Genomic DNA, 71,650 nt, shown 5'->3' on the forward strand with positions numbered 1-71,650 from the left:
AAATAAATCAAGAACCCTCCATACAAAAAAAATATTAACTTTCATATTCAACTCGCATAACTGCAAGTCAAATAATTATTTTTCTAACATAAATGAATTAATATATGAACATATTATTAACGTATTTTTTTACAACAAATAAAAATAAAAATAAAAATTTAAAATATTAATACTTACATATACTAAAATATAGTGAATACAATGTGCATTAATAAAAACATTTAATATCTTATAGTAAAAAAATATGACAATGTTGCAATTACTACATCGAAACATCATTTTCTTGATCTTTGTATAATATTTTTTAGAAAAACTAAAAAAATATTACAAAAAATAATGATAAATTAACAAGTGTAAAATGATAAAAATATAAAGTATAAAAAAATATAAAAAAGATTTATTTTCTAAAAAAAACATTATAAATTTATCACCATTACAGTAAAAATTTGAATTTTTTTTCAATTGTGCTATTTCAATGGTAAAATACCATTTCTTTTTAGTATATTAATAAAATAATAATAATAACAATAACAATAACTACAAAAAGGAAATTCTAAAACCGATGTTCATAAAACCTGAAATCTTTTAATACCGGTCTAAAAAAACAAAGTTCCATTGCAGCCTCTCATGAACTCAGTGGCATTATCCGGACTCGTATCTCGATAACAAGTGAAAACAGAGCCTCCAACTGTCAAAAACCTCAAACTGACGGTTCGCGCGACTAAAAATGCCGCAAGAAATTATCCCACACCATCAAAATGTCACCGGCTCTATTAATGTTAAGTACTTCATCACTGCTGGGGCAAACTCATGGGCGCCTCTCCTTTCTACGTTGTCCCCTGCTGCTATTTTTCCATCCGAAGAATGTGAATAAGATGCATCAGCTTGAAGAAATCGAATGCACAAGCTCATGTTACTAATTGAATTGTTCTTGTGGATTCATGTCAGCATATCATCTGAATGGCAGAAGGCAAAATACAAAACTTTCTGGGAAGAAACCCTAAATGTTCCCCATCAGACTGAACATAAATGCTTCCACTGCCAGAAATGTCCTCCACTTCAATAGAAAATACACTGCAAGATTTGAGAAGAGTATAAATAGTAATTAAACACTTCCTACTGATTTGAAACTCATCTGCACTATGATCAAACTGAACTGAACAGAACTGGCTGCTGTTTACCCCAGCCCGAAAGGATAGAACCACTTTTATTAAAAATTGCTGAAAAAATATGATTAAGCCAATGAAGAATTAATATCAGATTGCATGATGAACCTTTTCCTCGGCTTTATTAGTTGAATACTTGATAGTTTGAATAGAATGGCTCCACCAAAAATGGCAAAACACCAACATTGAATAATCATGAAAAACAGTTTCATTTACAGGAGGGACCTACCTTCTTGAAGATACATTCTTCACTGATAAATGTGTCCCATTGTACAGTCTATGTAGCTTCAGAATGAAGTCATACCACTTAAAGTCCTGCAGAATCACAACCTGCAAAATAGAATACAGCCAAAATTAAAAGATAATGCAAAATGCTTGATTTATGTTATGCTACAGAAGTACTTTCAGTGAATTAATAATGTACTCCACCTCAAAGTTTCCACTGGAAGGGTCAGCATTTGGAGTAATTTTCATGCCACCGCCAAAGTACTTGGCATTTCCAATACAAAGAGCTGTCACTAGAGAACATGTTTCCCACTCACCTTCATTGACCTATATACACAAGATTCTGTGGAGTTAGGACAAAAGGACAATTGGCACTCTTAAAGGAAAGTGCACATCATAAGAAGCATATGATTTCACAATGGTATGGATATAAGAAAAGTGCACAGCACAAGACATTTTTCTGAATTCTTTTCGACTAGACTCGCCTTGATTCTAAGGTCTTGGTTTTTATGCCCCATAAAAGCTTGCAGAGCACCTATAACATAGCATAGGTTTCCGAATCTCTTGTATCGTGATGCAAAGTAACCAGCCTTGGCACTCCTGTAAATCACAGAGCAACTTTTTTAATACTGCCACACGCATTTACTGAGAGAACTGCAAAACTTCCAAGTTAAACTTACAGATGAATATCAGCAACATTTATGAAGTAATGAGATTCTTCTTCACTTTCTCCAGTAATTACACCAACATCCACTGGTGATCTCAGCCCTGCAGAACAGCTCCAGCAGGGTTTTTATACACAAAGAAGAAAAACATAAATAGAATAATGACTAGATCATAAAAATTCTCTGAGAGTGAAACCTCTTCTGCTGGTTGACCAAAACAAACTCGATGCATGGAGAAAATAAAAGATTAAGTACCTTCAGCAATTCGATCAATGGCTTCACGAGGATCATTTTTCCTAACAAAAGCAAGTGATGATAAACACATCTGTCATGATCAGGAGCAAATATTATCTCATAAATAACTCATACCAGATTAATCCAGATTGAAGTAGAACCAACTAACCAGCCCAATGTTCTAGCAAAGTCAGACCCAGTCCCTAAGGGTATGAGCTGTAGAAAGATAAAAACATAATTATATCTAACCTTGAGAAATCCACACCATGGAATTGGAAACTTAGCTTTGCAGTGATGCTAAAAGTAAACATGAAATCAAACATTATCACATAACAGGAAATGAACAAATACAAGAACCGAATGGCAACACTTACACCTAGAGCAGTTGAACGTGTAGCCTCTCTATTGTGATTGGCGACAGGTTTCCCAGCCCAAAAGAATCCATTAACAACCTGCTTATTTGAAGCCACGGTTGATGAGAGACAAACATTGACCAACAAAAATGGCCTATTTGATTATTATCATATATGCTTTGTATAGACAATTTTAATACCTAAATTAGAGAGCAAAAATTATAAGTTGATTTTCTGTATTTGTTAATCTAATCAGATGAAAAGCCAGGTCTGACCTCGTGAAGAGTACCATCACCTCCAACAGCAACCACAGCATCAGCACCCTCCCTTATTGCCTGCAACCAATTAGATTTGATATAATTCAATCTCTCTTATTTAGTGAAAACCCTAAACCAGTTCAGTCTCAATTTATACCTCCCTTGTAATGTCAATTGCATGATATGGACCTGAAGTCAGAGATTCACATATCTGCCGATAATTTAAATAAAAAAACACAAAACAAAATCAGCACTATTTAATTCGAAAGTGGAATTGGCATTAAAATCAACGAAAATGGGCTCTCACGTTACAATTTTTATCGAGGCGAGACCGGAGATAAGGCAGCAGTTTCTTCCAATCCTTGCCTGTCCTCCCATTAGCCCCTGCTCCGAATAATAGGTGTTGTTTTTTTATCTGAATTTTCTCAAGAAACAAACAGGAAATGCAAGAGAGAAAGAGAGAAAAACCTCGGGGATTAACGATGAAAACGAGGTCGCGGCGGGGAGAAGAGGAGGAGGCATCGTGGAAGATCGAACGGTCAGGAGAGAGATCAGAAGCCATAGGTTTGGGAAGCTCTGCTTTGAGAGCAGGAAACGGTTTTAATTTTGAATTAACGGGAAACGAAGATGCGGCCACAGCCACTATTCCTCCTCCCAAGGAAACCTGATAGCAACACGCCATTCTTTCTTCATTTACCGCTTTTAACTTATAACGCCACTTTATATTAATCTCCTCCCAGCTTTAATTAACCAAGGGTTAATAATTAAAGCAAAGCAATGCACGGCACAGTGCCACAGCACCCTTATTGATTATTGTTTTTGAGAGCTGCTGCTTATGCAAATGGCGACAGAAGGAGTGGCTTATTAGTTATTAGTGACGCGGAGAGATAGAGAGAGAGGGAGGAGTCGTTATTAACAATGAACAGTTGATGTTAATTAAGTTTCACAGCAATGTTAGGATTTATGGGCACCTGTTCGGCAACCCCGTATTACCTTGCATCTGAAGAAATTCAATTTTTATTTTATTTTAAATTAATTTATATATATATATAATATTTTATTATATTAATATTAAAAATTTATTTTAATATATTTTTAAATATAAAAAATATTTAAAAAAACAATTATTATCACATTTTTAAACAAATTATTTTTAAAAAAAACTAACCTAAAAATTAACAAAACTTAAGGTTGGAAGGGAAGTTAACTGTGTTTTAATATATTTATTATTATAAATAATTAACGTGATATTAAAAATAATTTTTTAAAAAATATATATTTTTATTATTTTTTAAATAAAAAAATATTTTAAAAAATAATTATTATCAAAACAGCTGTAACCGTACCTGATTTTCTAGTTGTATGAACTGATTACTCACCAGTATTGACAAGTGACAACTCCTTTTTTATTTTTTTCCGTCTCCTCTTCAGATTGTAGTTTACTGGCGAAAAAATAGGTTTGAAGCCTCTAATCTTGCTGCTCGGCCGGTTCAACATTGCAGTGATCCTGTCACACTCGTGAAAAGGAGATTTCCATGAACGGAGCCCTGTGCAGTGATCCTGTCATTCACACTACCACAAAAAATAAAAAATAAAAAACACTATTTAGAAGGTGTTTGTTTATGCAGTAACTTCTGCTTTTAAAACTTGCCGCGTAAACATTACGTTTGGTAACATAAAAACTCACCTGTTTTTTATATGGGATCCATGTATATTTTGGTGAAACACCGTTTCGTGAGAAGCAGTTGAGAGCTGCTTCTCACGTCTGCACCCATGTGAATCATATTCACCTGGGTGTCCAACTAAATATAAGTCACCTTAGCACTGTTCACGTGAACAGTGCTAGGTGAATAATTATTTATATTAAAAAAAATTATATTTTACTCGAAAAACTAGTGTTTAATATTATTTAGTAACACTACATAAATTAGAAGGGAGATCAATTGATGACGTAACATTTACAGAATTTGATCGCAAGCCCAATTATGTTCTTGTCGGGTCCGACCCAGTTAAAAAATTTCAGTTTTTATTTTTATTTGTAATTGTGTTTTATTCAAAAAATTAGAAGGAGATCGTTTGATGACATAACAAAAAATTCAGTTTTTGTTGTTGCGCACTTAAGAAACCATGGAAAATATAGTCCTTATTGGATATATTTCGTACGTGATGAAATTGCATATAGTTTAATGGAATAATAAAAAAATATTTGATATCAATATTATTTATTTCATAATGTAATAACAGTAGTTAAATCTATAATATTTAAATTAAAAACCATCAATATATATATATATATATATATATATATATATATATATATTATTTTTATAATGTCAATTTGAAAAGTATTATTTTAACCAAGCACATTAAACTACTTTTTCTTTAACCTCAATTTCAACCACAGTTTTAACCAAACACCTATTTTTTCAAACCAACATCAACTAAAAATACTTTTTATAAAACAACTTTTTTCAAACCACAACCACAACAGTTACCGCAATACCAAACATACTCTTAATTATTTTCCACGCGCCATTTAAAATAAAAAATGAATACAAAAATCAATAAACTAGAAAAACTAAAAAGAAAATAAAAAAATTGAATGATAAAAAAAAACAATTAAACTAATTAAAATATTTTAAAAAATATTTGGTCCAGTTCGATTTTAATTTCATAAACCTGACACTAAAAAATTTTAGCCGAACCGAACCAATTTAGTTAAAAATAAACTAAATTGAACTGAAAAAATTAAACTAAACCGAAACCCATCAGAAAGTAAAAAAAACTAAAAAAAAATATAAATTTTGGTTTTTAATATAAGATGATCAATCCAAACCAAACTGAATAGAATCAAAATCGGTCGATTGAGTTTTGATTTTTAATATAAAGTAATTGAATTGAACCAAACTGAAACCGGTCGGTTGGAACCGGTTTTGGTTTTATTTTTTCATTTTCTAAAATTTCAGTTTAGTTGTTTTTATATGTAAAAACCAGATCAAAATGAAAATGATCACCCCTAATTTAAATGGAAACAACAATAAAGTTGAAAAAAAGGGGTAAAATTGTTTTCACTCCTATAAGTTTGGAGATGTTTTATTTTGATCCCTGTGGTTTAAATGTTTTCAAAATTTCAAAATGTTTTGGTATATTAGCTATTTACACCAGGGCAACAATATCCAGTAAATATGATTAAAAACTTAAGATTTGAAAGAAATAGTTTTAAAATGGGACCCATGATTATTTTTATTTTCCATTCAGCTTTATTATTTTTATAATTATGCATTTAACACCCAATAACTAAGAAATATCTAGTTGAATTCAAAACACTCAATATAAGGTTGTAGGATCTCCAGCTCAAGAATTCGAAATTAAGTTGCAACAAAAAGCTCCTAATTGAAATTTATTTATTTTTATTATTATTAACATGGTTGTTTGAATTAACTTATAAGTATTCAACTAATTTTATGGGTTTTAAAATTAATAATCATATAAGCTTCCAGTAACCTTAAAAAAACTCAAACTTTTAACATTGAGTAAAAGTAATTGAAGTTTATCTTCATTCTAAAATAGAATGTGCAGTAACAATTTATATAAAATACTTGGAAACTTCATTTACGATAACTATCAAATCTTTTAAAAAAATTACCAAGAAATTACTGATTTCTTTTTTTTTTTTTAAAATTTCTTAATTTGGGGAGTGATGCTTGAAACTTCTATTGTTTTTGGATGAAAATATGAATTTGGGTATAAAATCTTATAAAAATCAATTTTAACACAACTTAAAAGTCCAAATAAATTGGTCAAACAAAAAAATAATAATTCCAAAACCCTCTGAAAAAATCATAGATCTTTCATGTGAAAAATTAAATTGAACCCAACCAAAACTGATGTGTTTAAACTGATTTTTTTTCCGGCTTGATAATACACACATATGATTTGACTGAATTTTTTTTTTACATAAAAAAATCAAACTAAATTGAAATTTTCGAAGCTGGAGGCTTATGATAATTCAACAAACACCTGCGTTATATAGTATAGTTTTATTTTATTAAATATTAAATATTTCCTTAATCGCTGACGTAGCTTGTAAAATGCGAATAAGCTCGTTTCTGCGACTTGCTGCCACTTGCCACACCCAATTTCTCTCTCTAAGAAAAATTGAAGAAAAGAAATAGTACCAGTCGCTCCGCTCAAATGGAAAATATCGGAGCTTGAAACCCTAATTTTCACAATCTCTCTCGCGCGCTCTCCCTCCCTCTCTGCTTCTCCTTGGATCCAGGTAGCTCCTTTCTGAACAAAAACCCTAGTCTCTGGAGGTTAGCACAAATGAAACCTCAGGATTTAGAATTTGTCTAATTCGATCTAATATCCAACTTCTTTATCTTAAGAATTTTTTTACAATCAAGCGCTGTTTAGATATCTTAGGGCTCGGTATTTTAAACTCCGGTTTTAAAAACAAAGAAAGAATGAACGATTAGTGATATTTTGCAGATATGTGAAATTCAAGCTTCATTGTTGGGCTGAGTAAGATTTTGTCCATATATCTCAATGAATTTTATCGTGGATGGAGCTGGATCAGTTAATGGTTTCAGCTTGGTGTTAGCTTATATTTGACCATTTCTTGGTTGGTACTAACTTGGGTGTGTTGAATCTGACTGGACATGCGCTGGATTAGCGATCACTGACGAATTCCTGGCACTGAATTAGCAAATTTTTGTTAGTGAACTTGTCTGGGTTATATCGAGGAATAGTTTTGAACATATACAGTTATTGAAAACGGAGAGATGGTGATTGGAAATATGAGCATGGTTTAGCTGATGCGGGATTTTGTAAATTTGAGCTTACTTGTAGTGATTAGTGGATAGAGAACAGGAGTGATAAAATTGTGTTTGGTTGTCGATGTACCTAAGCTTTAGCAGAATGAGTTTACCAAGTGAAGATGAACTTGGATCGAATCAGTACTTGGAAACAAGCAACGAACCACAAAAGTAATGACATTTCTTTCCCATGTACACGATTTTCATGGTTGATTTGATTATTTTTTTTTGGTATTGCTCATTTTGTTTCTGGTGGGATTTTAATAAGTGATATTGGCTGTTTGAATGATACAGGAAGCTAAAAATTTCATATACAAGAAAATTTCTACTATCCTTGAGTGAATTGGATGTTTGCAAAAAATTACCAAGCGGGTTTGATGAACCATCTCTAAGGTATCGCAGGTTACATGGTTATTTCTTGTTTGCAGAACCTTTATCTCTTACAAATTTGAATGAAATGGTGTCTGTTGTAGTCAATACTGCTACTGCTTTCTTCATGTGTTGCTGTGAAACTAATTCCCATTTTCTTCCGTGCTAGTGAATTTGAGGACACTTCACAGGACCGATATAGAATTCCTGTCAGTTCATCATCACAAAGTTCTAGATGTAATGATAATAGTTCATCCCCACCCACTAGAGGGGACTCAAGTAATTTTTTTCGAGGTATTCATGGAAGGTGGGATAGTCGTTCCTCTGGAAGGAGTGATCGAGACAGTGACTCTCAATCTGAATGGGATTCAGGTAAGAATTGATGTAAATTTGCTGTCCTGGTGATTGTTCCATAATGTGCCCCAGCTTGCATTTTTGGGTCCTGGTAATAATTAAACAGTTATGTTAAAAATGTCAGTACCAATGCTATGGTTATCTTTACTTCTGTTATGAGGAGCTACATGGTGAACATCCAGTTACTGTGGGAAAGAATTCCCTTTCCTTGTTAGCTGGATGGACTAGGATTTATAAAATTAGTGCTCTACTATCATCATGTGTTACATCTGAAAGTAATACCTTGAGCATTTTGTAATTTAAGCCATTTATTAGTACCGAGCTGTTGATCAATTACTTCATATTTGGCAAGATTGAGTTTGTTAGGTGGCATACCATTTCAAAATATGATATCGTTCAAATGGCTCTTCCAACAACCACTAGTGCAGTGCTTGAGCTTTAATTGTTATTGAGAAACCCTTCCTCCTGCATGTTCGATAGAAATCTCAGGCTCATGTCTGTGGATGTAGCCCAAATGTGGAATTGTTCACTGCTGACAGCCAAGAGAATCAAACTCGTGTTTTGTGTAGACCTACATAACTTGAGTACCCTCTAATTGTCATTTAAAATTCTAGTTAGTTTTTTGTTAGTAAGTAACTATTATGCCACACAGATAATCCTCCTTTCCTCTCTGTTTATTAAGAAACAAGAAGATGATTAAACCAACCTGTTAGGACCAGAATAGTATAAGACTCTGAATCACAGGCTTTTGAAAAGTGGTTAGAGATTTTTGAATAAATTGATGCATTTTCCCTGCAAAAAAACTTGTGATTTGTTCCAAAGGAACAATCTATTGAGATGATCTTTAATGCTGGGAAAATGTAAAACTTCTCTGGCCTCTGCTTTGTATATTTGAATGAGTTTGTTCAAACCTTAAGGTTGGCAATTATTTTGATGCAAGTTGGCTTATTGTATCATGGTTTAACCTGCTTATGGAATTTGAAGAACTTAGTTGCTTACAGTTAATTTTTAGCACACACCATGCAGGAAATGTGGGTTCATAAATATCTCTACTCTTTTGGGATTTTCAGGGAATGTGATTGTTTTTGGAACTCTAGGAAATTAGTAGTAGTTAGCAGAATGATAAATACCAATTCCAAGCTATTCCAAATTCTCCTATCATGGATGATGTGGCTATGAAATGCTGACAGACTTAAGTTTGAGAAGTTTAGGGCTGATTGATTTGGTTCAAACTTCCTCCGAAGCTTGGCAGCAGGAAATAGGATGTAGTTTGTAGTTCACATGTAATCACTCTGTCGTCATTAGACAGGTGAATGGGATTTCCCCCCTCATTTAACTCAGCATTTTCTTTTTTCTTTTTCCCTCATGCCCTACTTCTGGAACAAAAAGAGCAGACCTATGAACATGTATCATGTTTGTGTTTGTCATGCGTCACCAATGACTTTGATTCTTTTGGCTTCTCATATTATACATGCATCTTGTATGCTCTCGGGAGAAACATAAATATTCTCAATGTGTCTATTACTGCAGTTATTTACTAAATTTCTGTGGCTATTTTTTAATATATGCTGCCTGTGAGATTTCAATGGACTGTTGGTCTGTAATGCAAATATTTAAATTACAAATCCAGCCACAGTTATTGAATGGATGAAGGATGTGTATATGTCTAGATTCTGGAAGGCGTTACATTAACCAATCTCGGCGACCTTGGCAAGTACCTGAGCATGATGGACTTCTTGGAAGTGGTTCTTTTCCTAGACCATCTGCATATGCTGCAGGGCCATCAGCTCCTAAGTCTCGATCTAACGATCAATTCCAGCTCAATAGGAATAATGAGCCATATCAACCGCCTCGCCCTTATAAGGTGAAACCTGTTCTTTTTTGTTCTGTTTGTATTATACTGTCAGCCATTTAATGCCTAACTGGGTCTGGGTTTGGTGGTATGTATGGCTTTTATTAAGTACTTTAGTCTTTTTCTAGCAATTCTCCTCTTGAAGTTTGTATAACTCTTCTGTGTAACATTTCAGGCAGGGCCTCATTTGCATAGGCAGACTAATGATTCACTTAATGATGAAACATTTGGTTCATCTGAATCCACAAGCGAGGACAGAGCAGAGGAGGAAAGAAAGAGAAGAGGTAATGTCTCTGTTTCTATAGGATTTATATGGAAGAGCAAGCAATTCTACTTTGCTTCTAGTCCAGTGATAGGTTTCCTTAAATGAATGCAAGTTTAACATATCATGTCCTTTCAGCTTCTTTTGAATCAATGAGGAAAGAACAACATAAAGCTTTCCAAGAAAACCAGAAACCAGAAAAGTCTAAAGATAAGTTTGATTTTACCGAGTTACTAGAGGATTCAAAAGATGATAAAAGATTTCTGAATAGAACCAATGAATTGAACAAGACTGTGATACAACCTATGCCAACCAACGAGCTTGATAAGCCTCTCCATTCCTCACAAGCTCCTGTACCTAGACCTCTTGTGCCTCCAGGATTTTCAAGCATGATAGCAGAGAAGAGTACGGGGACAAAATCTTTAACCAATCCTCTTCCTTCAGAGGTGATTCTCTTATATTTTTCATCAAATATATGTGCATTGAAAACTTGGCTGGTCAGGATGCTCTTCATTTATATCTTTTTCTCAATATTATTTTTGACAAGGAGTCCTCAGGCTCTTCCCACTACATGGGGAGTAAGTTTTACAATGTTCTCTTAACAGAGCAACATTTTACATTCATGCCTCTTAAGCAATGCTTGGGAGATTATCTAACATACCACAATCATGCAAGTGCCTATCATATGGAACTAGCATTTTTAATCTGTGTGTAATAGTCTTGTTGTCACACCATCTTCCTCTTATCAAATTAAGCACAAGGCTTTGGCATTGCTAGTATATTGTTATGCTGCCTGTCAGAATTGTTAGGAAGTCTCCTGGCTGTGGTTGAAAACCTTTGCATCGCCAATGGCTGCTTGATTTACTTCTCTTTCCCTTTTTAGCTTTTTGATTGTTATATGATATATTGCCATTTACTTGTTCTTTACTCCACGATTCTGGTGTAGATCATATTTATATAGTTACTTTGCAAAATAGTATCTGGTACTAATTAGTGTCTCCACAGATATCACTTGCAGGGAGATATTGAATTTTTAGCTGAGGCATCCTTAGGTGAATTTATTTTTAGATCCTTGCCTTTTCCTGTGATTTCACAGGCTCCCAAACCATTTAGTATCTAGGCCAATACTTGCTTCACACGTGCTTACACATGTTTCCAGAAACATTAATGAGAATGATGATTTCTTAGAACATCATTATTCGTTAAAGAGTAAGATTAGTGGCAGTGAAATGTGATCATATGTTGGTGATGGTATTATGTTGCCCTGTTGGTGTCTAATTGTTTGTCAGTAAATCATTACGTTTTATTAACTGTCCTTTTGTTGATTGCTATAGGCTGGCAATGAACTTGAGCTAAGCCATTTGCAAGCTAAAGGTACTTGTGTTTTAGACTGGACTTCAGATAATCAAGATGGAAAACAATCTTCAGAGGGAATGCATTCGAATTTGCAACAGCCTAGAAGCCCAATTGCTCATGTTTCCATTAATAACAAGAGCGAAAGGATTCTGAATATAGCATCAGTTTTTGATGTTTCAAGTAAAGAAATTGGCTCCAAGACTTCAAATCTTTCAGAAGTCTTTATAGCTTCTGAGAATTGTGAAGTAATAGATCTTGATGCTGGGGATGTCACAGGGGATAAAAACGTGGGTGACTCTGGTTCATCCCATTCAACCTCAATTCTAGACAAGCTTTTTGGCAGTGCTTTAACACTAAATGGTACTGCTTCCACTGGTCCCTCCAGTTTCATTGAGGTAATCCCTTCTCTCTCTCTTTTTTTTATGGTATGTATCTTCAGGCTCTCAGTAGACTCTCTCTCTCTCGCTCAATGCTTATATTCATAATCACTTTATTTTTGTTTGCTTTATTCCTTTGGTGGTGCTAACTTTAAGGGCTGTAATGGAATTATGATTTGTTCAATTTCAGAATCCGCAGCCACCTTAAAAAATATTTGTTGTACATGTCAATGCAAGCTCGTGTCAGTTATAATTGTTCCCTCGTTCAACCATAGATTACTGAACATTAATCTTCCCAGGTTTCTGGGGTTTATGTTCACTGGAGTTTTGGATAAATTTTGTAAAGGTTTATCTAGAATACATCATATTTTACGTGGTTCACCTAGCTTATAGTAGTAACATGAAAGGTTATGATGAAGTTGCAATGAAGAGCGTGTTATACACAAGTCTCATGAAAATTTAGCTGTGTGGAAGTAAATTTCAGCCTTGCCATAATAAGATCAACCCTGAAATTTTGCTGGCAACAATGAAATTCTTCATTTTTATCCCCATAAGGTACAGAAGTTGAATAAAGATTGTGGTGGAAACATGAAAAGATGCAATGAAATTACAATGAAGACTCTGTCAGACAAGTCTCATGGAAAGTTTTTGCTGCGTGGAAGTAAAATATCCAGTGTCGCTAAAATAAGAACTGTTTAATTTTGCTCTGTAATAATATTTTTCACTTTTATCCCCATAGAAAAGGTACTGAAGTTGAATGCTATCAACTTGGGTGAATGAACTTCACTAATTCAAATGAATTTTGTTCTTCAAGTGGAGCAGCATGGGTTCACACCCAGCTAGTTTTGTCTTTCCAGAGAATGAATTGTTGCCTTGTGTTGTACTTGGAACTGGTGTTTTTTGAAGTAGAAAGTTCTGTTAAAGTTTAAAGCACGAATTGGTAGACTCTTTAAATATATTTTGTTGTTATTTCAGCATCATGATGTTAAAGTAGATGACACATGGAGCCCTAAGACCGGTCAATCTTCCAAGTTTGCTCAGTGGTTTAGTGAAGAAGGTATATGGACAACACATTCATTGATATATGTTGTCCACCGTCCACTATCTCTCTTAGAGCTTAACTTGTATCACTGAATTCTAATTCTTTCACCCCCCCTTTTTTCCTTAAGCAGAAAAGAAACCAGTCGACAATCTCCCATCTGGCAGGCCAAATGATTTGCTCTCACTAATTGTTGGTGGTGAAAAAGGTGGATCCCAGGTTAAAGCTACCGATCACGTGCTGCCAACCTTTCCCTTCCAGAGCTCTGAACTTGAAGACAGGCATTTGTCATCAAATCTAAAGCCTGTCAGTGTTGAAAATAATGAGAAGAGGTCCAACGCTGATAAACCAGATGTAGTTCCAGCTGTACTTACATGTGAAGACCTTGAACAGTCTATTCTGTCAGAAATTACTGAGAATGGTTCAACTTCGCTGCCACCTGTGCATGGCTGGAGTGGTGGTCATGTTAAGATTGAGCAGCAGAAAGCTGAATATCATGCATCCCAGCACCTTCTTTCGTTGTTACAGAAGGGGACAGGCCTGGATAATGCAGCACCATCTGCCAATCTAGGGATTAGTCAGATCAGTGTTGCAGACAGACTACAGAATACTGAAGTGGCAAATCCAAGCAATGCACCTCGCAAGCTGAGAGATGCAGATGCTGAAAACATTCCCAATCCAGGGAAGGCTTTGACTCTCGAAACACTTTTTGGAACTGCTTTCATGAAGGAACTGCAATCAGTAGGAGCACCTGTTTCTAGTCAAAGGGACTCTGTTGGACATGCAAATGATAACGCTTCAGAGTTTCATGGGCTACCCGTACCTGTAATAGATGATGGCTTCCTTCCTCCAGCTGAAATTGTGTTGAGCTTGTCAAGTCACAGAAGTGGTGTCTTGGCATCAAAGCAAAGACAGCAAATTGTATCAGATAGAACTGGAGAGCATTTGTTAGGCTTCAATCCTCAAAATGAAGTGGATTCATCACATCTTCGAACTGAACTGGGCTCTAAGATTGGTGGCTTTGATGGGTCTGTTGAAATTCGACTTCCAGAAGAGGATAACTTGATTGCAGTCAGTGGCCCTCTGAATCTCCAAAACTTTCTACTTGCCAGGACTTCAGCTAAATCTGAGCTATTACAGACTCCAGGAACATCAGTTGATATTGCTGAGAAACTTGCGGCTCTGAATTCTGGATTCAGGGAAGAAAGACCTGTTGTAGGTCAAGAAGGTCAACCATTTCTTCGTGGTCCTTATGATATGAGGGAGCCTGATGCTCACTTTCATAATCTCCATGTCCAGTCATCTTCTTCCCAGCTTCACCCCCCACAGTTGAATCATCCAGGGCCGATGTTCCATCCATTAGGTTCTCATCCTGCAAACATGAATGCTCAGATGAAATTATTGGCCCCTGAGAACATTCATCACGATGCTCCTAATAATCAATTCCCAGCAAGTATGCTCCGCCCCCCTTTCAATCACCCCAGCCGCACACTGACTGGATTTGATCCTAGCACACATAAGTCTGTGTTACCACAAATGCACATGCATGGCAATTTTCCACCTGCTCACCTACAACGTGAATTTCCCAGAGGTGCGCCTCTGCCTCCACATCCCAGCAATCAGGTGACTGGTTTTATGCAGGAACCAGGTCCAATGCAGGGTTTCCCTTTTGGTCAAAGGCAGCCCAACTTTGGTGCCCTTGGAACTCCACCTCAAGGTATAGACTCATCTTCTAGTTGATTCCTTTCTGCCTTCTAACAATTAAACAGATTGCCTTATATTTAACAACGAAGTCCCTCCTTTTCTGTGGGTTCCTCACTCTAATATTGTTCAAGGATTTTTCTCTGCACACATCTATTATACCATTTCTTTTCCGGTGGCAAATGTTGATAAAATTACCTAGTTGTTCTAATTGATGAATTTTAACTACGATAAGATTGCATGTCTGTTTCCCATTTGGAGTCCCAGAAAAGTTACGCTCACAGGCCTCGGCTATACATGATTTATCTGTCTTTAAATTAGATTCCATATAATGTAAACTCCTACGCATGCATCTCGTGTATTGCTAGGCATTTAGTAGATGTGTTCAAGGTATACGTTTATTTGTTGTCATGTCATCTGATTCTTGCTCAATGGATGGGCAGCTATCGATGTTGGTGGTGAAAGCAATCATCCGGAGGCACTCCAAAGGCTGATCGAGATGGAGCTCAGGTCAAAGTCCAAGCAAGCTCACCCATTTGCCACCCCGGGCAATGGTCCAGGAATATACGGTCACGAGCTAGACATGGGTTTTGGATATAGATAGTGGATTTCGACTCTGGTTGTGAGGCGATACACTAACGATCTCATGCTTGGATCCACATGGCATGGTGAATGGGTTTGATATGCTTCTTCGGAAGGGATTGCCTATGGTTGGATGTAATTAATGGAGTTGACAGGGAATTGGCATCTAGTTGGGACTTTTGCTTGCTTATTTCACATTTGAAAAATACCCCTTCCCTTCTTTAATACATATATATATTTATACATAAATTTATAAAAAACAAATAAAAAATATATTTTAAGAAACTCCTCAACCCTGGCTGAGGTCAGAAATCAAGTTTGAATTGTAACATGCGGGGATAATTAAAATTCTCTACGACCAGAATCAGATCGCCTCCAGGCTGCTACTAAGACGCGGATAATTAGCCTTTGATTTTTCGTTTAACCACAGGTAAAAAAAATGTTTGGTTAGCTAAGTAGGTTTTTTTTAATGGTCCAACTTTTGTAGAAGCTTTTATATTTATAGAGATTTGTTTTTTTATTATTTTGCTTGTAAAAATTTATTTTATAATCAAATATTTTATTAAAAAAATTAATGTTTTATAACCACAACTAATATTGTTTTAAAAAAACTGTCAAATGCCTCCTCAGAAATTATCAAACAGTGTTTTGATTTTAATTTAGTTGTTTTAATTTTTTTTTAATATTATATTTCAAATTTTATAATTTATTTTAATTTTATTATTTGGATAATAAGTTTTGAAGATTAAATTTAGAATTTTATTTTTTAACATTTGAGCTATAGTTGAAATAAGTTTACTGACGTCAAAAATCACACTGCAAAAGTTAACCTATAGTAAAAGAGCTACTGGAGAACCTCTCTCTCTCTCTTTTAGTTTATTACTTAAAATTAATTAATTAATAATTCTTCATTATATGCACAAGGTTTCCCCTTCATATTATTTTTGTCAATACACATGATACAGCTCCTAACTTCAGCTCCCGCAAACAAAAACCTCAAGAAACCTACAGTAATACTTGATAGAAAACACACTCAAAATCCCTACAAGATCTCCCTTGCAACATACGATAAAACTGTCCTACAGTCCTGACAAGCAACGGGAACGTGTATATACAGACACTACAAGCTGACATAACTAGGAAGAGCACGTGCTATGGAACACACGCATATATACAGATAAACTTCTAGACACTTTCACTCCTTTGCCCTATCCACACAGCCTTCGCGTTTCCAGATTGACATTTACTATTTGGTGTCCACAATACAGGAAGTTCACTGAATTTTCATTGCACCTTTTACATAGCTGGAATGGGGTTGCCCAAATTATCAACACTGCAATTGCTGTAAGAACCACCTGCGTTTTCTTTCTCAGAGTCAACATCATACGAAGCAAGCAGCCTTCTCTGCATGGATTTCATGGAAGGTGACAGTGATTAGGCATGATAACTAAGAAATCATACCACGTGGAAATGGGAAATGGTAAAATGAAAGTTCTTAAAAGTCATGGTAAATATACAGAGATCATGACAGGCCACCTAGAGACCAATTGGTGACATCATTTCATAAAGTTACTAGTTGAGCACCACAAAAGACAATCAATGAAAAAGGAATATATCTATACCTATGCAAAAAATAATTGAACCCTAATTTTCCTCATTTGAGAATAATCAGAACTTTTTGGAGTATCCTTGGACTACCAGTGAATAAACGGAACCAGTTGTGGCATGCAGCGGTACAAATATGAATTGAAAAAAAAATCAGATTAGGTAAGTACGAATATTGAGTCTGATCGCATGAAAATGGGATCCTAATTCAGATTTTCAGATGGGGTAGAGGCATCACAGGTAAATTTCACAAAAAACAACGTAGTTAAAAGCTTAACTAGTGTTAAACAAGTGCTTACATGATCCTCGAATTCTGGACTTGTCAAATTGATAGAGAGGTTCCTCATCAACAACACCACCTGGGAAAAGCCAAATAAATTCCCTTGAGTAAATTTTTTTTTTCCAGATGATAGGAAAGCCAAAACCGGCAAATTTCTTCGAACGAATACAGGCAAAACCCATGATTTTTTAAGTACAAGCAATAATATAGTTTCATGAAAAGAGTGTAGAGAAAAGGGGGAGGCAGAAGAAAAGTTGCTTCCACTCACTTCATAAGATAAGCAGCACGGTTTTTTTTTTTCTAAATATGCTTAATCTACTCAACCCCAACTGACCTACTCAACCCAACTTGCATGGTGAGAAATCATGAAGGCATAAAAGATAGAAAAACAGCTTACTGTTTCCAAATTTATTGGGTCCATCTGCTTCAACCTCTGCAAGTGATCCCTGGCATTGGGGTCAAAGACACTTCCAATGAAGCTGTACACTTGAGCAAAGTCTGGCATAACTGCATTTTGAACAGCATGAATGCGTTATGCATAGGATACAAGAAAATTTACCAGCAGATGAGATAGCGCACAAAATTCATAACACTATTTACAACTCCAGATGCAAAAGAGAGCTTCAGATCCATGAGGCAGAAAGGGCCTAAATGCCAGCAACAACGAAGTGTGCTATCCAAGGCACCAGGGAAGCTTGACATGGTTTCCACAGACCAATTTGACAGGGGTATTATCAATGAAAGCTTTATGGTCAAACTGAAAAGCTAATTGTCAATTTGATACAGCACAAGCAACACTATAGTTGTTGAGCTACTAGGGAATATTAAGAAGCTGCAAAGAAGAAAGATGATATAGAAAAACTCGGTAGCAGCAATGAATGAAAAGAGAGACTCGCATAATATAACCTTTTTCCTTCCATAAGGGGAAACAAATCCCAAATGCAAAACTTCATTTTCACCCCGACTAAAACAGCTAAAACACTTTCAACACTATTTGATGACCAAGACAACAACATAAGAAAGGCCACTAGAATTGACATGTGAGGGAGAGACGTCAAGTTTTCATGTTGAACTGACACAAAGGCATGGTTAAAGCTTATATGCACTAGGTTGGTAAGTCGTCGTTTGGAAAGAAAAAAGGTTTTAAAAAGATAAAAAAGGCCAATCATTTTCCAACTACATTTGTATCTCAACTTCAAATAAGAAACATGATACTGACCTCTCTCTGGCTTGCCCTGATCCTTATTATCAATTATTTTGCCAGCTTGCCAAGTCCTTGGGGTGCTTTCATTACTGCTACTGTAGCAACATTTATATGAAATTGTTGGCCCAGCCAATCCCGCATCATCTGAGAAAAAAAGATAATTGAAACTTTTACTTTAAAAAATCTAGCTCCTGTACAAGAAAAGAAAAGAGGTGGGGGAAGAGAGCTAGAAAAAAAATAAAACCTGTAGTCATCTGTGACATGCTCACTGGTGGTCCAGAGTTATAACTCCAGGTAGATGAAGATCCACTGGTAATTGGATTTCCAAGATCTGATGTTGTATCTGGCCGATAGAGATATCCAGGTTCAAGCAAAGTAGATGAAGATTGAAATAGCCCAGTCGCTTGTGATGCAACAACAGCTGTTAGAAATGCACAAACAAATAAAGGTTAGTCCAGAATCAGTCATTCAATCCAATCCACAAACTCCTCCCACCCTCTCAAAGCCTTAACACAAAGGCAGAACATACTAACCACTTTTAGAAGCCTTTTGCGGGTAGGGATGAGCTGCTTTTCTCTTTGGCCGAGGTGGAGGTACATGTTCACTTGTTCCACTCTTCTGAACCTTCAGAAAGTACTTTTGTGCATGACTCCGTATCTGCCAAGAACATCCATTACATTTTAAATGCAAACATTTTGATGCTGAACATGTGGTTCACTGGTAATTGTGACTGAATTCAAATACACCCATGCAAACACACAGAAGCACAAGAAAACAGTGAAGAACATGTAGTCCTGACCTATGCTCAGGAGGCCAAAATCCCTCGAATCATATTTGAGTTTAGGGACTTGAGAGTGGTGTATTAAGGCTTTATGTAAAATTTCTAACTTCAGGTACCAGTAACATACCACATCCTAAGGACATGTCTAAAGTAAACTCATAAACAGGGAGTTTCATCACTTCTTTGATCAACTATGACCATTATAACGACACTATCTTTACCATTTTAGAAACTTAAGCTTGTATGCAATAGATAGGTGTTATGACTTTGACTAACAAATTTGTTCAAGTATGATTATGCGAAATGAAACTCATAAGCATATGTTGACAACAATATCAAATGGAAAATGTAGATAAGACAGAAGAAAATCAAACCCAAAAGGTGAACTAACCTGCCACTCAAGTATTTGCAACAGTCTACACAATCAAGATATACAAATAATCATGCCATGCTAACAAGGACCATAGCTTCCAAGTGGTAAACTTATTGAGCTTGTTATCACAAGGGAGCAATCACCTCGTGAAAAAAACACACCAAATAGTAGGATTGTAAACTAATTCTCCCTCAAAGACCCTATTTTGGTGAAACATACACGGTAAAGGCCTCATCATATAGTGCCTAAAGAAGATAGATTAGATTGTTTAACATACCTGTATGACAGTCTTTGACCCAACAAATGCTTCAATCTTCTTCCAATCACGATCAAATCTGTAACCAAAAGAATTTTAGAGCACAAGGTCTATTAACCGACAAGTCAGAAAGCATATGCCTTACACACACATTGACATAGATAATCCCATAGAAAGCTTTATCATATAGTGACGCAACTGAATAACAATTTCTGCTTGTTAAGACCAAAAGGAAGATTTTTAGAAGTTTGAATGTTAGGCATTGCAGTCAGAGCTTGATGAACGTGACAAACTGAATTGTTTTAAAAATCAGAACACACAATAATATTTTTACCAAAATAAGTGGTAAGATTCAAAATCTTTCACTTTTATTGCTCTCGCCATATTCCTCAGCAACCCACAATCTTCTCACTTCTGCATCAAACACTAAAGCCCTCGTTTCAAAAACCAAATTACAATTAAAATTAATAATAATAATTAAAAAAAAGAGAGATGCTTTCATTAACACTAGCGTACACCACAAAGCAAACTCAGAACCCAAACTTCGATAAGAACCCTTTATTCCCTCAGTTTGTTTTCAAATTCTCGTATTTAATCAATCACTAAAGTCCCAAGTTCAAAATCCAAACTATAATTAAAATGGAAAAAAATGTTTTAATTAAAAAAACCAAATTACTATATCAATCATTAACATCGAACTCGAAAAACTTTTTATTATTTTTTTATTCAAATTCTTTCATTTAGCTGAGATTTTGTGAATTAAGTGAAACTAAATCCAAATCTCTTTTCTAGCAAACAAGCAAAAATAAATAAATAAAAAAGACAGACACAGAGAGAGAGAGAGGGGGGGGGGAGGAGAAGTATAATGATACTTACAATTGGAGGGCTTCTAGAAACTTGTCATGCTCCTGTTCAGTCCAGCTCTCTCTAGACTTAGTAATAGTATAAGGTTTCCGGATCTTCTTACTCGAATCCTCCGAGAACGACATCACCGTATTATTATGATTATTATTAGTATTAACCGTCGAAACTGTATTGTTACAAGTATTAGTAGCAGGAGCAGTAGCAGTAGTGGATGGTGTAGCTGCCGTTGTTGTTGGTGGTGGCGGCAGGGAATCGAGACCGGGTAACCCCATATTACTATTATTCATGGGATCAAAGAAATAAAAGCCTTGAGCCGGGTTAGGGTTAACCGACACCATTGAAAGAAAACAAAAACCGACTCTGATTATCTTCCGGTTCAGGTTGTTATGGATGGTCTGGTTTTCCTGTTAAGGTTTCTGTGCTGTGTGTTCTGTTTTGCAAGAAGTAGAGAAAGGGAGGCAAGAGATTGCTCAGAAGTGAGGAAACAGAAATAGATGTCTTTTTTTTTCTTTTTCTTTTTTTTGTTTTAATTAAGGTTTTTGTACTGAGGGTTCTGTTTTTGTAAGAGCGACGAAGGAAAGAAAAGGGAGACAATGGAACTGAAGAGAAGAAGAGATGTGTGGTTTATAAATGTTTTAGATTTTGGGTTTTTTTATTCTTTTCTTTAATATTGACACACACACGTGGCAGTATTGAGCTGTCTAGAACTGAGAGTTGGGGTATCTGTGGATTCAGCAAGTGGCAGGCAATTAGAGTAGCTGTTATGTGTTTTTTTCTTTTAAATATTATTTAAAGTGTGGAAGTCACATTTGGTAACCGCCACAAGTCAAAAGCTGGTTGGTGCTTGAAGAAACTCTGAAATTAGGGGAGTTAAACAAGATATTGAAATACAAAAAAATACATTTAAAGAGTCATTTTATAAGATTAAGATAAGATTTATTATATAAATCTTATCAAAGCTTTTGTCTCCAACATATTCTTTAGTCCAAACTAATAAATTACCACACACCATCAAGCATCTAATTCATGAAATTGAGTGATGCTTGTAATTTCTTTTAATAAAATCCATAACCTTTTTAATTATATGATTTTCACTTTATCAATCATCTTTAAATCTATTATTTCTTCATAAATATCTTAAAAGATATTTAAAATTACAATAATTATTGTTTTTTAATTTTTTTCTTTATAAACACATTAAAATAATATTTTTATTTTTAAAAAATTATTTTTGACATTGTGATTTCAAAACAATCTAAAAATAAAAAAAATTAACAAAAAATACAATTTTGACCATTAATTACCCTTCATACAACAAATACAATAAGTTTTTGGACTTCTTGATCATTAGATCCAATGTTATTGGACTCGTATGTGTAATCAGAACTAAGATTATTCACTTAATATAATTTTTATAAATTTTTATATTTAAATTTTTTTTATTATTAACCCCCTATAAAATACAGAATAATATGCTAGTTAATTATAATTTCTTATACAAATTACCTTTACACTGAAAGATTTTGCATCGTGGCAGCATATTGGAACCAGAAAATATAATTATAATTCGAGAATCTTCACGTCAACGGTTAGGATAATGCCACGTCTGGCTCTTATCCGAAGTGACTCTTGCACCCTTCCTAGGAGACACCGGAAAAGGTTGAATTTTGAAAGTTCTAGTACGGTCGAGAGACACCTGGGGCTTGGGATCGTCAGCTTGTTTGTTTCAAATATCTTGATTCTTGCCTTTTCGTTTAGCTAACACCAGCATTACTCCTCGGGGGCTGGATTATTTTTTTCAAAAAAATATGTTTAGATTTTGAAATGAGGTCAACAAATATGAAATCAAATAATTGATCATAATAAACATGCAATTTCAATAATCAAGAACGCATCCAATCTAGAATATTACATAAAACAGGCACCTCAACCTTTCTTTTATGGAAAAAACTCATATACCAAGTCATTAAATCTAAGAAACCTAATTTAAAAGAATCATGATATTCAATTCTCTATTAATTAAATATTAAATAATAAAATTAAAAACATTCATATACAAAAGGATTTTAAAAAATATTAATTAAAATAATAATGATTAAAATTAAGATACAAAATGAATTTTATATTTAATTGAAGGGTGAAATTGAAAAAAATTAATTTAATAAAATAAAATAAAATCAAGATCAAGATCAAGATCAACATAAAAAAATAAAAATAAAATGTTATAATTAAAAAGTAAAAATGAAAAATATAAAAATACCCTTTAATATCAAATTTAGTTTTTTTGCTTCCAATATTGTTTTGATCGTTTTACGATGCAATTATGAAGGAAAAATATTTATTTTTTCCTGCTCTGTTTTATAATTGACAAATCGATCATGCAATAAAATCTCAATACCTTTCTAAGCCTGTTTTAAGTTTTTTTTGAAGAGACAAAAACATTATTACACCGTTTCAATGAATACTAACAATGAGTCTAGAGTTACGATACTTTCCCATGAGGTTTTAGTTTTTTTTAATTAAGAAAACAAATTAATTAAAAAAACTTGAGTTAACTCTTTAAATCTATAACTTGTATCATGAGAAAATCTATAACTTGTATCATGAGATCAGGATAAACAAACTTAATAATAGAGAATAAAATTAAAAAAAAATTAATGTTGAAGTAATCAGTGAGTGATTTGTGAGTGATTTGTGAGGAGGAAAGAGTGAATTCTGCTCCACAATTAGTTTATGTTAATCTACTAATATAATAATGTGAAATGCTGATTTATGCTTATCAAAACTTGGAACTAGCAAATACAATATGGTTGAGCGGGGAGTTTAACTGGTATCCCCAGTTATTCATCGAAAACCGCCAAGAAATTGTTCTCCGTTAGTCGCTGTATTGACTGAAGACCCCACAAATATTTTTCTGAACAAATACCCTCGCAGCAACCGGCAACAAGGTATCCAAGGCAACATGCTGCATATTTAGGCAATAAGAAAGTGTTGATCATGATATTAAACGAGTCTGTTTCCTACGCTATAGGATCCAAGAAATGGTTGTAAGAAATAAGATTTTCGTAAACGTTTCTATCTGGATGCTTTGTTCAGAAATTGAGCTTCCAACCGATGGTATGACTTGAACATGAGATTTGTCCCCAGCCGCCCCCCCCGCCCCCCGCATCAGCAGAAGATGGTGTGCTATTAGTTCATACACATTGGTTGATATCAAACAATATTGATTGAAATTAGAATTATGAAGTACGAGTAAGAGATTTTAAGCAATTATTTTGATCATTTAAATGGCCAATGCGAGACCAGCAGGCATTGATTGGAAGGTGTTAAGCACTTTTATATGAATGATGATAGCAGAAGCTTTCCTCCCCCCATGGTTTTCCGCTCTCTCAAGCGATGTTGTGGGCTCCAAAAAACCATGTGAGGTTTCACTTTCCAATTTGCAGGCGATTGCATATTTAGTGGTGCTGTTTTTGTATTGTATATTTGTTTTTATATTTTAAAAGTATTTTAAAAAAATTAAATTTTTTTTATTTTTTTTACTTCAAATTAATAATTTTTTATGTGTTTTCTAATTATTTTGATAGGCTGATATCAAAAATATTTTTTAAAAAATAATAAAAATATTATTTTGATGAATTTCTAAGTAAAAAACACTTAAAAAAACACTCACAACTACACTCTCAAACACACCCAGCCAGCAGGATCTTGCGTTACCTTCAAGGCTTTATCATTCCAAATCTAAGATTTTGCAGGTCACTGGGGAAGAACTTGCAAAACCTAACCGCCCAAGGTCTACAACCTTGATACTTGCAGGCACAAGATAAAACCATTAGCGTCTGTCTTTATGTATTCTGACCCTAAAAGAAAATTCCGTATGCATGCTGCAATTAGCCATTAGCCCTAGCCTTTTGAGATGGCCTGAGTGCATTTAATTAAACATTACAAGGAGAAGGTGAAGAAATCATGATAAACTTATACATTGATTTTAAAAAAAAAACCTGACTTCACGGCCATCAAGGTTTTTATGGCATCATTCAAAATAAAACCTGAATTAACTATATTCATGCCTTGTGAACTCATCTATCGACTTTAGAAGTTCTTACCAGTCAAGAACTACTTCACAAGCCCGGAATCAACAACGCAAATGCAGCTACCATAAAAGCTAGACGCTAGAGAGGATGATAACACATTGGTTGACAAGTACCTACCAATAAAATGGACACTTTAATGGAACTTCATTAATTCATTACAGCAGAAAGAATCATAAATTTGAAGAAAAAATGGACAGCTCTCGTAAATTATAAAGTACATTCATTTCAGCAGAAGGCTAAACATCCCATGGGCAATGGGTGCATATATAGCTGATAACTTACAACACCAGTAAGGAAAAAAAAGGAAAAGAATGCTTTACAAATTGTTTTGAGGAAACACAAACCTCAGAAGAATAACATAATGGGCAGGTAAAAAGGTTGGGTTTCTCAACTCTTGCTTGCACAATTCAATCTAGCCAACGACTAACACCATCTTCTCCCACGGCTGCCAGAATCTCAATGCGTATATCCAAAACAGCCTGTAATTTTTATGCAAATTAAGGCAATTCAGAGAGAAAGGACAGGTGCATGAATTGTATTCTCTGTGCATGTGCTGGGTGGAAGGGGGTGGTAAGTTGGTCATGACATATTTATCAACTTTCATGCAATTCCTTCTTGTGTGCATAACAATGCGGAACTGAACAATCAACCATAGCAACCATCTAATCAATGCTATGTTTTAGCAAGGCTATAATTAACCATTATAAATCTCTGTTTATTAATGCTTAACAGAATTGAAGACAGTTGGAGGAAAATTATCTTGCAGCTTAATGCAGAGGGAGAGAGTACCAAAGGATTTCTACAGTTAACCAGCCGGCATTCCTCCAAAGAACCTTCTAACATCCAACTCTCCCAAACATCAAAACTGTGACTGGCAAAGACAAATTCCGTTCTTCTGTTAATCTGCAATTTTCAAGATAGAATTTAACCTTAATCCCAAGCAACCAAATAATTACATTTAATTTACTATTAAGATACTTGAATATTTGCAAGTTATGCATTTATTCAATCATGCTGGAAAATAAACAACAGGACATGGATCAAAGATGGACATGCTCTTAAATGCAATATTTATTTTTCTTCAAGAATAAAGATCACAATGAGAACAGATACAATGCCTGATTAAACAATAATAACATGTATCTTGTTCTTTGAAAAAATGCAACCCAAAAAATAGTCAAATCCAAAATCTGATTTTACAGAGCAAAAGTCCACTTCCCTAGAGTAAACCACCATAAAGCAGCAATACAATAAAAATAAAGATATTTATGGACCACAACAGATACAAAGGTTAAGCATGCCCCAGTTATAAGCATTTTACGAGAACTCAACATGTATAAAGGAGGCCCTATCAGCCAAAGAAAAGGAACAAAGCTAGTTAAAAAAAGCATGACCATATAATGATCACAACTTGCCAGGACATGAACTTGGAGCAGATATTAGTTCCATCGGCAGTAACTTTTAAACATAAAGCACAGCAGCACTCTCTAGCTACTCAATCTTACAAGATATAAAGTACCTGCAATAACTTTCCACCAGCAGCAAAAGATCGCAACCCAATTGTATCCTGCAGAAAATGTATCCATAAAAACACATCAGCTAACTCAACAGTTAAACCCATTCCCAATTACACAACAGAAAAGCAAGGAAAAATTTCTGCCAAACAAACCTTGCTTCTGAAAACAACAAGGAACTGTGCTGCAGGGTCTCTTTTTGTCACATTTGACATAGCATCCAGGAACCAGCCACCTCCTTTAACTCTTTGCCTGGAGACATGGAGTGCAGAGTGATCTCTTGCATATAAAGCTATAATGTGCCCATCTTTGAGAAGCTTGTCAGACTTTCCACTGAGCTTCTTGCCTGATCTTGAAAGCTGGCCAGAAGTTGGATCTTGTGTTAATTCTATCGGTGTTTTCCTACTCCTTGAGTCTTCAGGGGATGCGAACCGAGAACCAGAACTTAACCCTTGATCAGTGCCACTCATAGCAGTATCATCTTCTTGATGTGAAGTAATTTCTTTCTCTAATTGAGAAGGATCACCTGATTTCTGTTGGGATTTTTGATGGCCGTGTCTTTTTTTTGCCTTCTTGCCTAATCGGTTCCGTCTTCCTTCAGGTCTTGTGGCCATATTTTGAGACATGCCAGAAACCTGAGCTTTGCTGGTAGATTCTATTGATTGACTAGTGACTTTTTTGTGATAGCTTTCTAGAGTCACCTGAACATCATTTGTCAGTTGCTCAACAACAGAATCCTGCAGGGTACTTTCTTTGTCTTGTCTGTGAAATTGATAGCTTTCCTCACCTATTTCACTTTCTTCCTCTTCCTCGTCAGAAATGGCATTTTTTGGTACAGTCCCATCAAGGAAGAATGACTGCAGTATAGAGATGGCTTTGTCCCTTATCTCCATCCACACTTCTTCACTGTAATCTGCACTGCGTGGAAGTATCAATACATTGGGCATCTCTTTCACCTGAAGCAATAGTTTATGGGATGGATCACTCAGACTAGGAGATGCTGTATTCCGAGTTAAATATCATACAGCATTCACATAAAATCTTAGAGCACATCTTTCCAAACATTACCAAAATCAAAGAGCACGTTCAAAGCTTTGAGACCTCAACAATTGCTGCTCAGCATATGATATCTAGGTAGGAAGTGTAACAATAAGCTAGCATTGGTTTTTGTTCAAAGACAGAAGGGACGAGAGAGAACAATACAAAGGAGTTGAGATGGAGATGGAGATGGAACAGGGGTAAAGATGGAGTTATTTTGGTGGTAATGCACAAGATAAAGTGTTTATTTGGTTGATGATATACAAGACAATACAAAATGTAGAAAAACTCTTTACCGTTGTATTATTTTGTTTTTATACGACACATTTAAAACACTAGACAATTTTTTTTTTCATTATTACTCATGTCTTATTCAATAATTTGTCAATAATAATAATATAGCTCTTTTCATTTCACATTATGGTAAAAATAAAAATATTTTTATGTCAATTTCAGAAAAATTATTAATTCAATAAATTATTAATTATTTTGATTTCTATGTAACTCTAGAAAAAACATTATTTATCTAATAAATGTCTAATAATTGTAATTTACTTTGGCTAATTCATTTTTTCTTTTTGTAAATATAAATTAAGAAAATTTATAATCTACTTTAGTCAGTTAGTTAGTTTTCTTCAATTTTAATTTGATGGAATGATAAAGAAAATTTTAACATAAAAATACACATAAAAAAAAATGTGTGTATATATATATATATATATATATATATATATATATAAAAAGAAGAAGAATCATCCAGCCTCAATCTGACCAGGCTCAGGTGTGCCTGCGCTGGGACACAGCCCAGACATGCAAGTTGGAAGGAAAATGACATGTTGTCTATCTTCATCTTCTTTACCAAGTCTCGCATGTTTCTTGGGAGACTATTGGAATCCGGCATGCGCGCCAGCCACCATGAAAAAATCACTTTTTGGCTGTTTTTGAAAAACATATAACACTCCCCTAAACCTTCTAAACACAAATATAATCTTAAAAAACAAATTAACCAGCAAATCAATACAAAAATTCAATTTTAAAATATTTAGATATAAAACTTCAAATCTCTCTCTCTCAAACCTTGTGACAAAATAGTATAATTTTTGTGTCTATGAATTCCTTATGACAAGCATTTTCTTTTGAAGGAGTATTGACTGGTGGTTTGATCCTATCTAGCCAAAATTTTATCTGTCTACTCCTTATTCTCTTTTCTTAATGTTTTTCTTATTTTTATGATTTTTTCTTTTATTTTTTCCTTTTCAAATTCAATGGTAGAAATTGAATATTATAAACTTAATGGTTTGGATCTTAAGTTAGAGATAGAGATGAGAATTTTAAAATGTTTTCAAGGACATTTTTGGAAAAACATTATTATTTACGTGTCTAAGACATGTCCCGTCTGTAATTTTTTTAGAGGTACATAAATTCGCTCAATTTTTATCCAGGATACGAATTCAAAAATGAGTTTTACCCCTGTCTGCGCTACAAAGCAGGTATCTATCCCGATTGCCTTCATCTCTACTGTCTCGAGACAATAACCGATGCCACCTAAGGGACTTTATCCTCTAAAACTTGGAAAAAGAATTTGGTTTTATTCCGATCCATAATCAAGTAACTCAAAGTTAGAAAAGAATAGAGATTTCTTAAGAAACAAGCATGCTCAAAAGTGCAATGGTTGATTTAGAACAATAGAAATCAAGTGATTAGAAGAGAGGGGGGGGGGGGGGGGGGGGGCAACATATAGGAATACCTATACTCCACACAACCTTTTTTCAATTAAACTGGAAAGAGTGGATACCGCTTAGCAATTTGGTTACCACTACACTGATACTTGACATAGAGAACTAGAGGTGTTTGTCAACCTAACCAACCCAACCCAATTAACTTAGTTATTTAGGAGGGGGTAGAGTAGGTTATCAATTAATTATAAAGTAACTGACATTTCAAATTTGTACACGAAATGTTATAGATACCATGAAATAACACACTTCCTTCAAACTGCTTATAGATACCCTAAAAATAACAATGTGATCCAATTCATAAATCATACATACCCATGCTTCCATCCACTGTGGTCCTTCAGCACCATCCAAGGCACAACCAGCCAAGGTCCCATCAATCAAAAGTTGCTTTAAAGCACAATCATCCAGCAACTGACTGCTGCCCGTATTCACAAGAAATGCCCCTGCAAGTAAGCAAAAGTGGTTCCTTCAACATAAATACCAACAGGAAATAATTTATCGCAAACTTTTCAAAATGAGTAAGAGTAATGTACCTGGCTTTATATGCTGCAAACACTCTGCACTAATAATCTGAACAGTTTCATTAGTTAAAGCACAGTGAAGTGAAATAAGATCACTAGCAGCTAGCAAATCATTAAGAGTATCCATTCTTCGAGCAGCTGAAGGAAATGCAATAGAAGACCTGCTTAATATTCCTGGCCCCTACATAATTTGATTTGGGAAAAAAAATGAACAAAGAGCAAGTCCAAGTTGAAAGAACAAATAAACTGTGCACCAGAAATTGAAAGCAGAAAAGCGCACAAAGCAACTCCATGCATTAAATTAGAGAGCAGCTACAAGTAAACACTAGGCCCCATAAACAACTAATTTGGAACTATTTACAGAAACAAAATGTATTCTTTCCACATAAACCTCATAAAGCATCAAAGTGAACTTCATTTGTCTTATGCCCATAAATCAATTACATCAATAAAACACGAAAGTTTTGAGTCGCTCTAACATTAAACATCAATTGAAAAAATAACAATTTTCTTCAATTTAATTCACAAGCAACAAAAACAATCTAAAGATAACATCTTTAGCACCAAAATCAACACGTAACTAAACAGCTTGAATAACTAAGATTTTTCAAAATGCACAAATAAATACCTCATTCACATCAAAATAAAGAACACTTATTTTGAAAGCCAAGCTTCTAGTAGCCAAAGACTTAGCCGATGCAGATCTACCAACAATGCCCAATACCAGACCTCTACACCTCCTCATTCCTCTACAAAGAGGCTGTACCGAGCCAAGCCAACCCGAAGCTGACAACGTATGTCTTGATAACAAGTGCGTCCGGCGAAGCAAGCCGAGAAACAAAGCCATAACCGTGTCCGCGATCTCCTCGGCTCGAGAAGTGTCAACGTGGACAAGCCGGAGACCTAAATCGGCAGCGAGGGCCGAGTCGACGGCTCGGTCAGCCGATCCCAGGCATAGGATAAGCTGGTAAGGACGGAGACGGCGTTGGGCAGCGCGTGGGAGGTAAGCGAGGGAGTGGAGGAGGACGGCAGCCGCTGATTCAATTTTTCCATCGGAGAGACGGCTGAGAGGAACGTGTTCGATTGAAGCGACGCCGGATAAGGACTCTTTTTCGATGGCACAATCTTCGATGCAGTTGAGAGTGACGACTAGAGGGAGATTTTGTTGTGGGGGAGGAGGGTTAGTGGCAAGGTGGTGGAGTGACATTGTCGTTGAGGATCTATTATTCGTGGCGCTCATTTACAATTTTTGTTCAAGTTAGGGTTTAAAGTGAGGAATTTGGGGCATTTTTTGGGGTTTAATGGAGGAGGAGGAGGAGAGAAGAGAGAGCACCTTTTTTTTTTTTTTGGTGAAATGAAACTTGAAAGAGAGAACTGATGGTGTGTCGTTTTTTCAGTTGGTTCGTTTTTGCTTCCTATGTTATCGGAGAGGGTGAAATGTACCTTGCTGGTCTAGGCACTGGACTAGACTAGATCTGACCCCTGGTTCTTCAAGTTTTTGAAAACTTGCAGTAATATCCTCAAGGCTATGCGGTTTCTTAATTTTATTTTATTTTTCTAATCTGGTTTCTTGTATAATTGAAAAATTTTTGAATTTTTTTTATATTTTTAAATCATTTTAATATATTAATATTGAAAAAAATTATAAATTATAAAAATATATTTTTAAATCAGAATAATTTTTTAAAAAAATTGTAATGACGACCTCGCTTGGCTTTTGTTTGCCATTGAGTGTTATTTGATTTTTGAAGAGTTGAAGTAAAATTGTTTAGTTTACTCTTTAAAAACATTGCACAATGACCTTCTATCTATTGATTTTTGTAATGTGGACCTGCTACTTACCCTCCTCCAATAAGTTTTTATGTCCAAATTCAAACATTAATTTTTTTTTTTTAGATTAACATAGGTGTTCGGGCTAACTTACGCGTACTTCAACTAATCTCACAGGTCCTGAAATTAACGGCCATGTAAACCTCCAGTAACCATCATGAGCAACCATATATAAATTCTAAGTTAGCCTGCAGAAGATATTCCTGCTCACCTTTTTTTTTTTAATCCAATCTTAAGTTTGCTAATATTATGCATCGATGATACATCTCAATTGTGAAATTGTAATAAACATCAACACTATAGTTTTGATGATAAATTAACATATATAATCTTATCACATTTTTATATTTAGTTGTAGTTAATAAACAGTTTAAGCTAGCTTAATCCTAAGTAAAAGTAAAGGAGAAAGAACAAGTAATGGGTCTCCCTTGTCTGGCCAACTCCATATTTAATATTTGAATTTGAATAAAAAGCCTTGTTTAAATAATGAAAGATTTAGTTGGTGTTTGAGATTACAGCAGTGGTTGATTTTTAAATTAGTTTTTGATTATAAATATATTAAAATAATATTTTTTTATTTTTTTAACAATCTAAAATTATATAAAAATAATAATTTGAAGAAAAAAATAATTAATTTACAAAAGTTTTTTTTGAACGCAAAAAAAAACACATTATAAATAAAAGGATATATTAAAAAATATAATTAACGAAGGGCCACATTAAGAGAATAAAAAAAATAAAAGGACTTCTGATATTACTAGCCTGAATTTTACCTGTTTTATTTTACGTGAATTTTACCAATAACTGGCCTTTGTTAAAAAAAAAAGAGTCAAGAACCTGGCTGGGCTAGGCTACACTGGGAGGCAAAAAAAAAACCCTTCATTTTTACACTTCCAAGGTGTATGGCAACAAAAGGTGAATGGTGAGAATTAAATTTTTATTTTGGAGGTGTTCAGTTAAAATGAAAATAAAAATTACACAGCTTTATTTTCATGGAAGGAGGTGGAAATAAAATAAAAACGAGAATGGATTTTTTTAAAATAATAATATTTATATTCATTGATATCAAATACTTGCACTGCTATCATTGCCTCAAGCACCACCATCTGACATTACTGTAAAGAACTATTTTTTAGATATTATTTTTCCTATATTTTAAGGGAGATTTTGTGAATTTGAGGCCGTGAATGTGAGGTATTTAGGAGAGATTTTACATGTCTATAAATTTACTGGTTCAGAGAGCTTACAGGCACACGATAATGGAAAATTGTGAAGGGAGAATGAAATCTAGTTTTGTATAGTTCGCTTGGCTTACAACTTTGCGTTTAAAGGTGGTCTGGTCATGGAATTGGGTGACATGGAAGAGAGAGAAGGAAGCGAGAGAAGGAAGCGAGAGAGAGAGAGGGAGAGAGAGGGAGGGAGGAGGGAGGAGAAAAGAAAGGAGAAGAAAACAGAAAAGGAGAAAGGAAACAAAAAGAATTTTACAATTTTTATAGATAGTTCAGTGACAAATATTATGTTTTCTCATTAAAAATAGGCAGAGATTGTAAAGGAAGGGGTCCAATTTTAAATGGCCCACAGTACCAGGATTGTAAAGGATTAATCATGTGTTTGTTTTGGAGATGTAATTTTTTTTTAATAAAGTACAACCCTTTTAAAATATAAATCATACTTTATAAAAATAAAAAAAATACTTTTTATGTTGATCCTACTAAAAAAAAGTCAATCATGCTTTTAAACTAAATATTTTTTATTTGTTTTAAAGGTTGAAGTTGAGTTTTGTATATGAACCTGCTAAAAAAATTAGAAAAAAAATATGTATAATTAGATTCTACCTGACCTCAACCTCAACTATAAAAGTTAAAATAAATATACTTGTAAAAGTGTTTGGTAATGGAAAAGCTTGTGTGAAACCCATTCAAAATTGCGATCAAACTATTGATTTTGCAAAAACAACAATAAAATATTTTTGATGTTTTATGAAGAAAGAAAGTAAATTGATTATTATTGTTTCGTATAAAGTTGTAAAAATAACCTTATGGAAATCTTTCTGTATAATTTTACTTCAACTTGAAATCGACTCGAAACAAATATAAATAGATAAAAAATATTTTTAACCGTTTAATTTTGGATCAGATTTAAGTAAGTTCGAGTCGAGTAGGGTATGAATATTATCACACCCGAACCCAAGTTCATCAACAGCCCTAAAATTTGAAATAATTACAATTATATCAAGCTATATATATATATATATATATAAAAGGTTGTCACACTTCACCCTCACCAGCCAACTTCCCTTCTAAACACTCTCTTCCTCCTACTGCTCTGTACTTTTCTCTCCTGGTCATTTCTATAAACCAGACAACACCCACCAACAGATCCGTCACAAGCTAACCATTAAAGCGGTGCCACCCATTGTCCACACCAATCCAGGAGATGAGAATTTGTTTTTGTCCACCATTGTTTATTGGAGTTCACCATTGTTTATTGGAGTTTAAAGTATTTTTTATTTAAAAATATATTAAAATAATTTTTTTTTAAATATTTTTAACATTAATATATTAAAATAAAACAATCTAAAAAAAATTTAAAAAAATAATTTTAAATAAAAATAATAATCAAAATTTAAAGAAATATGATTTTACATCACGTTCCCAAAGTCTCAGTTGGATTTATATGTATAATATGTTGTTATCCCTTTCGATTTATTACAGACTAACCAAGCAAGGTCATGCACTGCAAAAGATTTGAAGTTAGAATTTGAATTAAATAAAGCCCTTGTTTTTACTAGTGACAAGTCAATCATATTTTAAGCAAAGATGTCCACGAATCATAGAGTACGAGAGGAGACTTCAAATATCTAGTCCTGCATAAGTGCATAAAAAACTAGCATTTCATAACCTATCCTCAGGCTAAATGGGAATAAAAACCTGGCTCAATGCCTCTAGGTTCCTCAGAACTCAGAAGATAGCAAAAATTAGATCACCAAAATAACAACACTCCCATATGTGGTTAAAAACACTTTCCATTATTTCAGAGGGGCAACACGCAGCTTGGAACAAATTAATTAAATGCAAAAATGAGCAGCAGTTTAGGTTGGAAGCAAGGAAAGAAAAAAGAAGAAGAAGAACCACGTTACACTTCTAGCAGGGAGATAGAGAGCTACACAAATATATTACAAGACTCAGAGAAATATGTGCATTTTTAGAGAGGCACACTTGCACCACCAAAAACCCATGCAGGCCTGTGAACAGGTCTGTACATCTATTGCAGGTTCATCAGACGATTGAAGCTGTCAATCCCTCCATAGCCTACGCCAAAACTCGGCTAGTCCAAATATTCAAGCAGATTTGCATTACATCCATGTGGACCAATATAAATCATGGTCTGATAAGCAACTGGAGGAATGAGAGGAAGAACTTTAAGCTGGTCTCCTTGTCAAGAAAGATCTTAAAACTACAAAACAAATATGCTGTACAAGCTCCACGCCATTTACCAGAACTCACGCTTAACAGATCAAGCCTGCCTTATCTGTTCCACATCTTCGACATCATACATTGAGCAATATTACAGACGTGCTTCTAAATTCTGAAAGATCTCTAACTGTTTTTGTTCATAGACGATAGCAAGCAATTAGATGGAAGTTCATAAAAACCTCCTCCTAAAATTCCGGGTAGTTGCTTGATAAGAGCGCATAAGCAGTCCAACACCAATGCCAACACCAAGGCACATCCCAAGGCCAATTCCAACACCAACTCTCACACCAGCATTAAACCATGAAAGTTGTCCATCCTCACCATAATACATGTCTTGTGAGTAGTATCTGTTTCCGATTTTCTCATCTGAATCATAGCCATCATCACCTTCGGCTTCAGCAATCTGCACAAGGGGGGCCACTATTAATGAGACAACTGGAATAACACAAATTATAGATGAGGGCTTGCTATTCCAAGTAAACTGATGCGTCAATAACCTTCCCAAAACACATCATCAGGAAACCTCCCTAGACATATTGAATCATGTTTGTACTAGCACTGAACCTGAGCAGTTATTCACATCATGGATTCATATTGATTAAAATATGAAAAAAGATGTCCTCAAAAAGCTTCTACGGCTGATCCACAGTTGAATATCTTGAAGACCATGATTCCTTCCTTTGAGCAACATGCATTTGCATGATTTATTTCGATAAGATAAAAGCACACAATCCAGTTCATTTATGATCAACTCCCGAGTTGCGCACAATGCCATTGACTGACAGACCTAAACAAGTGGCAATAATTACAAGAAGGGAGATGCTTGTTGTATACTATCATCTTAACATCTTCCTTGGCCTTCTCCGAGATCTTAATTAACTCCCCATCATATATTACAGATATTGAGTTAACAAAAATAGAGTATATTCAAAATTTTCAGATTCTTAATGGCAACAGGTGTTTTTTTCACTCCATTTGCTTGCGTGTGCCAATCATGGTCTTACAAGCTACCTTCTCTCTCTCACCAAATAATCAAGTAGTTCAAGAATCTACTTCTCACAAAATGCAAAAAAGTGGGTGCCCTTGATAGATTAAGAAAACAAAAATCGTAATGCAATTTTAGGTTCGCAGGAAACAATTCAGAACAAGTACCAGCAGATCTAATGCACTGATCCTTGACCACATTGCAAAACTACAACTTAAAACGATACAAATCAACATCAAAATCCACATTACCTGCGATGTACAAAACTTATAAACTCATAATCAGAATTAACTCAACTCGGGCAACTTCAATTCAAATTAAGCTACTACAAAAGGCAAGCAAACAAAAGCCCGCAACACTCACAACTTCACCTCCCTGCAATATAACAACCAATACACAACAGCAAAACACCTGCATTTCCTCACTTAACATTCTCTAGAACAAAACAACTTATTTTTCAATCATTGTATTTCCGATTAAAATTCCAAACAAAGAGGGAAGCATTAATGATAACAAGATAAATTTACCTGAACTTTGCGTTCTCGTACCAACTCATTACTAATACCACCATTTTGCTTCCTATTGTCCAGCTCCTCATCCTCTGGAATCGCATCAAGCATCGCATACCTAGAAGCTTTCTTCCTCGGACTAACCAAAATGGTCTTCGTCAAAATCACCGGAACACCTCCACAACAACCAGCAATATAAACCTCGATCACGGGCGCCGAAACCCCCAATTTAAACACCGATTTCCCTTCAAAAACACCAGTCGCCACACAGCACTCTAAGCACCATCCTGTCTTTGCATCATTCTCCAACCCCCCTACACTCCCATTATTCCCCCACGATGTCGTTTCAATCCTCTCCAACGACCCACACAAAACCATATCCTTGTTATCCAATACTTCGAATTCAACCCCGCAGGTGACTCGCACGCTGTCCGTGCTAACATACGTGACCTCTGACAATTCCTTGTTGAGGCGGTCGCGACGGAGGGTTAAGGTGGCGGAATCAGCAGCGGGGATTTTTGAGCCGTTGATTTCAAGTGGAGTGCTGATTGAACGACCGAGATGGCGAAGGGTTAGGTGGCCTGGTACGCTTTCGATGACGCAAGGAGTTATTCTTACGTAGAATAACCGGACTTCGAGCCATGAAGATGATTTGTTCGTTATTAGATTGTTGTAGGAATGTGATTCGTTGTAGTTTTGATCCATTGAACCCTAATTAATTCCTTCAAATTGGAATCAGAAATGGGGATTTCCGGATTTTGATTTTGATTTTGAATTTTTTTTGTTAAATCATTTGAGATTTTATTTTTTGGAATTTTGGGAGCGAGGATTAGAAGCAATGTTTGTGGGGGGGATGAGGCTTCTTCCTTTTTTTTTGGAGAGGAAAAGGGTTTTGAGTTTGAATATTTACGTGAGAAATCAGTGCTTTTAAAAGTGATTTTGAGTGTCTAAGGAGATGTTGCGAATGCGAAGGACAGAGACACACCAGGTCAAGATTTTTTGAGAAGAAATAGTGAGGAGGAGGAGGAGGAGGAGGAAGAAACTGTGAACTGTAATTAACTAATACGTGTCGTCGTCAGGTGCTCTTGCTGGATGTTAACGGGAAACTTAAACGCCGTTAAAAGTGCATGTCCTAAACTGGTCTGGGCTAGCATGTGGGTCTTGAAAAGATGACTTCACAGAATGGGCCTGCACCTCGATTCAGAGCATCATGAGTTAAAATGGGACTGTGCTATATTGTATTTGTTGGTGGTTAAGAAAATTGTGGCAGGCATTAGCCAGACAGCTGGACCTCACAACAGCTGTGAGCCTGTGACGTGATAGTGCAGTGCAGGGAAGAATAGGCCGGCTACTCTTAGTACTTTTTTTTGGTCCCGCCCTGTTGATTCATATATCACTTCACCACGAAAATTAAAAAAAGCATCATTTTTGGTAGTGTTGTTGAATTGTATTTTTTTAAAAAATAAATAATTAATATTTTTTTTATGTGCTATTATAAAGAATTAAAACATATTATTTTAATATATTTTTAAATAAAAAATACTTTTAAAAATACCCCACATCACAATCTCAAATACAATAAAAAAAAATAAGACCGAAAAACCAGCTTCATGATGTCTCTAATTTTTTTTTCTTACCTGGGGCCTGGGGGGGTTCTTAGCTTGAGAATATCCTTTATCTTCAGGAAAGAGAGAGAGAGAGAGAGAGAGAGAGTGCCCTTGAAAAATCTAGCATTTGCCTTTCTTGATATCCAGTATCTTGCATGTTTGTTTAAGAAATGCGCCCGGTATTTAAAGTACGTTTTTTTAAGAGGAATACTGCACGGCAAACCTCGTAAAAAAACATGTATTGCATGTTTCTCAGACAGCACAAATCGCAAGCAAACAGTTTTCTTTGTCCTCTAGGCCTTCACGAATGTGTTTTTTTTTGTGCCTGCTTATTTAATAAGCTCTCATGTTGGGCATGATGCCTAAACCCACGGTTATTTTTGTTCTCAAATTTACTCTCTAGTCTAGCTTGGGAATCACTTGAGAGAGTGTGTGTGTGTATTTTGTCTTGAATAATTGATGGACTTGACCCAACTGAAGATATAGGTGATTATTTTTGGTTTGTTTAATTTTTATCTAAAAAAAAGTAATTAAACCGGTTAAAAAAAACTGGAACTGGTTCAAACCAATCGATTTTAATTCGGTTTGGTTATTTTAGAACAAAAACCGGTTCAAATCTGTTTGGCTCAGTTTTTTGATTTGACTCGGTTTTTTTCGGTTTGGATTTGGTTTGGTTAAGTTTTTCAGTTTCGGGCTTATAAAACCGAACCGAACTGGTCGATTATTTTAAAATTCTAATCGGTTTTTTTTTACAATTCAGTTGTTTGATTTTTTTTCAGTTTTCTTAGTTTAATTGATTTTTCAATATTCTTGCTGACCCCTAACATAAGAGATATTGTCATATTTTATTATTTTATTATTTAGACCAAAGGCCTTTAACTTATAATTTTCATAAATAATAATATTAAACATTTGCATGAAATTAAACACGGTATATAATCAAATTAAAAAGATCTTTATTTTTTATAACTTTTATATTTAAATTTCACTATTTTTTTCATCAGGTATCACCAGATTTGATTTGTTCCAGAAATATTTTGGTCATTTTGTTTTTCTTTAGTCGTTGAAGCACTTTTTATTTGTTTCTTAACATTATTCACTGACTTGTGAAATATCTGTCTGGAAAATATAAAAGAGTATCATGAGATTTCTAAAAGTTCTTCTTTCTGTATACTTTATTTTTATTTACGTTAACTATTTTCTACTTGATTTTTTTTTGTTGGTATGGTTTGAAATAATCTTTTATCAAATAAGAACATTTTATGGTAATCTGGTTTAATATATATTAATGTTATATTTATATATTTGATTAATTTCGTTATTTTAATACATAGAACATCATTTTATGCTATGAAAGATTTAATGCACATGCTTGAAACGAGGATTAAAAGTTATTTAAAATGTATTGCTTCCAGTCATTGTGAAAATTTCTCCTTTTTATTCATGAACATACATAAGCATGCCGAATCATATAAAACATTTAGTCCGTGTGTAATTTTTATTTTATATTTGCTGTGGTAGTTCTATTTATTTGGTTCTGCAATCCTAATAAACTTTTTTTAAAAAAAAAATCGAACCTATTATGTCTATATAATGTTGGAAATTTATTTTAATTAAACAAATTATAGTGAATGGAAAAATAATCTTAAAGAACTCTTGGTTTTTTCATCCAAAAAACTCTTGGTTTTTTTATATATAATTCTTGATTTATAATGGCTAATTAATTATTAATAATGATGAAAATTAATTTTTATTGATTATTCAACCTTTTAGCTTCTGAAATTAATTCATTATAAAAAATGGATGAATGGAAAGTTTAAAACTTAAAAATCTTGAAATTTTACACTCTTCTTCACCTAGTTTTTTATGTTTTTCTTCTATTTTTTATGCTTTGATTTTTCTCTAAAATCTAGAGCTTGGGTTTATTTTGTGAGAGATATTTAAATCACATAATCTTTGATTCAAAAATCTCGTTTAAAAATACATTAAAACCAATATGATGTTGTTGGGATCTTTAGAGACACATTACAAATATTCTAGTTACACAAGTGATGAGCAATATAATTTTAAAATAAATGATCTATCATTGACACCAACAAATTTTTTATTAATTTAAAGTACTTTAACAAGAAAGTGTCATTATTTGTTTAAATTTAAGCATCGTTGTTTTTATTATTAATATGCATATTAGAACTTTGATCTTATATATACTACAAGTTTGAATAAATACTTAGTATGCATATTAAAGTTTTATTATTATTTTTATGTTGAAAGTATGTTTGTCTTTTATTATCCTTTCATGTATGCATAGTATGTTTGTCTTTTATTATCCTTTCATGTATGTATAGTTTTAAACATGTATAAATTTAGATTTTTGTTAAACATTTACTATATAGTATGCTTTTATGATGATAAACTAAATATCTTTAGTCTACATATAAAATATAAGTGTTTGTCTTCCTTGTAAGAATTTATTTAATGCATCAAGTAGTGAAAGTTGATATAACAAAAATCTAGGTGAGATTTGCTGGAAAGCAACTAAGAATATTATTAAATACTCAAAGATTATGGGTGTTTTTGGAAGTATTTATGTTTCTAAAATATTTTAGGTGTTTTTCAAAAGTAATTTTGTTTTGAAAAGATATTGAAATGATATTTTTTTTAATATTTTATAATAATTTTGATATATTAATATAAAAAAATTATTTTAATATATTTTTAAATAAAAAATTATTTTAAAAAATATCATAAACAACAATCTCAAAAACACAAGATATGTTATTGGTGTACGGAGGAGGTGAGATCACCACGAAGGAGTTCGAGTTTTTAGTACTAAAACAATTTTAAATAACAATTAGAGAGTGTTTTGTTTGAATAATGGTGTGCTGAGCTAAGAGAGATCTAAAAATAATCAAGAAACCATCACAATTTAGAGCGAGTTTGGTGCGGGGTTTTGTATTCTGATAATAATTATTTTTTAAAATATTTTTTATTTAAAAATATATTTAAATAATATTTTTTAAAATAAAATTATTTTTAATACTAGCATATTAAAATAATTTAAAAATATAAAAAATACTTTCAAACAAAAAATCAATTATTTATAAACACCACATTCCCATACAAATTCTTGCTAAGTTCCCAAAATCAAGTACATTATAGCTTATGAGGTATCAAAAAAGGTTATGAGTCCATTTGTTAAGAGGTTGTGTCTGTGTTTTATTTAAAACGCAGATATAATCTATTTGGTTAATAATAAAACACAGTTTACTGTATATGAATCCCACGTAAATTTATATTCGAGATGCAGGAAAAAAAAAAGCAGTAAAATGTTACTTCTTGCACACTGTTTATGCTAATTAATTAGCATGAACAATGTATGCAACACTGTGTAAACAGTGTATGCAACACTTTTCATGCTAATTAATTGGCGTGAACAGTGTAACCTAGCTACACTGTTATGGTCTGACCGGTTCTGGTTCAAAATAAATATGTATTGAATCAGGTCCGGTAAAATAAAAATTATTTTTTATTTTTTAATTGTGTTTTATTCAAAAAACTAGTATTTAACATTATTCAATGATCTATTGTCAGATGTATTTCATACGTGATGAGATTATAGATAGTTTAACGGAACAATAAAAAATATTTTATATAAAGTATTATTTATTTCATGATGTAATAACAATTGTTAAATGTATAATATTTAAATTAAAAACCATCAATATTCATATATATTTTTTAAAATTATTTTATAACCTCAATTTCAAAAGTATTATTAACCAAACAGATTAAACTATTTTTTACAGTTTTAACCAAACACCTATTTTTTAAACCAACCTCCACTAAAAATATTTTTTATAAAATAATTTTTTTTAAATCACAACAACTACCGCAATACCAAACACTTTCTACATGAACTCAAAAGCTGGTCTCAGAAAACCTAAGATAAATTTTTTTTTTTAAAAAAAACAATACAGAATGTGATCAATACTAAATCCAGTATGTAGGAATATACCACCCAAAAATAATCTACGAGTGTTTTCTCGTAAAGATTTTGATTAAAGTAGTTCATGGGGCCAGAAACCAGCCAAGAAGGCGTTGCCGCGAGACTGCAAGAATCTTTTCCGATCAACTAATTTGAAGTGTCTTGCGCTGTAGAGAGAGGGAAAAAAAGAGAGTAGTCATTCAGACATTCTGCTCACGGAAGAGACAAGTGAATAATGTATACAGCGCACCAGTTCGACTAGATGCGTATTTTGCAGCCTTTACATCCATAGTTTATTGGGTTTTTTTTCAAGTTTGTTCTTTTGAAGAAGAAGAGCCCCCCTCTTCTCTGCCAGTGACAGAAGACAAGTAGGTGAAACCATGTGATGTCCAAGACTCCTAGTTCCAAGTTCCAAGTTCCATGGATGTCATGTGCTGCTACTTAACTCTAGTAATTGCATGGAAGGGGAGATGCTCTGAGCATGTTCGTGATTGTAGTAAGCTGATTTTTTAAAAAAATATTTTTTTGCTATTAATTTAATATTTTTGAAATAAACAGGATCTTAAGAAACACCTAAAAATATAAGTATCTGCATTCCCGAACAACGTAAAACACAACTGAAGGAGCGACCACACCCTTCTCCACCACGAGTGAAGTATGCCAATCTACCCTTCAATGCAAGTGGCCATCTACACGTGATTTTAGTGATTTAACCATGAATACAACCGCATTGAATTTCTATAATATATATTAATCAATTAATTATTAACATATATTAAAATACCTTTATATTTTACTGTGAGCAATGAAGAGTGAAATAATTTTTTTTTTTTTACTTTCATCCTCATTTTTTTTTATTTCATCCTTCTACGATTAGATTTACGAGGTATTTCAATTTAATTTTTAAGAAGTTATCTTGGTTTTATAACTTAAATTATGAGTTTTGCAAATTAACCGAGTTGACTCGGGTTATTTTTTAATTTATTTTTTTCCCAACTTCATCTTTCAATATTAGATTAATTGGAAATTAAGTTTCATAATTGTTCTTTGATTTGTTTTCTATGGAATTATCTTATGACTCGAGTCTTGAGTTTTGCGAGTTAGCTATATTAACTCAAGTTTTTTTTGTCATTTTTTAATTGAATATGTTTTTTTTAATTTCATCATTTAAAATTAAGTTCATTGAGAATTTAATTTTTTTATTTGTTTTTTATGGAGTTATATTGGTCTATTAACCTCAGCTTGACAAGTTAACTTGAGTCATTTCTTTTGTTATTTTTTTCAATTTAATCCTTCAATATTAGATTAATTGAAAATTAAGTTTCATATTTTTTTTTCCAATTTGTTTTTTACAGGGTTATCATAATCATATAACCAAAGTCGCGGGTAAAGCCAATTGACTCAAGTTTTGTTTTTCTTTTTTAGTTTTTTTTTTCAATTTTATAATTTAATACTGAGTTGATTGGGAATTAAACTTCATAACTTGTTTTGGTTTGCGTTCTATAAGGCTATCTCGGTCTCATGACTTGATTAACGAGTTTAGTCAATTGAATTGAGAGGTTTTTTATGTCATTTTTTAATTGATTTTTAATTTTTTTATCATTTAATATAAAGAAATTAAGATTCATGATTTGTTTTGATTTGCTTTTTAAGGGATTATCCAGTCTCATGACATATATTTGACAGGTTAACTTAGGTTATAAGTTTAATTGAATTTTTTTTAAAATTTCATCATTCAATATTAAGTTGACTGAGAATTAGATTTAATAATTTTTTTATTTGTTTTTTATGGGATTATTAAAGTCTCGTGCTCTAGGTTGTGAATCTAGCAGATTAACCCTGGTTGATTCGAGTCGATCTAATATGTTGTTGTTTCAATATTAAAAAATAAAGATGGTCTTAATTTGTTTTTTGTCTGACTATATTTTTTTTTTGTCATAGAGTTGTCTTTAGACCTTCAAGGTCAATCAGGTTATATAAGGTCAATCTTTGTATGATTTAAATTTTTTTTGTTAAAAAACACATCAATAATACTTGAATATATATATATATATATATATATATATATATATAGACACACACACACGGGTTTGAATTAGATTTAGAGTGGGGTTGTGTCGAGTTTTGAAATGAATTTCAGGTTGGATTCACCAAATATTCATAATTTTTCAACTACTTATCAAATAAGATGATTATCTTAAAAAAAGTTCATCCATTAAAAATTATCCATGTCGGTATCCAATAAGTGTACTAAGTTTGGGTTAAATTACCATCCTTTAAATGCGTGCGTGAACTAAAATCTTTCTTCAAGAAGCTCTTTGTCATACCATTTACATATTATCCATTACCGGCTAGTCAATTGAGAAACGAATTGCACTTAATCCATTCATGGATACAGCTGAAATTTAGGTTTCTAACTACTTTTTAAAATGAAAAAAAGTTGATGCATGGTCATCTAATTAAAAAAATATTTAAATATTTCTTTATATATATATATATAGTCATTAAAATTATCAAGTAAATAAAGAGTGGATATAAAAATGAAAAAATAATAATTAAAAACATCCGGTTCAAGAGGCGACAACACAACTTCATTTTTTCAAACCTCCTGCCATGTCTTAGCTCGTTAAATTAAATGTTCCGAATATACAAGTCCACACTGGTATTTTCCCCATCTACTGCATAGTTTTTTATTTTTATTTTTTATACAATGTTCAACACTTCCAAACCATTCAAAAAAAAAGTTACTTGTGTAAAAGATATTTCAAGACCACTACCCTTGTACTTCTCAAACCGTACCGGAGAAAGCAGCTTTTTGGAGTCGCACCACGAAGCACAATTCTAGGGCACTGATTGAGGCGTCAAGACTATTATTTGTAAAATATTAATTATTTTTATTGTATTTTTTACATGATTAAAGTAATGTTTTTTATTTATGTTTTGAAATTTATAAATAATAACTTCTAAAAATTTCTTAAAATTTATGTTTTGTTTATAATGAACATAAACAAATTAAAAGTTTGTAGAAAAAAATAAGGAGAGAATAAAATTATTTTATGTCAATATCAAATTATTATTTATAAAAAAATAATATTATTTGAAATCAATATATCTATAAAAATTTAAAGGAACAAAAGTACAGAATATCTATAGAATTTTAAAAATACACTTCTATAGAACAATATGTATATAGAATTCAAATGCAATCTATTAATTAAATTAACTTTATAACTTGTCCGGATATATATATATATATATATATATATATATATATATATAATTAATTAATTTTAAAAAATAAAAATTATTTATTTTTTATAATATCAAATGCCGGGTGTCGTTATATATATAGGCTTTCCCTCTAAATCTTTCTTTCAACAACTAAATTTATTGATTTGATATTTTTTATTTTATAAAATACAACAAAATCTTTTTTTTTTAAATATGAGAGATGATTTTCTCTGTTTACCTAATATTTAAGTTATTATAAGACATGATATCATTTTTATAGTCATAAATTTCGAAAATTATCACCATGTTTTATTTTTTTCCCTCTCGAAGCACATAAACTAGGGGCACACCCTAGGCTGTTTCTTTTTCACCCACTTGGATGTATCAAAAAGTTCCAGTTGCGTTGAGGCGACGCCACAAGTCCTCCAGATTACAATAACGGAAGTGACGCAAGAGAAGCTACGTGTCTAAAGATTAGATCCCTAGTGCTTTGGACTTTAAAAAATGGCTGCCTTCTAAATCTTACGGCTTGAAAATGGAACGTCGCCGGTGATGGTAAGAAGTCGCACGGGAAAATTCTACCATTGACTAGTGGGGTCCGTACTTTCCTCTGGAGCCTAAAACGACGGCTCTTGTTTGACGCAAATAACCTCAATTACACTGGTTGTTATTTCACGCGCCACCAACTACATAACTGATAAACTTTTGACCATTCAAACTAGTTACTTACGTGCACGAGTTTATCATTTGCTTCTCATGTTCTCCTCCTCCTTCGTGCTATGCCTAGTTTCACCTAAAACATTTTGTTTGGAGAAACGTGAAGTAAATAAAATGATGGCGTCACTAATAATGAATTAACGATGATGACATGGAAATGGTTTTATTATTTTCTTTGTTAGGGTTATAATTGTTATTCATCAAGATTTATGCGTTGATTATAAAATATTTTATGTTAATTAATGGATTAACATAAATATTTCATGTAAAATTAATTATAATTATTAACACTTGTTAGTCTGACTTAATAGGTTAATTCAGAAAACTAGCAACTCACAACTTAATCCGAATTGGGTTTTAAGTTGAAAAAAAGATATTAATTCAATAAAACTTAGTTGATCTAGTCAAATCTGATTTAATTAAGTAAAATAATATCATTTTAATAATGATAAAAGATATAAACCAACCTAGTAATTCAATACTCCATGTATACTTTCAAGTGAGTTGTAGAATTATTTTAATAATTATTATGAAACCAGCACATAAAAGATAAAAGATAGGAAAACATTTGTTTTTCCACTATACTAATGAAACTAAAAAATGAAGAAGAGTTGGAAAATGGGAAGAAAGAAACCTGGTTGAAATAAAATGTTTTATAACAAAAGTGAGATGTGGATTAGGGTTGCTTCCTTTCAACAATCCCAAGTTAGATTCTATGCTATTCCTTTTAAATTTTTATTAATGATGAATATACATGAAGCAAACCAATAAACTTGTGAGAAAAAGCTTTACTTTCATTTCAAAATATTCAAAATTAACAGAAGAAAACATGAAACACAAAGTCTATATGGTGGTAGTTTATATATATAGATATGCGAAATTTTGAAAATTAAAGAAGAAAACATGGTTTGCGTCATTCAAAATTAACAGAAGAAAACATGAAACACAAATCTACATTTTACAATTCTCTTGAAAAAGAAAAAGGAAACAAAAATGGTTTGCGTCATTCAACTTCAACATGCGGTCAAGCGTAGTTCTCACTCCTCTTTCATTCGCGTAGACATACATAGAAAACGATGTATCTTTTCCTTTTTCTGTCTGAGGTTAGAGAGCTTGAGAGTTGAGACTGGTGGTCTACATAATTCCACTCCCAACACCCCTTCCACGTCCGAGTACTCAATTTATTCTCCACGTTACTCTCTCTCTCTCTCTCTCTCTCTCTCTCCTATTCTGCATTTCTTGTTTTCTTTCGGATTTATTGGTGTCCATAACTATCTCCACCTCTTTTTCAACAAAGCATAATTTGATTTCGTTTCCTACTCTCTCTTTTTTCAACAGCCCTCATCTCTCTCCCCGTCACTCCCCCCCTTCTCTCTCTCTCTCCCCGCATTCTCTCATCTCGGTTTTGATCTTCACATCCCTCAATAGGCTAACCAGAAATGAAGGTTTGATTCCCTGTTTTGGAATCTTTATTTTTTTATGTGTTTCCTTTGTATTTCTTTATTGGGTTTTGATTCTTTAAGAGTTTCTTGGTTTCTGGTTCACGGGTTCATTTGATTCCTGGTATCTAGAGGAGTCCATGAGTGTCAGGGGTATCTTTCTGGGACTCGTTAAAGAAAGAATCAGTATTTTGAGTGCACTTTTTAAGAAGAGACTCTTTTGAATGTCAAGTTGAGGTTCAGATTTCGTACATTAGTCAAGTTCTGGTCTCTTTATAGATAATTGATCATTTAAAAGTTTGTTGATTCTGGGTTGGTGCTTTCTTACATTTGTAACTTGTTTCGATTTTTGCTACTTGTAAGAGTGAAAACCATCGGGTATTTTTTAGACACAAAAGAAAAAAAAGTAAATCAAATTGGTTTTGATCATTTCATTAAGTTTTGCTGACATGATTAAGGAAATTCTGAAAGTAGTTAAATTGAAGTAAGTTCTGAATTAGATCTATTTAATTTATGGTTGCAGAAGTTTGTGTTGAAGTTGGACTTGACTGATGACAAATCCAAGCAAAAGGCTATGAAGACTGTGTCTACTCTTTCAGGTGCCAAATTAATCTCTTATTTTTTTAGGATTTCAATGTTAGTTTTTTTCCTTTTTCCTTACATGGGTAATTTGGATATGTTTGTGACAAATGAAGGGAAGCAAATTGTTTTTTTTTTTTAGAGTGTTGTAATAGTTGATTTTGTTTAAAAATATATTTATTTATTTTTTAAAAATTATTTTTGATATTAATATAATTAAAAAATATAAAAATAATTTTTATTATTTTTCACCTTAATATTGCATTTAAGCCCACCGCATGTTTGTTTAATTACTCATTTTCTTTGTTTTTTTTTTTTGGGTGTGCGTAAAAACATTTTTATTCTTTGTTTCCTTTTCGTGATGATTGCTCCCTGTGTCTATTTTTTTAGTTGAGATTTCCCTTCAGGTCTGTCCTTTCTCTGCTTCAACTATTTCTATCGAGATTCAAGTAAATATGACCTCAAATCATAGAGGACAAATGTCTGTACCTATCAAATAAGCCATCGCGCGCAAACTAGCAATGGAATATATATTTCTGTTGAAGTAATTCTGATTTATCGAATATTCTCCTAAAATCATGAAAATCGTCGTGTAGATCCAATATTTAAATGCACGTCCTAATCAGGCAAAAGAATACAAATGGAAATCAAACTTGCATTGAAGTGAGACATGCAGGGCTGCATAAAATGACTTTTCCAAAACCTATGATTTCCTTTGTTTGCGGACAGGCTAACCATTTGCTTTATAATTTGCATATGTTTTGTATGTGGTTAATTGGTGCAAATTCTAAATGGGAGATGAGGCTCTTAAAAGACAGTTTAATTAGTGGTTAAAGCTTAAGACTTTCCACATATACAGAGGCCTAACTCATCCCACTGAAACAAAAGGGAGTTTTTTTAAAAAAAATAATAAAAAAAAACTCTGAGGAATTTTAACGAAGAGAGCGTTCTCCCAATAAAGAAAATGGAAATAAAAAACGATGGATGTATCAATTTGCAAGTGTTTGTGTGCTTACTAATTTTTAGCGTGCGGGACATTGTTATTGGGGAAAATAACGTTTTGCAATTTTATAGGAATTGATTCCATTGCCATGGACATGAAGGCAAAGAAACTGACTGTGATAGGAACAGTTGATCCTGTAAGCGTAGTCAGCAAATTGAGAAAATATTGGCAAGCAGATATTCTCTCAGTAGGGCCTGCGAAAGAGCCTGAGCCTGAGAAGAAAGAGGAGGCTAAGAAAGAGGAAGCCAAGAAAGAGGAGGAGGCAAAGAAGGAGGAACCTAAGAAGGAAGAAGCTAAGCCAGAGGAAGCCAAGAAAGAAGAACCCAAAAAAGAAGAGGAGAAGAAGGAAGAAGAGAAAAAGAAAGAAGCAGCACCACCACCAGACCCAGTTATGGAGCTTGTCAAGGCCTACAGAGCTTACAATCCTCATATGACCACATATTACTATGCCCAAAGCATAGAAGAGAATCCAAATGCTTGTGTTATCTGTTGAGTGTTGGGCTATAATTATAAATTAAAGACGACAACTTTTCCTTCCAGCTGATGATTGCTTTTAATCTCATCAATGTGTGGTTGAGGCATGCATGCGACATTTAAGAAGTGAGGAGCCCTGTATATAGGTGGTGATATATCTGCCTCTTTCATCTCTTCAGACATTAAGTAATCTGTAGAGAGAATAAATGAAATTTTTGCAGCTTGTTCTTTGATACATTATCTATACAATTTGTATAGCTATTGCTATTTCTTGTTTCTTTCTTTTCTTTTGTATTCAATTTCTTGTTTTTCGAACCAAGCCATATACAGTAGAATATAGAACATTCCCATGTTTGGAATGTAATAAATGTTATTTTTTAAATATTTATCATTTATAAATATATTAAAATAATATATATTTTTTAAATTTACCTTTATCATCACCCTATCAAAATAATTTAATTTCTTTTTAAAACACAGCTGCCGCAGTGCAATGATAAACAGGGCTACCCAGACCGTTCTCTAATAATAGTTCATAGGATGGCAAACGTGGGAAAATTATTACACGCACATTCATGGTTAATAATAGCCTTGTCTTTTGGGCAAGAGCGGGGCATTTGTGAAAAGGTTGAAGAGAATCCAAGGTGGGCCATAGCTAACAAGCTAGATTTTGTTTTTCTCTCTCACCGTCTTCCTCTGTTCATGTGTAATGTGTAGAGAGAGAAGTGAATTTGTGGGTCTCGTTTATCTTAACTTGTCAGCTTTCTCCTATGTCAGCTAAAGTGCCGTGGTCCAGCTAATTTGGTCGGTGTCGTTATGCAATGATGATTTCAAAGGATCCAACTCTCTTCTTGGCAAGTAGCATGCCACTGTTTGGTTAGACATCAGAAGTTAGCTTATGGAGTTTTCTGTTTCGGGAATTTAATAGAGACAGCTTGCAGCATGCATTTCTGGCTAACTATTTCTTTTCGAGATTTTTGGTGACTTATCACACTTAAAATTAGTAAAATAATACTGGCAAGAAAATATTTAGAGATCCAGGATAATTGATTGAGTCGTTATTGATGAATCACAAATATTTTTTGCAACTCAATTATAGGATTTGCGATTTCTCTTACTTACTCAACCTGAAATAATATCTCTGGTCATTAACTCCCTGCCCCCTAAAAAAAAACAATTCGGATAATTTAAATAGCTAGTTTTCAACGTCAAAATACAATTTATATAATTTATATAAGTAGTACATAACATCTTTTATTATAAGTAATAAAATTAAACCGACGTTACTATAACATAAAATTTTATTAAAGTTAAACTAACTACACACGTATTTATGATTCTCATAACATATAATAACATGTAACTATATCTAATAATCGTCCCATCTTATAAAAGGTCTAGAGCACTCGTGGATGGGTCTGAAGCATTACCCCAATTCATCCAACTCGAGGATGAATTTGTAATATCCATATAGGTGTGAGAAAGATCAATATCATCCCAACTCGTGGATGTATATGGGATGCTCGTGGACAGACCGATATCCTCAACACTCCTACGATAAGTAATCTTATTTTCTATTAATGTCTCTTCAAGACGCTCAACCTTCCCAACCTCTTGAATCTACCACGACATAAATTGAACATAGTGTTGACCACAATACGTCGCATCTTATTTACTCCTTCATGGATAACCGTTGCTGCTTTTTGAACCTCGTGTAACAAGTAATTAATCTATATACATACATTAAAAACCAATTAGTAGCTATCATCCACAATAAAATTAATCCATTATTTAATAAATATTATATGTAATACATTGGATTGCAAGGATATCTTGGGAAACGTGACCAAATACATGTAATGAAATGGCACGTAATGGAAAAATGTCATCTCATATAGGTATTTACATCAATCGTTGGATCCCACTCCTCAAAAACACAATATCTCGTAGCATCCTAAATATCTAGGTGTTGTAACCCAATTTTGGATCCACCAAGATTTTCTTGAATGTTATTTTATTTCTATTATTATTTATAAAAATCCAAAAAAAATTAAGAAAAAAGTTTAAAAATTCAAAATATACTTTTCTCGAGTCAACCGCATCTTTCCATCAAAACCGAGTCCACCAGGTCAATGCGGGTCAAACCATGTCGACCAGGGTAAAAAATGAGTTTCGGACCGTTTCGGGTCAAAACCGTCATTTTTGATCAAAACCAAGTCCACCAGGTCAATACGGGTCAAACCATGTCGACTAGGGTACAAAAATGAATTTCGGACCGTTTCGGGTCAAAACCGTCATTTTTGGTCAAAACCGAGTCCACCGGGTCAATACGGGTCAAACCATGTCGATCAGGGTAAGAAATGAGTTTCGGGCCGTTTCGGGTCAAAACCGTCATTTTTTACCAAAACCGAGTCCGCCGGGTCAATACGGGTCAAACCATGTCGACCAGAGTAAAAAATAAGTTTCGAGTCAAAACCGTCATTTTTGACCAAAACCGAGTCCACCGGGTCAATACGGGTCAAACCATGTCAACCAGAGTAAAAAATGAGTTTCGAGCTATTTCGGGTTAAAAACCATCATTTTCGACCAAAACCCGGTTCAATGGGTTGATACCCATCAAAAGTTTTTTTTTCCGGTGTTTAAAATAATTTTCGGTCATTAAAATAGATTTTTGGTGTTTGAATCAGGTTTTTTCTAATACTAAATAGAGTTTTTTTAATTTTACCTATATAAATATATAGTATTATACATAAAAAATAAAAATAATAAAAATAAATATAATTTGTCAAACGGCGCAATGCGTTGCGCCGAAAGCAAACGGCGATTAAACAAATAACAAAAGCAAACGGTGATTTAAAAAATAATATTTAAAGATTTGCATGTCTTCTATCATTGGCTATAAATAGCCAGTGATACTTCCACAAAAAAAAAAAAAAAAAAAAAAAAAAAAAAAAAAAAAAAAAAAAAAAAAGAAAGAAAAAATATTACTGTTATATTTTTTTTAGTTTTTCTTCATGAGAGTAGGATATTGTTTTTAAAAAATAACAATTTCAAAAATACCAAATATATCCCGACATATCTCAGCCGTTGAAATATTCCAAGATTTGATCTCGTTGCGCCACGTCAGCCGGTGCACCGAAATTTCTGTGCACCGCGACACACCAGATCAACGCTCTACTCATCCAGACCGTTCGTTCAATCTGCTAATCTAGCCAATCACAGCCATCCGATCATTTCATCCGAGATCCAACGGCGTACAGTGTTCAGAGGTACCGGTGTACCATACACGCGTTCACACTGTAGCGTAATCTCGGAGCCTCTCTCTCCTCTCGCCGGCGACGTTCTCTCTCTCATCCGATCTCCACTTTCCGGCCACCTCTTGCCTCCGCACCACCACAGAAAGGTTTATCCCCTGCTGTAAAGAAAAACCCCGGTGGTTTTCAGCGTTTTATCCGCCTCATCTGGCCGGAAAAAGGCCGCGATTGTCGGCGGCCACCGAAGCTTCAAGTCGTCGATTCTCCTTCGTCAGACATCAACGACCGACGATACCACCGCCATCAGAATCCTCGTCCTCAGATCTACCAGGATCGACCGTCGGTTGGACAGAAATCTCGCCGGGAAATTTCGCCGCCGCCAACAGTAGCCGCGCGTGAGTCACACGCGCCGCCAGTGGCATTTTCGTAATTTTCGGAGAATTTCGAGGGTATTTCAGTCTTTTACCTATACAGTGATACTCAGGTAAATTTTTTGAGATTTCTAACATTTTTTTATTTTGTATATAAATTTTCTTGCATGTAAAAAAACAATAAAACAAAAAAATATAAAGAACAACGTGGTTCCCGCACCCATTTTATCATATTATTGTTCGTGGATCCAAAGTCCAATTCTCGAATACGGTTATATCCATTTCTCAATAATATCAAAATAAAATTTATTTTTATAAACGAATATTATTTTTCGACACGTCTCTTTTTTTAAAAGGACCGATGTCAAAAATGTAAATATCACAAATATGGATTATTTCAATTTTTTTTCTTTTGGTAATCCAGACGTAATTCTCCTTTTTAGGGTTAAAACATCATATTTTAGACAAGTTTTCTAATTTTTAGGGACTGATGTCATTTTTAACGCGTCTCCTATTTTTAGGGACCGACGTTAATCATTTTAAAAAAGGCAAATTGCCAATATCTATTATTTCTTTTGGTAACCCAGACGTAACTCTCCTTTTTAGGGATAAACGTCAGTATTTTAGACAAGTCTCCTAATTTTTAGGGACTGATGTCATTTTAACGTGTCTCCTATTTTTAGGGACCGACGTTAATCATTTTAAAATAATTACCAATAAGCCCAAAATATAATAGCATTTGAATCAAATAAAAAACACACAAGTAAGGGTAACCTTTCTTTTGAAAGGATGTTTTAAGGGTGGTGTCTACCTTCCCTTAATCATAACTAACCCCGTACCCGAATCTCTGGGACCAGTGTCTAATTTAGGATTTCTAGTTCCCTCAAATTACTAGATGGCGACTCCAATAAAATCTTTGTTTTCCCCCAATCGAGAAAAAGAAAACCCTTTTTGTTAAAATAAACAAAAAGCGGGAGCCGTCGCCCGACGTCGTGTATCGACACTAGGTAAGATGCATGAATCAACAACCAATTCACCTCATGTTTACCCTGACGACTAATATTGTGCTACTCTAACCGGTATCAATATAATCTGATATATGGTAAGATAGTCCAAACTATTGCATTACCTTATCTAGACAATACATCTCAACAATGTTGAAGTAATGTAATGGAACCTGTGCTAACCAAAGATCAGATCCTTCATGACATATAGGTGAAGCTGAAAGTATCAAGTTTTTTTTTATATGACATTCATATAACATATCAAAACAAATAGAAGACTTATATTAGATAATAAATCAAAACTAAATAATTTACGTTCAAATAAAAAAAATCAAAATATTTATATCACATACCTAATGTGGTTATTGTGCGTCCAACTCATCCTGATAAAACTCATGGACATGATAAGATTTACTATAAAATATCTAGCCTTGCACCATCTGACATGACAAGCCACAAAATTAGTTCAATTTTATTTTATTATTACTTAGAACCAATGGATATTGGCTTCTGAGTGACAATGTCAAATATATTATTATCTCAACTCTTTGGATGTTTGATATGAGTATGCTCCCATGACCAGAGCTATATTAATCAACATTGACAATTATAAGTTAGTAGTATTTAAAATGCAATTAATTCTAATAATTAAATATTTTAAAATACATATACTTGAAGAAATAGTAGACACGTGGTAATTTGTCCCTTTTTTACAAGCTTTACATAGATGCTGGTATACATATGCAAGTATGACCCCTAAAACTATAATTAGAAATGACCTAAAAATCCTCAAGCAGTGTAAAAAAAAAAAAACAATGGTATTGCATTACTAGCAATACTTGTGAAAACAAGACCTCTAAACATATGTAATATGTATACCCAAGCATACATAATCAACTAGTCCTTTGTCGCATCTACTAGAGGCTCTTAAAATTAATATCCAACCATGTCAATTTGATGATGTCGCCCCTATAAGCACTTACTAGAGACATTCATCTTAATAGACTATCATATAAAGTTTTATGTTAATCAACCTTTAGTGGCCTGACATAAAGGTTCTAGCTATGGGATCGAAGACTAGTCAACATGACAACATCCTAGAGTGTGAGTGTCATCTCACCAACACATATATAGTAGGTGTGTTTTTCACGCCTCCATTGTTCAACTAATATTGTAATCAATGCGTGATCTTATAAAAACTAGTGTCAATAACAAACGGGTGGACATGCTCGTGCAACCTGTCAAAGTATATTATCGAGGTGTCACAAGATCACCACCCTAAAAATCAAGCAATTTAGTCATTTAAACAATTAAAATCGTTGGAGTAAAAATAATTTACAATGCTTAATTAAAATATTTATCTGACCTTTCTGCTTCAAATATCATCAGAACAATGATGATCCTACATATATAAAACCAACCTATCATCGGGACCTACCTCAACAACAAAGTGGTCCTACCTGTCAGCACTTCTAGAAACAATCAAACCTCTTCTAGTTCGAACCACGTCTCCCACAAAGTCATGTCTAAAAAATTATTAGCCTTTGCAATACCATTGAAAATCCATAAAGTTAAATTAAAAACAATAATTAAAGTTTACATTATTTAACAAATATAAAAAATAAAATAAAATAACATATGTTGTTTAGTTCCACAAGTTTTTCTTTTATGACCCTTTTGACTGCATATGTCATATTTATTCAATGAGTGCCCCTTTATATCATCCATCTCATTACGTAGACGAGTGAATTTCCTTCAACCCTTATCCATTCTCCATCTAGACAGACATCTATATAATCTGGACCAGTATATACATGTCACAATAACGTATTAGGCAATGGTTTAAAACGAGGACTATATGCATTTTTGTATGACAAGTTGGAGTAGAAATCATCAACAAGTTGCACATAGTCTACATTTTATAAAGTGTAACATGCAATCAGATGTGAATATGGTTGATGATATAGTTGTCATTTACCACAAGCACAAGTTGCTTTATTGATGTTGATGATTTCCCACACTTCTCTTGTAACATCAGTTGTTTAAGGTGTCTCAGAATGAGATATTCCAACTATAAGATCAAATAGAGATATTAAGTGTGATCTAAAAGTTGCCACATCAACAAATATTTCATCTAAGACCTTTGAAAGCCATAATACAACACGACTAAAAAAATATTCAACTTTTTCTTCGCACTGCACGAAATATTGGTTACACCTAAAAAAGATTATCTACACTATAGTTGAAATCACAAGTCACATATATTTTTTAAAATATTATTAAAAACCTCTGATAAATTCATGGTTATATTGTTATAACAATGACCACCATTATCATATGACAATGCCTTTTTTTTTTGTTCAACTTCTAGTCATGTTCTGATCACATCATCAGTCTCTATCAAATCCTCATAAAATGTCAAACTTCTATTTAGAAGAATTTGTACACATCTTATGCCTTACATTTTTCAAAATAATTTTTTTTAACTTATTGTTGAAATTACTCACAAAGAGTTATGAACAATATCGATGATATCCAACAAGCTCAAGAAAAATTCAAGCCATAGAATTTTTAATCGCCGCATGTCTATATGTTATAATACACAACTTAATGTGACCGCTAATTATATATCGATGAAGCAAATCTAAAAACCAACTCTAGTGATTGTTTATCTCTTTTTCCACAATAGCAAAACACAATGAATAAACTCTATTGTTCATATCATAAGTAACTGGAACTAACAACTTTTCCTTGAACTTACCGTAAAGGTGAGTACCTTCAATACTAATTAAAGGATAATAATATTGAAACTCATTAATTAAAGCACCAAATGCCCAAAATACTCTCCTAAATATTGCTTTATTGCCATCAACCATTTTATGATCCCAAGTGACAATTGTTCCTGGATTTGAATCTCTAATGGCTAATAGTGTTTAAAGTAGGTTTTGAAATGATTTTTTATGTGTACCAAATAGCCACTCTAATATTTTATGTTTAGTCATCCACACCTTTCAATAGGAGACATCATGCCTATAATCACTCTTCATTGTACTTTGAGTTATTGCAACACTCATACTTAACTTTCTGTTCACAATTGTTAACAAAGCCTCAATAATTAGATCTGAGTCAATTTGATGATGGTATAACAAAACAAGAAGGTTTCAACTTGCGTGTGAGCCTTTTAATTTTGAAATCTCTTATGAACTAGACCTTTAGTAATACCCCCCCAAATACTATCTACAAACTGGTTCTTAAACACACTGCAACTAAATATAGGTTTTTGTTGAACAATAGACCTTGTACTTTAATAAATTTTCATATGCCACTACTTTACTGCATTAATACCTTTAGACTTGTCTCTGAATTTTTTTTCAACTTCCAATTCATTCACACTCCCGTTACTACAGATTGGTACACTAACATAACAAGCTTAACCGATCCCGGTATGCAACATCCTCCAAGTAATTTCAACTTCTATTTCAAACATATTACAAATCAAGTCTATCACATAACATTCTAGATAAATCGTTAAGGGACATGTTTGATGTAGCGGTTGAGAATTCATGACTTCCTCCATTATAAGTGATATCATTAACGACATTAACAATAATACCACCATGGAAGTATAATACTCCTAAATTATTAGAGGTTCTGTCAAGAAACACAACAAAACACAACTCTAATTTATTAATATATTAGGGTTAATCAAAGTACATAATTTATCAAGAAAACCATAACGGTAATATAATCGGCTAAAACGTAAATTTATAAAATTAATCCGCGAACACCTACATTCATTAAATTTTGCTACTATAACAAAATTATCAATTAAATTCATGTATTTCATAGCTAGTATTATTATTTTATATTGAATTTGGTATAATCCATGATTTAACTTAATTCAACATTAATTATTCCATCACATAATTTTGTTAATTCACAATCAATAACAACCCAAAAATCATTGATTATTTAACAAAATAACCTAATTATCAACTTAAATTATATCTAATTAACCCAATCCCCAATTCAAAACCCTAACATTCAATGTCATCAAATTAACACACATTAAACATAAATTATATCAAATTAATAGAGGGGAAGGGTTCAATATATCTTTAAATATAGAACGTGGGTGGTTATAGTGACCGATGGTGGCTAATTTAGTCGAAAAAAGAAAGAATTGTTGTGTGAAGAGAGAGAAATCGCTGCCGATTTGGGGTTAAAAAGAGAGACATTGGTGATGTAATGTTGTTGTGAATGTTTTTGGCGGTGGGGAGAGAGAAAGAGGAAGGTTGTAGATTTTGAATAAATTGAAGACGGTGGTCTTGAAGATGGTGGTGATAGAGACAAAAAAGAAGAGAAATAAAAAGAAAAGAGTTCCTGGGTTTAGATTTTGAATAAAATCTAATATGTCATTTGTAACCCGTGAAACTGTTTTGGATTCAATTTCTTTTCTTCACTGTGATACTTTTCTAATTTCTTTTTAACTATGATAAAAATTAAAAAAATCATTTATTTTTACTTTAAAATGCATCGTTGTTTTAAAAATGCCAACTCCGGCTGATGTCACGACACCGTTTGGAATTAAATTTAATTATTATTTAATTAAATTTCAATAATGTAGCAGGCACCTGCTTATTCTGACGTTATGGACTTTCCCATTATATCATTTGGCAAGGCAGTGTGTCTTTGTGTATGTATACTGTAATTAGAGATTCGATGTGACTACAGAAGCTTCCAAAGAGATTAATAGATTCATTAGACTAGCAATTATAAATATATGGTAAAAGAAAGGAGGAAAACACAAATAATCCCCAGCCTCTTTATTCCAGATGGAGCTGTTCTTGGCTAACGACTTGTACCCTCAGCAGTCAGCATAGCATAATAGAAGGCAGATAGATGCTTGTGATTAATCAAAGATAAAAGCAAGCTGCTTAACTTCTTGTTTGTATCTAACCTTGCTTAGATGGCTACATGTGCGCTTACACTTTGTCCCATGTGTAAGAATGTATGAAAGCAACATAAGAATATTAAATTACGTGGCAGATCTTAGAGTCAATGATCTTTATCAAGAAAAATAATTATGAGGGAATAAATATTTTGAATTAAAAATTGAGGGAGCAAATTTCCTTAAATGTCATACATATCTCTTAGAATTAAAAACAATATTTATATAGGTGGAGCTCAACTGTCTATACCTTAAATTTATTTTTAAGAGATTATCAGTCTAAATACTACAAACTTTTAAATAACTAAAGTTTCAGGTTGTTAATTTTAAAATTTTAAAATATTAATCAAGGTGGATATAAACTGTCTCAAACACCCAAAATTATATATAAAAAAACACCTCTTTTAAAACAGATTAAGCTACTCGGAGTCTCCTTTTGAAAAAAAATTGCTAGCGTTTTAGCAAATTTCAGCTCGACATGATTGATCTCGAGTCTGCATCTCTGTCATTAGCTGAAAGTTCATACAAACCTTAACGGAAACTCTTCCATAAGCATCACCTTCAGGAATTTTTTTTTTATAAGATAGAATCTCGAATGTTTAATGCCAGTTTCAGTTTCATTAAACTAATGGAACGTAATCTTTATGCACTTTAATAATGTTGGGGGTGCATCTCCTTGATGCATGACTGTTCCGAACTAAAAAATAAATAAAAAATTATTTAAGCACCAAGCTTGCTAATTGGAATTGCGTATCTATAACATTGAATGTAATTTAGAACCAGCCTAACTAAAAACTAGTTCAAATTAACTGGTTTTGTTTCAATTTGGTCTGATTTTTTATAAGAGAAAAGCTGACAAAACCTGTTAGTTTTCAGTGAGTATTTTCCAGAGCTTTTAATTTATAGCCAAATCTAGTTGCCTAATTATTGAGATGTAAATTCCCTGAACCAGGCACGTCAAGTTCCTTAAACAACCTATTACAGGGAGAGCTCAATGAAAATTCCTCGGAAGAAGAAAACAAAAGGATGTATGAAATTAGAAGAGATGGAATAAGTACGAGGTTGTGTTTGTAACTCCAAAACTTGTTTGATGATATTATCAAAGTTGATAAAAGAGAGATACATGTTGACAGAGAACCAAAATACACCTTTTCATTTGCAAATAAATAATCACCTTTGCAACCTGCATTGATGAATTAAAACTTGTGAATTTTGATAGATAGTGATAACTTCATAAAAAAACAGAGCACTTGATTTTCAAAATTAAACAGCAACAACTCTACTTAAATCTCCCGATTCTCAAAATTAAAAGAAAACAGAGCACTTGAATTTCAAATATATATATATAAAAAAGAAGCAGGAAAAGAGAAACAACAAAACAAACAATAACTCTGCTCTTTTCAAGAATTAATGTAGTGCGGTACATATTGCTTTTCAAAATGGGTAGCTGGTGACGGTGCCATCCTCAGAATCCTTCCTATTTGGCATCTGGCTTCAGCCTCAGATTTGTGCTGCCTTTCGGCCTTCGCTTGCTTCAATGTTGCCATGAATACGCTTGCACGGTCCTCTTGATTCAATCTCATAGGTCTTCACGCGGCCTCTCTTTTTGTGAGAACATCGAGACGTGAGGAGTGAATAAGCCAATGAGAAAGCTGAGAAGCCGAAAAGGATAGAATCCAGCCGGGGTCTGGAAGATTGCCCTCGCCAGTGTGACAGCGTGTGCTTGTTAGATTGCTTGGGGTTCTATGTTGGGCCTACTCTTTGTCACCTTAGGAAAATGGACTCATAGGCTGTCTGGGCCCTATGATCGGCTGCTCTTCAGAAAAAGGGCTACTAATGTAGGCTGTCATTTTCTTCCCTCGGAGTTCTTTCTTTCGGAGGACTAGCTGTGAGCTTTGAGGAAAGCCTGTAAGTTCTCTCTCGACTTCCCCTGGATTCCCTTCTCTTTGTCGGGAGAGTACTACCTCTGTCTGTTTTTGTTTTTTAATAGTATTTTTAAAAAAAATTATTTTTTTTATTTTAAATTAATATTTTTTTAATATTTTTAAATTATTTTGATATGCTGATGTAAAAAATAATTTATAAAAATAAAAAAATATTATTTTAATGTATTTCTAGATGAACTTATCATGAAATAAAAAATATTTATTTAATAAGATAATAATTTATTTGTAAGTATACTATAGCTTTAGTAATTAATGTAATTATGTAAATATTAATTAATTTAATGAGTGATAAATAAATTATTATGATACCATAAATAAAAGCAGCTAATATTTTAAAACTTTCAAATGATTATTATGGAAATTCATCTAAAGAAAGAAAGAAAGATTATTTTTTTTATTTTCAATCCCTCAATTTATTTTTCATCTTAATTTATTTAAATGATCACGTGATTTTACTTATTGTTTTATTTTACATGCAGGAACGACATGCGGTGGCCGCGGATCTTAAAACTCACCTCTTCTGAAAGCCCACGAGAGTGTTGCGTGTAGCGCGCAGAGCATATCTTAAAGGCACTGAATCATCATCAGCGAGAAAGAAAGGAGAGGGCGGCTAGGGTGGGTCCTAGCGTTCAAGTTTCTGGGCTAGCAAAACATATAAAACCCCGATTCATCTGTGTTAATCAGCATTGATATTTTCGTGAAAGAAAATGAACCAGTCGCTTAGGTTGCGGCCTTCAAGTAATCCTGATGTTGATAGCTAACCACAGAAATCCTAGGAGGCCAACGAATGTTGATAAGTTTGAGGTTTTGAAGCTGAAATAAAAGATTTGACCTTGTGTGCAAAACAGCACCAGTCTCCCGCCCCCCCCACCAAAATGGAGGAGAATCCAAGGCAAATAAAAGCTGAAAGCGATACAAAGCCAAAATCCAATCGTGGGCTCATTTACTTATCATCATCATGTTAAGTATTATCCATGGGCACTTGAATTATTGCCATCATGCTTTGGATAGTAGGAAGCAACTCATACTCGTAGAGTCACTGTGGAAGTGGTAAGATTATAAGAGATATGGACACTCCTCCGTCGCCTTCCCATAGGAAGCCAGTTATGTGTGGGCCTCTGGTCCAATAAGCGTGTCCTTTTGGACTTTATATGGACGCCTTTCCCTGGCTTACATCTAAATTTGCTGACATTATAGACAGTTATCTCTATTCTCTAGTGCAAGTAGATCCATAAATTATAAATATCCATTATTTTATGATTTTTCAGTGGGATAAAAAAAAATTATTTAATTTTCTGAGTTTACATTTATCTTACTCATAAATTAAGTTTTAATTTTAGGTGAAGAGATAAGCTTATAAATCCCTAACTCATAAGCAAGCTCACCTAGTTAAATACTTGATTAATTTTGTGTTTTGGTTTTGGTTTTTTAATTTCCCAATGAGAAAATAGAATTATTGAAAAATCACAAATTAATAGTTATTTCTAACACATAATTCTGATTGTTTTAGAAATAATTATCACGTCATCTAATTTATAATTAAAACCAATAAAAATACTTGATTGAACATATTTTATGAGTATAGAATACTCAATAATTTTTTTTAATCCTCATTAAAAAAAAATTCATCTTAACTAATTAGTTGCTAGTATGATGTCGCAAGGTATTTTTTGATAATATTATTGAACCTTGTCAAGCTCAATAGGTCTAGACTTGAACGAGTCTCAAAATAAATAGAGTGGGAGTTCACATAGTATCGCATAGTTGACTTGACAAATGCATAGGCAACTTGGTTTAATATTAATTTATAAAAAGTATTGAAATTATATTTTGGATTGATCAATGTCAAATTGATTTAATCCGTCCAACTTGTGACTTTAGTTACAGTTCTAATCGAGTTTAAAAACCATTCAAATCAAATTAAATATTTTTTTATTTAATTTAACAATTATAAAAATACACATTTGCAAGAAACACAACAAATAAAATCATAAAAAGTAAATGTATTTTTCATCACAATTGTTTTTTCTTTGTTCATGTATTTTTTTGTTTTGAAAATAAAAAATATATTTTTGTATTAATAGCATAGTTTGTTGAATAAAAATCAACAATAACCAGGAAAAAAAATTCAAAAAAACTATGAAAATTAAAAATAAAATTAAAAAAAAACATATATTTTTTATTAAAAAAAGTAAATTTTCTTATTCATGTTTTTTTAAACTTTTTGACTAAAAATGCTTTCTTTAAGAGGAGTTTTTTAAGCAAAAACTCATAATAATCATCAAACTGAACTTCAATTAAAAAAATTAAAAATTCTAGAATTTGATCATCTCTCCGCAACTATTTTAAAAAACAAGAACAATAAATCCCAAAAAATCATAGAAAAAACTTCAATTAAAAAATCAAGAAAACATATAATTTATTCTCATTCAATATTAATGAATAAATTATTTTATAAATTCTGCATATCAAAATAATATATAATTATCCCTAAAATAATCAATAATATCATCATAAAATAATCTTAATCTTCTTAAAAATAACAACATAAGTTTTATCATGAGCACATTTTTTGAATAAAAGGTATCGATTATTAAAATAAAAATTTGTTAAAAAATACCATTTGAAATGAGTAAGAAAAATGTTTTTTTAATCTAAGCTCCTTTATTAATACATCTATTTATTATTTTAACAACATCATATTTTTTAATTGTAAATAGTTCTTATCATGATTTTAAAAAGATTTTTTTAAAAAAAAAATATTAAACAAGGATAAAGAATAAAGAGCAAAAAAACACCGGGAACCAAATTTTTTAAAAGCATCTTGTGAATAGTTAAGAAAGAAAGAGAGGCTGCATTTTTTGTTCCAGTGGTAAGTTTGGTCATTATATTTTTAATTTTTTATAAATAATAAAATTGAATTTTATTTTATAAAAATCAAGCATTAATTTAATTTCAGAATATTTTGTGACACCGTAAAAATCTCATAAAAAAATGAAAATAAATTATTGATGCAATATAAAAGAACAAAATTAAAAAAAACCTCAATTACTAAAGTCAAAAATGCTTTAAGAAGAAAAGGAGGAAAAATAATATCTCGATTCACAGTGTTTTACACGTAAGCTACATTCTTCCCCTCTTTTATTTTTTATTTTTATAATTGTTATTGTAATGTAATTTAATAAGTAATTTCAAGAGAAGAGAGAGACAAATGACGTGACGTGACGTATTAATTAAGAACATTACTATTTTACAATAGCAATGATCTCATATTTATCATTTCCAATAGACAATTAAAAATCATATCTTATATGTGTACTTTTTTCTGACGACACCATCATATAAAAAAATTCATTTTGATTAGTTAGTTGCTAGTATGCTATCGCAAGGAAATTTTTTTTTGGGTAATATTAATAAACCTAGTCAACTTAATAAATCTAGATTTAAACGAGTTTTAAAATAAAAAGAGTGAAAGTTCACATAATATCACATAATTGACCTGGCAAATGCATCTACAACCTGGTTTAGTATTAATTTATAAAAAATATTAAAATTATATTTTGAATTGATCAATGTCAAATTGATTTAACTCGTCCAACTTGTAACATTAATTACAGTTCTAATCAAGTTTAAAAACCATTCGAATCAAATTAAATATTTTTTATTTAATTTAACAATTATAAAAATACACATTTGCAAGAAACACAACAAATAAAATTATAAAAAATAAATGTATTTTTCATCACAATTGTTTTTTTTTGTTTTGAAAATAAAAAATATATTTTTGTATTAATAGCATAGTTTGTTGAATAAAAATCAAGAAAACAAATTCAAAAAAACTATAAAAATTAAAAAAACATATATTTTTTTTATTAAGAAAACTAAATTTTCTTATTCATGTTTTTTTTTTAACTTTTTGACAAAAAATGCTTTCTTTAAGAGGAGTTTTTAAGCAAAAACTCATTATGATCATCAAACTAAACTTCAATTAAAAAATTTAAAATTTTTAAAATTGATCATCTCTTCGCAACTATTTTAAAAACCAAAAACAATAAATCTCAAAAAATCATAGAAAAAACTTCAATTAAAAAGAAAACATATAATTTATTATCATTTAATATTAATGAATAAATTATTTTATAAATTCTACATATCAAGATAATACATAATTATTCATAAAATAATCTTAATCTTCTTAAAAATAACAATATAAGTTTTATCATGAGCACATTTTTTGAATAAAAGGTATCGATTATTAAAATAAAAATTTTTAAAAAAATCCACCATTTTTTTAATAATTGTTATTGTAATGTAATTGAATAAGTAATCTCGAGAAGAGAGAGAGAGAGAGAGAGAAATGACGTGACGGGACGTATTAACTGAAAACATTACTATTTTACCTAGCAAAGTTCTCATATTCATCATTTCGAATAAACAATTAAAAATCATATCTATAAATGTGTACTTTTTTCTTACGACACCATCATTCCGTTTTTTTCAAGATATTTGTTCGTCTATGAATTTCTTGAATAAAAAATTGCGAGCTGGCAAAATCAAATCAATTCAAGAGATTGACCCCATACTTAAGAAAATATGCTCTTTTATTTATTTATTTATTTGGTTCAGATTATAGAGTCAGCTCCTAAGAGAATTATTAAATCTCTTAATGCAGCACTCGTTTCTGCATCATTTAAAAAGGGAATTTAATCTCAATTAACACAAGCTAAACCAAAAATATCTTTATTTATATATATAAAAAACAAACTAATGCTAGGTGAACATAAATGTGGAAGAATAATTATACCAAATATTAAGAAAATAAGATAATAAAAACTTTAAGAATCTGACTCATTATATTCTTAAAGTTTTTTTTTAAAATGTTTAACATTACTTGGGCAAGAAATATTATTATGAGTTTCCAACTTTAAATTTGTCACGTACATAAAAAAGGCAAAAGGGTGACAAAAAGATGGATATTGTGCATACCGAGGAAGATACAAGTCATAAACGATCATAATGTGATCCTTTCCTTCCTTTACTTTTCGTAAAAATGTCGAGGCAAAAATTTCCTTACTGCCATGATTTTGCAGGAGCGAGCATTTTGGATCTGATTACAAAGGAATCCCACAAGTATGACTGCTGCTGCTGCTGCTGCGCCGCTGCTGCTGCGCCGCTGCTGCTGCGCCGCATCAAAAGTCTTATGGTCAGCTTATTCTTTTGGCATCACACGGCAGATGGGAAGCATTAGGCAAGCTGGCACCGTTACCTCTTATCGATATCTAGGGAGATATTTTTTATGCACAATAGGTGTGTTTCAAAAAAGAAATGAAAATTAAGAAGAATATTTAATTTCTTAAAACATAAAACCTGTGCATGTGATTAATTTATGCATTTAGTTATCACTAGTTTACATCCCGTGCTTTGCAGCTGTGACTCGATTAAAAAAAATAAACAAAAAAAATATAGGTTATAAAAAATTATCTAATATTATTATTAAATCTGATTTAATATGCTAATTTTAAAACCTTCCTATCTAATTTATTATTCAATTTAGGTTTAAAATTAATTCATGTAAAAATTATTTCAATGTTACCCAATCGACTTGAAGGATTCAAAGATAATAGGTAAAAAACATGGTTTAATTTAAAAAAATATTAAATGACTATTTTTTAATATTAATATGTTTCCATATTGGATCAATATAATCTTTGTTTTAATCTTTCAAATTCATGATTCAGATGATATACTTCATGGGTTTAAAAACTTTATTTTTATAAACTATTTTTACTTAGTTATACATTAATAAAAATAAACACTCGTTTAAATTAAGCACAAATCAAATATAAGAATGTTTATTTGAGACTATGATAATATTATTAAAAAAAAATATGAAGATAAATTTAAAATTAAACAAATATTAAAGAATAAAATTAAAACAAAAAAGAACATCGAAGATGAGTTATCACTCCTAACTCTTTTAAATGAATTACCCAATCACACACATTTATTCTAGTAATTATTTTTTTTAGTGTTGATAGGAGCACAAGCAAAAAGATTATATGACAACACTTCGTGGTCCATTTTGTATTTGTATACTAATCTAATTATAATTATTAGAATTCAAAAAAAAAAAAACTTAAAGATATCGGTCTTTCATTGTAACATGTGAGGGAAAAGAGTCATTGTGTAGTGCGAGATACTTCTTTTCAATTACAAGAAATTCATGTGTAGAAATCGGATGGTGACTCCTCGCAAGAGAGGGAGCCAGACAGATTAGTGCGCCTAATAATCAAAGATGGGATCTTATCATAATCTCATAAGTTATCACGCCATCTCCCAAGTCCCAACCACAGAAAATAGCTTCGTTCTTGAGGCTGTGATAAACGTTTTACTTTCGACAAATAGTTATATTAGTCAATCATATTGTCAGGGAGCTGGTTGGTCACACTCCCTTGCTAGCTGGGATATTGTACCATCTCATGCATCATGCGTAGCAAAGTCGTGCAATAAAACCTGCTGCCTCCCGTTATTTCTTCTCTCGTACAAACATAATCATGGCCCCTGCGGGTCTTGTATAATCCATATATGGGAGTGTATGTGAAAGGAGAAGCAGCTGCAGATTGCGTAAATTGACTCTCCCTCTCCCTCTGCCTCTCTGCATGTGTGTGATAGCCTACCGGCAAGGCTTGTTTTGCATTGCCGGCCCGCAAGGTCCTTGTTTGCTATAAATTCCAAGTTCCCAACTGTGATACGCAAAGCTGATCTGTTGTTCACGTTTATTAAATTTCCTGCATTCGTTCTTGCAAACCTGTCAGCACAGTACACGAGCCCCACGATGTTCTTACAGGATTTACGATCAAGTCAAACCGTATGGATCACACTCGAGGAATTAATTACGCTATGTCCCGTGGACACACAGACAAGAGAAGCTTACACGAGTCAGTTTGGATAACATCACAGGAATGTGGACTGGAACTTAGTTAAACTGATCTTTCATTATCAGGGATAGGCTTTAAAACATCAAATCAACAATCAGTTCAGTGGATGCATAGACAGAATCCATAGAAAATCTAATCTGGCAAATAGATCAAACACAATACCATTAACAATCCTCATCTGCCACGCCATAAGTAATAATGAAATTTATATATATATATAGACACACACACACTTAACAAGATTAACACGGAAAAACCATCGATAAGTGATGAAGTTGTTATAACTCTCTTGCTACAAAGCAATTTTGATTTCTGGTCTTAATCTTAATTCTTCTCTTAATGGAATTTGATAATACAATTCTTTTTTCATTGATAGTAAAATCTTTAAATTGAAATATATAAAAATCAATCTAATTATAAATAATTTAAATGCAAGACAAACATTATTCGAAACGTTATTTCGTCGGTGATTCCGTCTGTAATATTTAATTTAATAAGAAATTTTCAGAAAATCATCAAATAACACCAATGACTTTTCAATCTGTTGGTGATTTTGTCTGTAAAAAACAACAATTAACAATGTTGTTGGAAAGTGAACAGTTCCGGAGCTCTCTGAAAGATACCGTCAGAATTTTCTGTTGGTGATTCCCTTTGTAATTGACATGATGAACAGTGTTCACAGCTTATCAATGATTTTACCAATGAAATAAATTCTGTCGGTAATTCTGTTGGTAAAAATGACACGTCATCGTTTTTTTGCTTTGTTTTAATTTTTTTCCATTGTAATTACCTCAGTATATACCGAAGGAATATGTTCATCGGTAAAATCTCTTGGAAATTTACTGACGGAGATGTTCCCTCAGTATTTTCATTTGTATTTATTGATTGTTTGGTAGTGGATTGAGACAACATTCTTTGCCTTCTTAAATTATCTTAAATACAAAAAGATGTGGCTTTTGGAATACAAGAAAATGTACATATAAAGTCTAGCATCATCAAAGATTTTTTTTTTCAAATAGCACAATAAAAAAATATTATTCTAGAAACTAATATAGTTAGAGAAAAAATAAAAATAAAAAACATTGTTGATATAGACTCGGTTTACTATTCACCCTTATAGTCAAATAATGTTTTTGTCTTTTAGAAAAACAATGAACTTTTCTTTGAGAGTAATACAATATTTGCACATGGTCCATTAGTCATTATAAAACTCACCGAGAGCAATGAGTCTTTTCACTTTTTTAGCACAATGAAGTTACTGAATTACTCTTCAAAAAATTAAGTTGTAATCTAGGGTCCTTCATTATTTATTATTTTGATTATTGTTTATTTATTTTTAAAAAAATTTGGTTGATTTTTTAATTTCATCCTCCTTCAATTTTTTTCTATCTGATTTAATCCTCGTTCTTTTTTTTTTCAATTCCTTTTGCTTTGGCACATTTTTCTTAATTTATTTTTTTTGACAATTTCATCCTTCAACATTAAATTAGTTGGGAATTGAGCTTATTGAGTAAATTGAGATAAAAAAATGTTACGGGTTATGAGTTTGAGAGATTAACTTAGATTTAAAAGATTCACATGAATTTGCTTCCCTTTTTTTTTCAGTTTTATCCTTTAACATTTATTTTTTTTCTTAAAATTCATATCCTTTCTTTAATTGAATCTGAGGTCAGTTGGGATCCAATCAAGGCTTAGTTGGGAGAAGAATAAAGGAAGGAAAAAGAAAGAGGTAGATTGTAACACTCCATAAATTCTCAATGTTGTAATGATGCTACGAGCCTTAATTATTTGGTAAAACAAGGTAAATTGTTTTTTCGGCCATATAGAGAGCAAATAAAAACAAATTAAAAAGCTTAATTCTCAATCGACCTTGTCAGATCCAATGCTGATGATGAAATCTATAAAAATTCTAATTAAAGTATGACATAAAAATAAGTCAAGACAACCCGTGTTAATCCATTAAGTACTATTCCAAAGTCATGAGGTCACAATAACATAATAAAAAACAATTTGAAACACACGATGAGGTCTAATTCCCAATCAAACACAATATTAAATGATGAAATTGGAGAGAAATAGAAAACAAATTGAAGAAAGTTTAATCTTGAAGGACTCATGATTCAAGTCATGAGACTGAGATAACCTCTTAGAAAAAAAAAATAAAAAACAACAACATGATTTAACCATGGTAAATGTACCAAAACCTAAGACCTTGATCATAAGATTAATATATTCACATAGAAAGTAAATCAAAACAGATTGTGAAACTCATTTCCCAACCGACCCAATGAATAATGATAAAATTGGAAAAAGAATCAATTCAGAAAATGACACAAAAAATGACCAAAATCAACTCGGGTTAACCCGTTAAGATATTATTGGGTAATGAGGCCAAAATAATCTAATAGAAAGCAAAAAAAAATAAATCATAAAGCTTAATTGTCAATCAATCCAATATTAAAGGATAAAATTAAAAAAAATTAATGAAGAAAATAAACCCGAGTTAACCTGATCAACTCTAAATCCGCGATCTGTGTCGTGAGTATGAGAGAACAAAAAATAACAAATTTAATATTAAGAAAAAAATATTGATCGAAAAAAACACTATTTTAATTAATAATATTTTGTGAGGAGGAGTACCCCATCCTTTAGTGTTTTTTTTCAAAAAAAAATATTAAAGAACGCATTTGTTGAAATATGCCAAATGTTTGTTTGTGCTTTATATTTGCACCATATGCATGCGCGGCCAAATGAAGCAACTTATACATACTTTCAATTATTAAGGGCGTATATGCGAAGTAAGTCCATCGGTAAACCCCTAATTATGGAGAAAACACATTAAACGTACAGGTAATTATCTTAATTTGGTTCTATTGCTTGCAAGAAGCCTACATCATTCTTCAGTACTTTTGGAGCTAGTTTAATTTCATGTATAATTATGTAATATGTTTTGTGTTGCAGCTGTACTCGTACATGTACTGTGATCGGTGAGAAATTTCTTATAAATTTAATTACTGACTTAATAATTTAGGTTTTTCCATCCAAGCATGTGAAAAATAAAATGTTCTAAACCTTTGAAACCAAGAAATTCAATCGAATTCTCTTGAGGATAGATGTGGGACTAATTCAAACTAAAAGAAGAAGAACAATTATCACTTGAATTTCAAATTGACATCATTACATTGAATTTCGAATATTAAATGGCTGTTCATCCAGCCTTCACTTCTAAACATTTACTGAATTAATGGGAAAAAAAATGTTTAACTGCCCCTTCCCTGTGACGAAAGAATCTTATTTCATTAATCCAAGTAGCTAGCACCTAGCAGTGGAGTTGATTAGAACTCTATGCAATTTACGGATTTAATTAATTCCTTGCTCGAACAAGCGGCGAGTGAGGAGACATCGCAATTGGAGATCCAATACCCTCTTCAAATATACGAGATGAGAAGCTGAGCCGAAGATTCTTCTTC

General features: G+C 32.7%; 6 protein-coding genes across 11 annotated transcripts in view; 2 read left to right on the plus strand and 4 right to left on the minus strand.

Moving 5' to 3' along the window:
* Window positions 1–476: 476 nt before the first annotated feature.
* Window positions 477–3,755, minus strand: LOC133690992 (sphingoid long-chain bases kinase 2, mitochondrial). Its single transcript, XM_062111280.1, has 12 exons — window positions 3,369–3,755; window positions 3,208–3,284; window positions 3,058–3,111; window positions 2,919–2,978; window positions 2,665–2,742; window positions 2,460–2,506; window positions 2,312–2,352; window positions 2,072–2,159; window positions 1,877–1,991; window positions 1,596–1,718; window positions 1,396–1,496; window positions 477–1,074 (listed from the first exon to the last, which is right to left on the minus strand). Exons 1-12 carry the CDS (start codon window positions 3,580–3,582, stop codon window positions 945–947), a joined length of 1,128 nt encoding a protein of 375 aa, XP_061967264.1. The 5' UTR covers window positions 3,583–3,755; the 3' UTR covers window positions 477–944.
* A 3,241-nt stretch (window positions 3,756–6,996) lies between these two features.
* LOC133690542 (uncharacterized) lies at window positions 6,997–15,858 on the plus strand. 2 transcript variants are annotated; one of them, XM_062110767.1, is made up of 11 exons: window positions 6,997–7,179; window positions 7,392–7,888; window positions 8,012–8,110; window positions 8,256–8,458; window positions 10,111–10,304; window positions 10,468–10,576; window positions 10,693–11,000; window positions 11,889–12,305; window positions 13,263–13,344; window positions 13,460–15,043; window positions 15,471–15,858. In XM_062110767.1, exons 2-11 carry the CDS (start codon window positions 7,800–7,802, stop codon window positions 15,629–15,631), a joined length of 3,246 nt encoding a protein of 1,081 aa, XP_061966751.1. In that variant the 5' UTR covers window positions 6,997–7,179; window positions 7,392–7,799; the 3' UTR covers window positions 15,632–15,858. The 2 variants fall into 2 exon arrangements, with proteins under 2 accessions (XP_061966751.1, XP_061966752.1); XM_062110768.1 differs by lacking the exons at window positions 6,997–7,179; window positions 7,392–7,888; window positions 8,012–8,110 and having other exon boundaries at window positions 8,326–8,458; window positions 10,071–10,304.
* A 640-nt stretch (window positions 15,859–16,498) lies between these two features.
* Window positions 16,499–21,589, minus strand: LOC133691007 (protein REVEILLE 5-like). 3 transcript variants are annotated; one of them, XM_062111314.1, is made up of 8 exons: window positions 20,985–21,588; window positions 20,130–20,187; window positions 19,232–19,355; window positions 18,943–19,119; window positions 18,714–18,842; window positions 17,892–18,001; window positions 17,514–17,573; window positions 16,499–17,008 (listed from the first exon to the last, which is right to left on the minus strand). In XM_062111314.1, the coding sequence occupies exons 1-8, from the start codon at window positions 21,308–21,310 to the stop codon at window positions 16,991–16,993; spliced, it is 1,002 nt and encodes a 333-aa protein (XP_061967298.1). In that variant the 5' UTR covers window positions 21,311–21,588; the 3' UTR covers window positions 16,499–16,990. The 3 variants fall into 3 exon arrangements, 2 of the variants coding, with proteins under 2 accessions (XP_061967298.1, XP_061967297.1); XM_062111313.1 differs by having other exon boundaries at window positions 16,499–17,013; window positions 20,985–21,587; XR_009841564.1 differs by having other exon boundaries at window positions 16,955–17,013; window positions 17,763–18,001; window positions 20,985–21,589.
* Window positions 21,590–24,833: 3,244 nt separating this feature from the next.
* On the minus strand, window positions 24,834–37,734 carry LOC133691408 (C-terminal binding protein AN-like). 2 transcript variants are annotated; one of them, XM_062111901.1, is made up of 9 exons: window positions 36,697–37,734; window positions 35,364–35,587; window positions 30,507–31,113; window positions 29,891–30,059; window positions 29,670–29,800; window positions 26,736–27,536; window positions 26,586–26,633; window positions 25,856–25,969; window positions 25,270–25,545 (listed from the first exon to the last, which is right to left on the minus strand). In XM_062111901.1, the coding sequence occupies exons 1-9, from the start codon at window positions 37,381–37,383 to the stop codon at window positions 25,474–25,476; spliced, it is 2,853 nt and encodes a 950-aa protein (XP_061967885.1). In that variant the 5' UTR covers window positions 37,384–37,734; the 3' UTR covers window positions 25,270–25,473. The 2 variants fall into 2 exon arrangements, 1 of the variants encoding a protein (XP_061967885.1); XR_009841670.1 differs by lacking the exons at window positions 35,364–35,587; window positions 36,697–37,734 and adding an exon at window positions 24,834–25,179 and having other exon boundaries at window positions 25,411–25,545; window positions 30,507–31,363.
* Window positions 37,735–47,383: 9,649 nt separating this feature from the next.
* LOC133690942 (heavy metal-associated isoprenylated plant protein 39-like) lies at window positions 47,384–49,992 on the plus strand. 2 transcript variants are annotated; one of them, XM_062111225.1, is made up of 3 exons: window positions 47,384–47,666; window positions 48,184–48,259; window positions 49,314–49,992. In XM_062111225.1, exons 1-3 carry the CDS (start codon window positions 47,661–47,663, stop codon window positions 49,733–49,735), a joined length of 504 nt encoding a protein of 167 aa, XP_061967209.1. In that variant the 5' UTR covers window positions 47,384–47,660; the 3' UTR covers window positions 49,736–49,992. The 2 variants fall into 2 exon arrangements, with proteins under 2 accessions (XP_061967209.1, XP_061967210.1); XM_062111226.1 differs by lacking the exon at window positions 47,384–47,666 and adding an exon at window positions 47,702–47,897.
* Window positions 49,993–71,312: 21,320 nt separating this feature from the next.
* The window catches only part of LOC133692977 (1-aminocyclopropane-1-carboxylate synthase 1-like), a 3,013-nt gene continuing 2,675 nt past the window's right edge, over window positions 71,313–71,650 (minus strand). The window contains exon 4 of the mRNA XM_062114163.1: window positions 71,313–71,650. This exon is cut by the window's right edge and continues 903 nt beyond it. Within this exon, the coding sequence (XP_061970147.1) occupies window positions 71,545–71,650 (106 nt within the window). The 3' untranslated portion in view covers window positions 71,313–71,544.

Source organism: Populus nigra, chromosome 4 (assembly GCF_951802175.1).
Source record: "Populus nigra chromosome 4, ddPopNigr1.1, whole genome shotgun sequence".
Taxonomy (NCBI): Eukaryota; Viridiplantae; Streptophyta; class Magnoliopsida; order Malpighiales; family Salicaceae; genus Populus; species Populus nigra.

Excerpts from the sequence above, each read along its gene's own strand:
- LOC133690992 (XM_062111280.1), bottom strand. The coding sequence starts at position 3,582 with ATGGCGTGTTGCTATCAGGTTTCCTTGGGAGGAGGAATAGTGGCTGTG. Across the intron at positions 2,979-3,057 it reads CAATTGACATTACAAGGGAG|GCAATAAGGGAGGGTGCTGA; the intron begins GTATAAATTGAG and ends AATTGGTTGCAG. Across the intron at positions 2,507-2,664 it reads CACGTTCAACTGCTCTAGGT|CTCATACCCTTAGGGACTGG; the intron begins GTAAGTGTTGCC and ends ATCTTTCTACAG.
- LOC133690542 (XM_062110767.1), top strand. The coding sequence starts at position 7,800 with ATGTACCTAAGCTTTAGCAGAATGAGTTTACCAAGTGAAGATGAACTT. Across the intron at positions 10,305-10,467 it reads AACCGCCTCGCCCTTATAAG|GCAGGGCCTCATTTGCATAG; the intron begins GTGAAACCTGTT and ends GTAACATTTCAG. Across the intron at positions 10,577-10,692 it reads GGAGGAAAGAAAGAGAAGAG|CTTCTTTTGAATCAATGAGG; the intron begins GTAATGTCTCTG and ends ATGTCCTTTCAG.
- LOC133691007 (XM_062111313.1), bottom strand. The coding sequence starts at position 21,310 with ATGGTGTCGGTTAACCCTAACCCGGCTCAAGGCTTTTATTTCTTTGAT. Across the intron at positions 19,120-19,231 it reads GCAAAAGGCTTCTAAAAGTG|CTGTTGTTGCATCACAAGCG; the intron begins GTTAGTATGTTC and ends CATTTCTAACAG. Across the intron at positions 17,014-17,513 it reads GTCCAGAATTCGAGGATCAT|AGAAGGCTGCTTGCTTCGTA; the intron begins GTAAGCACTTGT and ends AAATCCATGCAG.
- LOC133691408 (XM_062111901.1), bottom strand. The coding sequence starts at position 37,383 with ATGGATCAAAACTACAACGAATCACATTCCTACAACAATCTAATAACG. Across the intron at positions 35,588-36,696 it reads TACGAGAACGCAAAGTTCAG|ATTGCTGAAGCCGAAGGTGA; the intron begins GTAAATTTATCT and ends CCCCTTGTGCAG. Across the intron at positions 26,634-26,735 it reads TTGTTGTTTTCAGAAGCAAG|GATACAATTGGGTTGCGATC; the intron begins GTTTGTTTGGCA and ends CATTTTCTGCAG.
- LOC133690942 (XM_062111225.1), top strand. Across the intron at positions 48,260-49,313 it reads GACTGTGTCTACTCTTTCAG|GAATTGATTCCATTGCCATG; the intron begins GTGCCAAATTAA and ends GCAATTTTATAG.